A 70,809-nucleotide genomic window follows, 5' to 3' on the forward strand; every position below is an offset into this window, starting at 1 on the left:
CTGATATAAATCAGTTACGTTGTTTATGGACATGGGCAGGGAAGAGCTGTCCTTTAACTGAGGCAAAACATTTTGGCCACTAACAAACAACAGCCTCCAAATCCATCTGGAAACCTCCCAAATTAGCAGTCAGACCCAGATGGCAAAACAGGAGAAAGCATTTTGTAATACACGAAGAGCTGAAAACTCATTTTGCCTGCATTGCACATTAGTAGTTGCCAGATTTTCTCCAGGTTCTTTAATCTGGAATTCATACCCAGAACGGGGGCAAACCCTACCATTGCTGAACCCTGAAGACCCTGAAAAACCTGGACCTGTCTTCAGATCTCTATTAATTAGTGCTCAGGTGACAATTTTAACAGCTGGATAATAGCCAAACCTAAAGTGAGCAGTTCACCTGGTTCCTGAAGATCAGAGCCACCACTCCCCCTGTCAGCTCGATCAGCAGGCAGATCCCAAGGATGTACATGAACTGCAGGAAAACAAGGGCAAGGAAGTCATTAGACAGAACAACTCAAATTATTTTTCCCATCAGTGCCCTTAAGTCTAGCATTCAATTGCCAGCAGACAATTTCAGCAGATGAGATGGCATTTTAAAGAAAGATAAAAAATTGTGATTTTGTTCCCTTAAAACTGTCCATGTCACAAGAAAGCTTTTCATCCTCATTTCAGTTATTCTGGGTTTTGCCCAATTGGCAAGCAGATTATTTTTCTGCTTTGAACAGACTCAAAACCATTAGATGTAATTATCCTGCCAAGATACTCCTCTCCACAACAGTTCCAAGAGAAATATATTGATGGGCTGCTGCAAACTACATCAAACCTCATGTTTTTATGCTTTCTGCAAAACCAGTTAGCTTTCAATCAGTAGATAAAGCAGCACTTTAGGATAATCCAAACCACCTTCTACCACATTGGCAGTGCTCAATCAAAGCAAAATTCCAAGCTTGGTACCTTTGAGTGTGTTGCTTCCCACATTTATTTGCCTGGGTGCTCACAAATGCATTCACACACAAGCACGTGTGCATCAAAGCGTGTGCACAATGTGAAAAATTAGAAGAAATCCATAACACTGGGAGAGAACTGCAATGTGCCAGCACTTGAAATATTTTTCCAACCTTTCAGGCATAAAAGATGGGTTCTGTGAATTTACAGAATTCTGTTTAACAATGCTGTTAACATGCTGTTTAACAATGAACTTCATCAGGAGAGAAGTTTTATGATTTCTCATCTGAAAATAATCCCTAATGCTCACCTCTGAAAGCTGTTTTGACGTCTGTGTGCTCAGTATCAGTGTCAGGAATTCACCAGACAGGTACCTCCTCTCCTGCTAAATGTGGAATCAGCCTGAGGAGCTGGCAGCAGGGACTTGCTTTGTGGAATACCCAGCTGGGTTTGCTACCAGAATGGGAACACAAAATGTTCCTAGCATCTGACACACCACCACACTCAGTGGGAAAGAAAAGAGGGGCTCTCAGTAAAATTCCAGTGTAACTTCAAAATTCATGGTTATTTCTGGTTTTGCCCTCCATCACAAACCACGTATTTAGCATTTCATTAGACTGAACTGTCATGACAAGGCCAGGTTGGGTTGGGTTTTGAGCAGCCCAGTCTGGTGTCCCTGCTCCTTGCAGGGGGGTTGGACCAGGTGGCTTTTACAAGGTCCCATCCAACCCAAACTCTCTGGGATCCTATGAAGGTGAAAACGAAGTTTGCACACTTGAATTTTAATTAGTCACAGGTGCAATTTCCATCTGCAACCACATCTCATCTTGTTACACATGTTTGTCCATCTCACCGGTCCTGTTGCTGGCAAGAGAAAATGCTGCTGCTCCTTGACGGAGGGACCACAGCCATTAAATAATTTTCTTTTTTTAAAAACAATATCATTAAAATATTTTTCAATGCAGACACAGTTATGGGTATGAATTCAGAAAACACTGAAAAGCAAAAGCAAAAAGCTTTGCAAACCAGCAATAAAAATCCGAACACTTACTGCTTGCAGAAGGCATAAATTGTCTCTTAGAGAAGCCAGGACACCCACAAAGGATACCAGGAACATTATAATGCCCAAAAGTATTAAAATAATTGCTGGGGCTAGAAAGGCACTTTCTAGAGTTTTGTACTTCTGTCTTTCAATTTCTGCATAAATCCCGACGGCGAGGACAAGGGCTCCGATCACCTGCAAGAGAAACAGAGGAAAGTATGGATGTTAGTCTTTCTCCCAGTAAACACAGAGATGACAGATTCTGAGTATACAGGAACCTCTGACTGCTCACTTCAGGATTCATTATAAACAATGAACCACCCAAAGCAGAAGTTTGGATAAAAATAATAATGAAAAAAAACCTGCAAAAACTAAAGCAGAAAAAGGGCAGAGTCAGAAAAAAAACTTAACTTGTTAAATTCCAAAAATATATTTCATCATGTTTTAACATTCTGGAAGTTAAACAAATCAAAATATATGTCACTGATTGAAATGTCATTTATTACCCATCTGAGATCATATATATTACATACATGAGCACCTGCCATGGCATTAACGTTCTGCCTTTCTGTGTCTGTCTGTCCCTCTCTGCATGTATAAATATACAGAAATATAGATTTCTCTCTGTGTGTATAACTATACAGAAATATAGATTCCTCTCTGTGTGTATAAATACAAAGAAATATTTATGTCTCTCTAACATAACACAGTTGCTAAGGTGGTCTGCAAACATCCCAAATTCTATCTATCCCTTCATATTAACTCTTACTGTATTTAGGCTCAGTAAAAACAGTCAGGTATTTTCTACACCTCCACTCCTTCTGCCATCAGAGGAAAGGCACCTGATTAAAAAAAAAAAAAAAAAAAAAAAAAACCAACCCAAAACCAAAAAAACCCAAGTTTGAAATTACATCCCTTTCTTGAGCAACTACCAGATAGAGCTGACAAGTGAAATAGGAAGAGACATATTTCATTCAACAAGGTAAAGATATTTCAATCAAAATCATTAGTTAAGTCAAAATCACTTGGTATTAAACCTACCATGTGCTGCAAATCACTTTGAATTATGCTGAATTAATTAAAATAAAAAATAGGCCACAATACTTAATCGTGAAAATTGCAGTGTAAAAACTTTCCTGCCAACAGCCAGACACATCCTCAGGGAAGAGACCAGACACAAATCAATCACTTTGGCAATCTGATAAACAACATTCCCATTTCCTGACCTGACATTGCCACAGGAAATACGAGTCTGCTCTCTGCACACCAACGTGTCTTAATTACACTTCTTAATTTTTAATTTCACTTCTTAATTTTGGATAGGACACAGTACATCCAGGACAAAGGGCTCTAGAGGAACACAAGATGCAAGTTACAAGTTCATGAGCCAAACGGTTGAAACACTTTTTTAATTATGTGATATCTTAAAATAAATAACAGCTTACTGGAAGTTCTTGATTTTCCACTGGAATGAATAGTTACACCAAAGGACAAAATGTAGGGAGTGCCAAAAGTTCGTCATTTAAAGAGGGAAAAATCTCAGAAGGCTTCACCCATTAAAAAAAAAAAATATACTAAAGCTATTTAAAATGTGACCAAATTGAGGGTAACTTCCTCTCTGACAAATCCAGAAATCATGCAGTAATGATGACAGAAGAGAAAACATGCTGGACAAGTAACAGCGACCAAAAATTTACCATTGATATGCTTCTACTGTCAAAGTGTAATTAGGGGGTCTAATTACTAGATGGTCAATCTGAAGTGCTAGCTTTATTCTTAAAAAATAAATAAACTACTGATTCCTTTTCAAGCAGATGACAAAATAAACAAATCAGAAATTTTTACATGCAGCTATTGAGGAAAGAGTCTCATCACCATATAAACCTATTACAGATTATAAAATCAGTGACTGCGCTTGTACACAACTCAGGAGTTCTATTATTATTTGGCTTTAATTATTAAGAAAACCCCAAAACTAAATTCTCCTGCAAACACAACAACTGTAACTCTTGCCTGGTAAATTCTTTGTTTAAAAAGTAAAAAAACAAAACAACCCCAAACTGGATATAAACCACAGGTATGATAGCTTGATGGGATTACCAGCATTTCAGAAGATCATTGTTTCAAGACTGGAACTTTTTACTGATATGTCTTTTTCTTAACCATACTTTTCTCATCAAAACATGAAATCTTAGATTTTTTTTGACTCAAAGGTGCCAGTGAATAAAATACAAGACACTTCCTACTTTAAGAGCTTAAGACACCTAAATACACACATCATCTTCATATACACATACATCTTCACCCCTTTCCCCTTTTTTGCTCCCACACCCTCTAAGATTTTTTCTTTTCATTATCTTCTGGGTTTTCAAGCATTTAATGAAAACCCTTTAAACCTTCAATATGGTCAAACCGACATTATTTATGGCAAGGAGGCAGTCATGCAACCCGAATCTCTGCCCTGATCTGTGCTCTCCCTTCCTGTGCCTGGGGGTGGAAATGCAGCTCTTACGCAGGGAACCCACCGGAACAGCAACTGTTTACATCCTGAATCCTTCACAACAACTCCCAGTCTGGCAATTCCAGCTGTGTACACAGGAAAAAATTAACTGCCTTGACTCACATTAAATGAGCATCCACCAGCGAATACCAGGGGATTTCTCCAGGGTTTTTGCACGCATGGAAGCTGCTTTCCCAAGAGAAAGGAGAAGCATTTATTTATTTATAACCAAAAGCTTTAACCCTGCATTTACAGTACTTATTCTTAAACAAAGCCACCACGCAATAACAGCACCTTCTGTTTAAAATGCTGGATTTTGTTTCAGCTGGGCAAGAAAAACTACATTACAGCAAAAGAGCTGTCTGGAAAAGTGACAGTGACAACTAGTTCTTTAAAAAGCCCTGGGTGACAGGGGAAGACCACAAGGCCTGTAGCAAATGCCCCCTTGGACACTCCCAGCGATGCTTTCATTTCCTTTCTGCTTTGGATAAGGCTGATTTTTATTTGCTGGTGGTTTAAAGGCATCCTGGGGACTGGAATCCGGGCGTTCATCACTCGTAATGTACCAGAGGAACAGCAACAGCAGGGAGGGAACTGAATGAACTCAGCATCCAGCAGGTCAAAGCCTCAAACAGCAGCAAAACCTCACAAACCACCCAAAATTCAATACTCCCACAGCCAAGCTTTTTTTCATTTCCACTAATTAAAAATAAAAAAAAAAAACAACCCACCAAAAACCAACAAACTCAGCAAGAATAACAGTGCTGAAAAGAGAACCAGGCGACTGACATTTACAGCTGATGAGATCTGCTTCGGTAAGCTGGAATAAAAGAAAATTCCAAGAGCGAAGCCCACACGCCTCACACAATCCAGCATGTGTTCAGCTCCAGCGCCAGGAGGACACTGCCCAGTGCCAGCCTTCCCAGAGCAATCCCCCGTCATTCCCCATCCTTCCTTCCCCCTCTGGCAGCCCCCATCCTTCTCCCTCCAGCAGCAAACCATCTCCCGGCAGGGCCAACAAATGGAAGCTCTGCTTCTAAACGAGGGCAGAGCATTGAAAATCCAGAGCGAGCGACTACAAAGAGTAAATGAAATCCTCGGGCTGCCTCAAAGAGGCTTTGTTCTCTGTGGGTGCTCTGAGAATGGTTTCAGGAGCGCCCTTTCTCTGCCACCAGATGAATGTTTACATCCCACCAGCAAGGGCCCTGGCTGCCAACAGACAACGCGGAGCAGACAACATGCACGGTCCTCCTCCAAGGACACGCTGCAAAAAAAAAGGGTTTGAAAAATAACACAGCAAATTTAAATTTCCCTTTTCTGAAACTCACAGTTGCAGAATAGCTGAGGAGGAACACAAGCGCAACAAGGGCCTAAACCCAAGGGCTCGTTTGTCTGCTATGACAAAAGATACCCAAGATCCCAAAAAGCCTGAATTACACTCAAACATCTCACGTCTCAATCTTTGTTCATTAAATCATAGCTTGCATCTGGCACTCACTGTCAAACCTGGTGGTTCTAAGCCTCTTCTCCCACGCAGCAAACCAAAAGCCTTATGCTCCTAACTGGTAAATACCGTGTCAGACAGAAGCAGAGCAGCCAAACTAGAACTTCAGCGGTGTTTAAACCAAAAATGCCAGAAAGAAACCCCACCTGAGCATCTCTGGCATCAGCACCACCTGAAGCCAACATCTTCCCACTATCCCAGAGTCTTTTAAAATCATGGTGCTTACAAAGAGGGCTCACAAAGAGCCCCAAGGGCTCCTTCCAGCTCGGGGTGCTGGGTGTGTGTGGATTTACCACATGTTTGAAGTCAGTGATCACAACCTGGAGCCATCAGCTGGGGCTTTACGGCTTTACCACACACCTGGATGAGGACAGCAAGTGGCACACACCTGTAAAGCCAAAAGCCGGGCAGCCTCACCCTGCCAAGGCTCAGAAAGGACTCACCCACCGCACCGAGGAGTGACGCTGTAGGGCAAAGGCTCTATTTGCCCACCTCTCCTGAGGGACAGAGCTGCATTTTCATCCGCGCAAGAATGATTTTTTTACCTGCCAAACTTCCAAGCCCTGCCAAAACCAGTTCGTCGGTCCCTCGGGAAGGACGGGGCGCTGCACCCTCAGCCACGGGCGTGCCAGCCGCCACCTCAGCCGCGGAAACATCCATCCATTGCTAAACCGCGGCTCCCCGCTCCCGGCCGAGCCCCCCACAGCCCCGGCAGCGCCGCTCACCCAGAAGGTGGTGGAGTAGGTGATGAGGGTGAGCTTGAGGCACAGATAGGAGAGCCGCCCGCAGTAGCGCGCCTGCTCCGGGTCCCCCGCCGCCATGGTCCCTCCCGCGGCACCTGCTGCTGCCGCCGCCCCGCCGGGCCCTCCGCCCCTTCCCGGCCACCCCGCCGGGCGGGCCCGGGGGCGCCGCCGCTTCCGGCAGCGCGGACAGCGCGGGCTGAGGGCGCCAGCGACGGGCCAGCTCTGGCCGCGCCTTCTCCTTTCGTCTTTCTTGGCTTTTTTTCATTGCAATCCTCGGTCGGGATTAGCCCCCAGCCCGAGGCGTCAGGAGAGGGAGATCGGGCTGCTCCAACAGGCAGCGCTGCCGGAGCCCGGCGCGCATCCCCAAACCTCTGCCATCGCCATTAAAGCAGCCGGGACAAAGAGACATCCACAGAAAGCTGCTGCAGTCGGTCGAGCATCCGCAAACACGGCCAGGCAGAATCCCTACACCCCGTAGCAGCACGGGGAAGCGTTACCGGCGCGTTTTCCTTTTATTTGTAACACCCACACGGCTGTCCACGCACAGAGGGTGCCGATAATAGCAGCTCACGGGAATATCGCCCTGGCCGCTTTCTGTGCCCGCACCGGCGTCTGTCCGCGGCTCGGCGATGGGTCTGACACAGCGATCATGAACTGCAAACGCCATTCATGCCTCCCAGATGAAATAAGCCTTTTCAAGCCCGCAGCGCTGCACTCCTCTCCCACAAAGGGCTATTTTCCCCTGGGGGAAGAAAAAGTCTCATTCAAAGCGGCAGACAACTGTCACAGAGTTGGTTGTTTCATCCTGGCCTGGAACAGAGACAGATGGTGTTGAAAATCAGTGTCTGGTGTCAGAGGAGATGAAGTGGGGCAGCATTTATCCTTAAGTTACCTAGCAAAGAGACTGAAAAACCTCCGAGCCGCATGCAAGCATGGTCTAAGCAGTCACACATCATTTCTTTAGGTCACACAATACACCAAAACCTCCTCCATAAAGGCTAAAAATATCGTTGGATAATTCTATTTTTAAAAACCCCATTGATTTTGCAGGCAGCGCTACCACATTCTGCTCTTGGGCAACAAATAATCCAGCCCAGGACACTCCCAGCAACAGAACAGCTCTTCACCTCTAATGTTTCTCCTAGAGCATTCATCCTCTAAAATAACAACAACTTCAATTTTCAGAGAGATCTGCAAATATCCCTGACACTCAGCAATGACACGCAGGCTGGAAATCCCATCACATGTCACAGAGTCGCTGGGAATTAGAGTCTGTCACCTGTTCTTCATGTCTCATGGGCGTCATTCACATCCAATAATGTTCCTGACACTTAGGCATCCTCCTCGTTTGAGTATTTACCTAAATTAACTGTTCTGGTTTGACTTTTTTAATATCTTACCTGGTGATTTGTGCTGGTTCCCGCGATAAAATTTCAGTCCACCTCCTGCTGGATAGGGAGTGAGTGAGTAAAGGAGTGTCCGTTTTCCTGTTGTTTTCCCTCACGGCTGAGCCAATGTATCAAAACAGGTTCCTGTTATGAAACTGCATGAAAATAATAGACTAATCCCTTTCTTTTCCTGAATCCCAGACTTAGGCTATAGAAGTGGCAAGATTTCTGGAAACAACTATGGTTAAATAGTGGTTAAAGTAAGATGTTATGAACTGTCTGAGGGTCTGTCATGGTTCTGTTCTCTCCCCCTCAGTCCAGGGCTGCAGTTTTCCACACCTGAGTCAGGCACATTGTGCATTACAACATCTGCTCTTGGGACCATCCAACAGCTCAGCTGGCTGTGGTTTTGTTCATATTAAAGATAAGTAACTTTCACATTTCCTCACACGTCTTGAGGTATTGTCCTAAAGACAGTCATCAAAAGACTGCAGAGCATTTGGTCCAGGTCTTCAGGAGTTCTGCAGAAAGGAAGTGAACCACAACTAGCCCTGCACCAAACCATGTCAGAAAGACCCAAGCTTTTCAGTGCTACCAGAGGCACTTTTGCTGCTTCCCTGCAGCCCACGTGTGGCTGATGAAGCTGCAGGGCAGCTGCACTTTGCCCCACCCAAGGTGGATGCTCATGGTCCTCACATCCTGCTCTCAGAATTGTTCCCTGGACAAAGGTTCTTCCTCCTGTAGCAGAGTCAAACTTGCAATACAATTAAAGCCTTTCCTGCCTGTATTACCTTGTATTACATTTCCAAAACATGAAACACCCCTTAACCACCTTTCCTGACCTTGCAGAAGTGCATCTTTGGTTTGCATCCCTCACCCTTTGCTCAGACCTGGGACTGGTGACTCAGCACAGTAACATTTGGCCTTGACAATCCTGCCCATAATAAAAACAGCAGTGAAAGCAGACAAACCCAAAGCCCCTGCTCTCAGGAAGTCCCTTTCTCCAGTTTAACTCCAAAACCAGCAGTGAGGTGGGTTTTACCAGCAGCCTCAGGCAAATGTAACTTTCCCTGAGGAATCTGGAGCCTGCCTATGTCAAAAATCGCCCCAGTTTTCCAGTCAAAAGGCTGATAGCACACACTAAAGCATTGGCTGGGCTCCAGGATGATAACTTTGTCAATGCTCAACCAGCAAACGAATAAAAGGTGTGGGTGTGGAGAAAGGAAAGCAAACCCCTCCTGCCTCGTATGATGAAATGTTGGCCAAAGGGTGGCTGCTCTTCAATTATCACCCGATTAACAGGTCAGGGACTGGGGCAGATGGTTCAGAAGAAGGTTGCTAGGAAACCTGGGCACCTTGACCATCTTCAAAGTCAGCCGAGACAGGCTACAGCTCCACCTTTGAAGGGTCACTAAGTGCAGCCCTTTTCCTAAGCACTTGCTTACATTCTGCTTTCTGTAACTGAAAAAGCACTTTAGTGCCCTCCCCTCTAAAAGTATGGAGGTTTTTGCTCCTATTGACCTTCAAATTTGCAGTGATTTAAGAGGGAATATTTAAAAAAATCTGAAGAACACTATTACCTGTTGAATTTGTATTGCAAGTCATGAACAGCCCTTCTGGACTGTGCACAGAAAGTAGAAGATCCATAAGGTGTTTAATGAGGTGTCAGTGTAAGACTTTGAAGAAGCACCTGGCACAGCTTTGCAATGCATGGTAGAAGATATGTACAAGTGCATTTTTTCAGTTTCTGGGTAGGGAAGTGAGTGGAATTACCTGCAGGGAAGTCTGTTGTGAAGAGAAGGAGATATTACATGCAGGACTACAGGTATTGATTTATTTAAAATCGACACTTGGGCAATACTGTATCAGAAAAAAAAAAAAACCCTGATTTAAAGAGTTGGTTAGGTGATGGGTTAACTCAAGCCAGCCTCCAGAAATTAGCAAAGCAAGGCAAGATTCCAGGCTGAGCCAGTTCGAAGGATCCTGAACTGATAAATAGAGTTCCAGGAGAGCCTGGCACAACCTTCAGCTCCAGCAGCCACGGCAGCTGGAAAACCACTGCCATCCCAGCCCCACAGACGTGCCTGAATCCTGAAGGCAGGTTTTCTTACCTGAAACACTTCCCACTTCCAGCAGAGCAGTGAGTGAGCCCGTGCCAAGTACTCCTGGAAATCTCAACCTCAGTGTGCTGTTTACATTTATGTCCTCTGCTTTAAAGCTGACAGTGCACAAGAGCGCCGTGCTCCGAGCAGTCAGGGGCTCCTGTTTCCCATAAGTACCCAAAATTTCTGCATGCATGAAGTCACCTAGTTCCTACAGCACACATTGGGAAAGGGGATGCAGCCATCCAAAAGGAAAGACCTTGCTAAATTGCATCAAATATAGTTTTCTTTTGTTATGAAAACTTGCGTGAAGTCAGGCAGAGTCCTTGAAACACAAGGACGGCAGGACTGGCAAACCTGGCAAAGGATCTACCCTTGCATTTAATCCTGTAAAATCCTGATGGAGCAGCATGGCAAATTTCAGAGGTTGTTCAAAATTAACTGAGGGCAGAGGGTGGGGAGGGATCTTCATGTACCATTTTGCCACATTTCATTTGGTATCAAATTGGCTCTTAAGTTTTTCTCTGCAGGAGACTCCACCTCCTTTCAAAGTCCCCTTAAAACCTGTAGAGATTTTATCCCAGTGCGACTCCTGCCTCACGCTTTACACATGGAAATGTCCTCAGTCCCACTGCAGAGGATTCAAACACCTGGTGCTTTAGAAAACTGCAGCCCTGACAAAGAATTTCTACTTGAATTGAAGCATTTGCTGGCTTCCAGTTTATGTTTTCTTGACCCTAAAAATAATCTAAAGGAAGATGTCGCTTATCCCTGGCCTGGAAAACACCTTTCTTTCCTTCCTTTTGTAGAGGGGAAAGAAACTCGAAGAAGAGAGTTGTTCTTTAGTTTCTTCTCTTCAAGCGTAGGTTAAAATGCCAGGGGAAAAGGAGGAGGCCCTTGGCATCGCTCATCTCCTCCTGGAACTGCATTGCATCACTTGGAAAACGGGGCGAGAGGACATGAGACAGCTCATCCCGACGTCTTTTTAACAGCACTTGCTTATATGCACAGAAATTCACACCACCAGCACCTACCGCAGGAAAATGAGCAGAAGCCAGGAGATTTTCTTTTACACTTAGAAGAAATAAAAAGCCATGGGCACGTTTTCTGTTTTTAACACCAGCAATGTTTCGCAGGCTGACTCTCTGGAGGACAGCGGTAACTGGACAGCGGTGACCCAGTTCACCCAGCCGGGATGGAGAATTGCTCTGTGGGCCATCACCTACTCCTTCATCGTTATCACATCCATCATTGGCAATATCACTGTCATCTGGATCATTCTGGCACACAGGAGGATGAGGACCGCTACCAATTACTTCATCGTTAACCTGGCTCTTTCGGACCTGCTGATGTCTGCTTTCAACACCATCTTCAATTTCATCTATGCCAGCCACAATGTCTGGTATTTTGGGGAGGAATTCTGCAGGTTTCAGAACTGGTTCCCCATCACTGCAGTGTTTGTGAGCATTTACTCCATGACGGCAGTGGCTGCAGAGAGGTAAGAGGCAAATGGAGGAGATAAGGTGTGAAAAAAATCCCCCATAAATCATAAAAAAATCATTGCAATAGTTTGTGCAATTGGCCCCCACTCTGTCAGGTGCCTTATCAGCAAAGTGGGAGGAGCATCAGACTGTGGGGTTTGATGCTAATTATGGCGTGATCTTCCATTTTATCCCTGGTCTGAATCACACCCAGATCTGTAACGAGTGGAAGCGGCTGGTATTCTCTTGTTCCTGCATTATTGATCATAAATTGTTTCCCAGTCATCCTGAAACTCTTTTGTGGGTTTGTTGTTTGGTTTTTTTTTTAAACTATGGGAAAGATATATCCGGAAAAAAGAGAATATAGTGCAGGCTGCTGAAACTATCAGCATCCCAAATCCTGCTGTGAGTCCAGCAAACCACCAAAAGTAATGGAAATTAGACCAGAAATGGTAGAGCCTGCTCCCCTGGTTCACTAGAATGACTTACTCCAAGAGGGAGGGAAGTAGTTACAGTGGGTTTTTTTTTACTTTTGAGGTAATCTGGTATTTTCATATAATTCACTTCTAACTGCTTACTCACTTTTACTTGAGCTTTAATTTCTGGAGCCTGGCTGTATTTACAGCTTGTTGTTAAATAGCATGAAGCTGTTTTCCTTTTTACTAGAAAGTGGCCAAAAGCCTACAGGAATTTCCTCTCTGAAAGGCAATCAATGCTCTGTGTAAGAAGCAGAGATTATTTACCTTCTGGGCCCTCTTGCCTCCTTCCTGCCTTCCCTCTGGTACTTCCATTCTCCCTGCTGCAGCCTCACAGGGAAGGACTTCCCTGGGGCAGCCTGACCCAGCAGCCAGAAATAACAGCGGCAGTGCTTTATCAAAGCCCTCCTGTTTGACTTTGCACTTTCCTTCAGGTTTCCTCTGTCCCTTCCCCACAAGAGCCCTTCCAGCTCCCTGGGGAGGGGAGCCAGCATCCCTCTGGAGCCATCCATCCCAAACGTGCTGCTTCCTGAGTCATCAGGGTCACGTCCCTGACTTCCCTGAACCCTGCTGGAAGCTCAGATCACCCGGCACACCCAGGCTCAGGAAGCAATCACGGACCAATCACACCAGATAAACTTGTCAGGAGAGGAGAGAGGGCATTTCCCAGTGTGTAATGCCCGATGAAACCCGTGCAGGAGCTGGGAACACAGCCCAGTACAGGACAGCTCAGAAGGACAGGGCAGAGGGACATGTTTATGAGTCTGCAGTTGTCCAGATGAAAGCAAATCCCTATTTAGAACTGACAGCTCACTTTTCCACTCAAATATTCTTTTGCTGCTCCTGGCCGTAAATCCAGGATTGTTGGTAACTGCTATTTTATGCGTGTGGTCTGCCAAAGAATCTTATTTTTAAAAAGCTGTTTCAGCCTGTTCTCATGTCTTCCTACTCTTGTTCCTTGGGGATTTTTGGTGAAAGAACCTATACAGCCAAAATCTCTTTAAGTCTCATGGCAGGGACCAGAAAGAAAACTTGGCACCTCGCTGCAAACCATATTTAGCTATTCTTTGCTTAGCCTTAAAATAGATCCTGACACGGTCTCCTGGAAACTCAATGCTTCCATTTATTGTTATGAGAACTTGGGTCAGCTCCGTCTCTGATGTTTAACTTCGATAAAACAACATTGCAAGGAAGGAGGCTAAGAGGTGACAGCTCTAAGTAATTTTTGTCTTCCACGGAAAAGTCCCTGGTGATCTTGCTCACTGCTGGGTTTAGGATCACTGAGTTTCCCCATTTCGAGCTGCTCCTTAGCCAGAGCAGCTGTTTCCTCTGCAGCCCTCCAGGCAGAAATGCAATCTTATCAATCAGCTCAAGTTTCACACTCCGGTTAGCAAAGTCTCCTGTGACCTGCTTGGGAAGAGCACAAGAGTGTCCAAAATCCAGCTTGTTTTGTCTGCATGGGTGAGGACCAGAGAAAGGGTGGCGATTGTGGTCCCAGCATCCTGGGATGTCACAGGGGCATTGAGAGAGGGTACAGGGAGCGCAAGCAGCAGTGGGGCAGGGGTGACAGGAGATTTCAGCAGGTTTAGGAAACCTCCCAGCTTGCAGGAGCTTGCCTAAAACTGCAGCTTCCCTCAGGGGTGCACCCCTGGCAGAGTGGGAAAGCCTCCACCCAGCAGCACCTTCAGTGTCTGCAGTACAGTGGCTGGCATCGTTTATTCCTGGGACTTGCCATTCATTGAGGGCCACAAAACATAGTTTCAGGCTCTTTGTGAGCAAATATTCGGGAGAATATTCACTAGTTGATTCCCCCCTGACAAGACTCAAGCACTATACAAAACTGCCTACAATGAGCTAAAGAAAAGCCAGGCAATCATGAAAATTTTATAGCTAAATAAGGCCCTGCTGCTGTGCAGCCCTGGATTGCTCACTGTGCTGCCTGTCCTGCAGAGCTCCCTACCAACAGCCTGGCTAAGCACAGAACAATTTGTCAGATTTTCGCTATGAAAACTAGGAGGCAATGAGCATTTTCCATCCTATTTTGCCTCTGTAACGATCATGACAAAGAATAGGGAAGGCATGACAAGAAATGCATAATTGATTATGTACTCGTTACAACATCGTGCATTTCCACACAGGGAACTTAAAACCAGAGAGTGCCTGGGGCTGGTGAGTAATCCAATAGTCAGAAGTGCTCTGAGGGCTCTGAGCAGGTGTGGGATGGAAGGGTCAGCCCTTCCCCTTCCCTGCAAACACAAATGCTCGGGAATTCACAGATAGGGCCAGACAGCACAAGCTTTCCACAGCTAAAAAACAGTAGGAAAAAAATCAGGGTAAAGGATACTGGAGACCCCAGTCTGCTCTTGTGATAATATGAAGCATCAGAGATTGACATGATTGGGAGAAAACAGCGCCCTTGGCTGGGGTTTTATTTGTAGGGCACTTTAAAAGTAATTTAAAAAAAAAGAAAAGGGTGAAAAGGGTGAGAATGCTTTTTGTAAGAGCAAGGAGTGACAAAACAAGGGGGAATGGCTTCCCACCCCAGAGGGCAGGGTTAGGTGGGATATTGGGAAGAAATTCTTCCCTGTGAGGGAGATGAGGCCCTGGCACAGGGTACTCAGAGAAGCTGTGGCTACCCCTGGATCCCTGGAAGTGTTCAAGACCAGGTTGGAGGGGCTATGAGCAATCTGGGATAGTGGAAGGTGTCCCTGTCCATGGCAGGTGGATTGGAACGAGGTAAGATCTCTTCCAACCCAAACTATTCTGGGATTCTATGGAAAATTCCATAAGGGGAATGCTTCAAAGACTGTATGCAGAAGACATAAAGGGCTGCTTCCTTTTCACACCAGAAGCACCCATCCATGTGGATTTAATAAATCCTGCCCTCAGATTTGCAATCATTCTCTTCAGAAAGGATTTTGTTCCTAGTTATTTATGACCTGGAACCTATCAAAATGTCTCTATTAGTACTGGAGAGTTTTTCTCCCTTGCTGCGTTTGCTGTAGAGATCTGTAAAAGCATTCCCTGTCCCTTGCAGGTACGTGGCCATAATCCACCCGTTCAAACCCAGGCTGTCTGCTGGCAGCACCAGGGTGATCATTGGGATGATCTGGCTGGTGGCATTCGGGCTGGCCTTCCCACAGTGCTTCTACGCCGAGATCATGATGGACAACGGAGCCATGAAATGCATCGTGGTCTGGCCTGATGATGTTGGATCCAAGCACCAGCTGACGTAAGAGAAACCATAGAGCTCCCAGTTCAGGCAAAGGTTAGCTAGGGAAATAATTTCATCTCCAAACTGTTGGGGAGTGTGGGAGAGAGAGCAGAGGAATGTGGGGCTGGAGGAATTTAAGCTCAATATGGTTCAGAATTACCCTGCCATCCTCACCTGCTTTGAAAACTATAAGATTTAGAAATTCTGCATGCAGGCCTCAAGGGAATTTAAGAGAAACCAGTGTGGAAACTTTCTAAACAAGCAATAAAATTTCAAAAATTCTGGATTTTCTTCCTGCATCAGGCAGAAGGAAACTGGGTATCTTTAAAGCTTGAAAGTCACAGAATTAGTTAAAAATTATGCTTTGCTTTGTGGGGTGGGGGTGAAATGAAAATAAAACCCAAGAGCAGCATGTTTCAAACATCCTAAGGTTTTATTGCCTGATTTATCTGGGCATACATCTCTGCTACCAAAAGTTCCTAAGCCTCACAGCGATTTCCTCCTGCTTGGAGACAAGATTGTTCAAAGAGATGAAACAAGCCATGCCCTGCATTTAGGGGATCTGCTGTGATTACTCATTATCCAAAGCACGTGATACACGGGGCAATTTGAGACATTTCTCAAGCGAAACATATTTATACAAAGTAGCAAGGGAGGAGCTGAGGAATCTATTAACAAAGTGGAAACGATTTTTTTTTCAAACCAAAATGCATTTGTGAAGGCTTTTGCCCGGCTCCATGCGCTGGGACATTTTCCCCTGCTCAGTCTTCATCTCTGCCAGACAGCTGGGTGCCTTCTAAACTTAGTTATTACCAAACTAACTGATTTTCACACTAATATGTGCCAAGTTCCACAACTCCATCTAACTTTGAGTTGCAGCACATTCAGACAGTGGTTGTCAGTTGTTCCCAGCTGAGCAAAGAGCAAAATCAGGCTCAAACCTTTCACTTTGAGTGATGCTGCTCCTGGTACTCCTTGGCACATGGTGGGGAGCAGAGTGTGCCACAATCCTCAGTTAAGAGGAGGAAGAGCAGATAACCACTGATAGATGAGTCACTGATGACTATTTCATTCTGATGAAAAGCGTGAGGTTTGCTTCTCCCACATCCATGGCATGGAAAAGATTCAAATGAGTTCCCCAGAATCCTGAGAGAATCCCTGTGGGCTGGAATGTGGCAAATAGCAGGGCAGATTCTTTCAGGGATCTCCAGCTGAAGACCAGCAGTTCCTGATCACAATACATCACTCCCTAGCTCACTTTCCCTGAACAGCCTCAGATCTGCAGGTTTTGGTGTCTCTCTTAGAAAGGAAGTTGGAAATCTTGCTCCCCAGAAATCATACTGAGTGATAGATTTGTTGGGACAGGTGCCTGCAATAGAGACCATGGAGAAAAAGCCACGTGCAGCCATTCATGTCCTAGTCCAAATAACAATACTAAGAAAAAAAAAAAAAAAAAAAAAAAAAAAAAAAAAAAAAAAAAAAAAAAAAAAAAAAAAAAAAAAAAAAAAAAAAAAAAAAAAAAAAAAAANAAAAAAAAAAAAAAAAAAAAAAAAAAAAAAAAAAAAAAAAAAAAAAAAAAAAAAAAAAAAAAAAAAAAAAAAAAAAAAAAAAAAAAACCCAAAAACCTTAAATACTAAAAAACAACAAAAAAATTGAGAACTGGGTTCCTATGTTGACTGTAGGTCTCCTGAATACTTTGCAATTGAGTAAAACCAGCTTTCAAGATTTCTAGACTTCAGAACAAAGGGAAATCCTTTTTTTCTGCAGGAAAAGCTTGTACAATTATGATACAAACAAGTAAAAAAACTAACAATCATTTTTTAAAAACCCAAACAATGCACTACTTTGCCTGCCAGCGCCTGAGAAATATTGGATGTAAAGGAACTGAATCCATTGAAGTTTAACCAGAATAAAGAACATTTACCACAGAGGATTTTTTTTCTGGTGACAGGTTAACTTTGCAGCAAAGTAGTAAAGTTGTGAGACTAAAAGTTTCTTTTAACATGTGCTGAAGTTTGGGCTCCCATCTTCCCTTCCTCCTCCAAGGACAGGAACCCTGAAAGGCTTTGCTACGCTGCCCACACGGCATTAAACCCTCAAAAGAGGCACCACTCCAAGGACAACAGAAAAAAGGGGAAGAGAGGCAAACTGACCACATTTCATAAATATAACATTTTTCTTCATGTAGCCACCAATCTGGTATTTGCAGCCCCCCCAAGGAGTAAACACCCCAGTGGGCCCCAACACCCACTCTGACAGCACCCTGCAAAGCAGCTGCCCCCTCAGCAGTGTGAGGAGCAACCCCAGAACCTTGTCAGCCTGACAGACACCATTTGCACCCACCCTGCCTTTTGGGATCACTGCCAGCAGCGTGTGCCAGAGCCCTCCTGCCTGATCCTAGTGTTCACACTGTTTATGTTCATTTGGCAGCTGCTGTAACCCAGTGAGTATGTTCCCTTCCCATAAATGGTGGTTGCTTCAAGTGATCAGCCCCCAAGCGTGAGGGAACCAGCAGAAGTTTGTGGGGTGACAGGGAAAACTAGAAATGGCTGAGGTGAAATATAGCCAGGGCTTTCAGCTGGAGCAGGAACTGAGCAACCTGGTGACAATACATTAATTGTGTGCACTCACACAAACAAAAACAGAGAGCTACACAAACACAGGCAGCGTCCCTTCCTCACTACCTGCATCTTTGTGAGCAGCCAGGAACCTTTTGAGGTCCCTGATCCAGCTTTTTTTCCACTACTGCATTCATTAAGTTACTCTATAGGTCTTTGGGCCATACTTTTTCCATACCTGTGATTTAAGGGCTCATAATTTTACGGCATCCTCTCTCTCCCCCCTGACTGCAGTGGCTTAGCAAAGCTCAGCACAGGTGGCCACGGACTGGAACTCTGGTGAAAGATAAATGATGTTACTCTGTCTTGAAAGAGAAGGGAATCCAGCCCAAGGACTCCTCATCACACCACAAGAGAGACAAGATTTTGCTGTTTACAGAAGTTTCTGTAGCAATGATCATAGGCAAAATTTCTGCTTTGTGGTTTTGCTAGTGGGAGCCAACATACATGTTCCAAAAAACAATTCTGAAAGAGCCCTCCAGGATCCATACTGACTGTGAAAAACTATTTGTTCTTCTCTTTCAGGTATCACATCGCTGTGATTGTGCTGATTTATTTACTGCCATTGATGGTGATGTTTGTTGCATACAGCATTATAGGAATTACTCTGTGGAGCAATTCAGCTGCAGGCAACCACCTTAACAGAGTCCACTATGAACAACAAGTTATTGCCAAAAAAAAGGTCAGAAGTGAAACTTAAATATAATTACACCCAGCACACCAGTCCTCCTGGCTCTGGTTCCAAAATGGAGCTTGTGTTTGATGCAAAATCTTGTGGGATTGGGCGTGAAAGGTTAATAAAATACTTTGGGTCTGGGGTCAATGGCATCACCCAGCAAGTTTGGAATAAATGGTGTTTGCATGCACCAGCCAGCCTTCAAGGAAGAGACTTTTGGCAGCAGGCCGGGTGCCAGCAGCCCCTAGAGAGTAAAGCCTGGTGTCCAGTGAATCTACATGCAGGAGGATAAACCAAGGTAAAACTCTGGGCAAAGTGGAGCAGTTTCAATATTACAAAAGCAATCTCATTTCCCTGCTCATCTCTCTGATGTAGCTCCTCTGCAGAGTCCTGCTGCACCAGAAAACATTTGCTGTAACTCCCTCCCTGTTCCCATCCCAGGACACTCCTTCCCTGTTCCATTTTCCATTGCTGGGGCACTCCCTCTCCCTGTTCCCAGTTTTCATCACCAGGGCTGGTTTTTCTGCCATAGCAGTCCAGGTCTGCATTCCAAACACAGCACTTTGGGAAGGCAAACCAGCCTCAGAGTGGGACCAGCACTTCCCACAGCCCCAGCAATCCCAGGGCCCAGGGATAACCCCTTGGTTTTGTTTTCCCAGTTTGTGAAGACGATGGTGGTAGTGGTGATCATTTTTGCTGTCTGCTGGCTGCCCTATCACATCTACTTCATCCTGGGGAGCTTCAAGGAAGACATCTACCAGCAGAAGTACATCCAGCAGGTGTATCTCGCAGTCTTCCTCCTTGCCATGAGCTCGACAATGTACAACCCCATCATATACTGCTGTCTGAACCAGAGGTGAGCAGCATGTGCAGAGAAACTAAAATACCAGCCTGAAAAAATGTGAATGTCTGGAGGTGGGAACAGCTGTGATTTTCAATTGCAGTCCAAAGGCTGAGTAGACAATTTACCCTGTGCGAGGTGCAACACATAATGATGTGATGGGATACACTGTGAGTGAGATTTAGACTCAGCCCTTAAAATTTTGTCTCCAAATAAATCACAGACAGCAGGCATAGGATCAGCACAGCCACATTTGCACGCATTTCCACATGCAGCCCATCCCATATTCAAGCCAGGGATCTGTAATCCTTGTGCATCTGCTGAGCTAATGCTGGACTGGCTCAGCCCCCTGCTCCCCTCAGCACAGTCCTGGGGAGCAGGAGCAGCCCATGGGTGACCTGTGACAGTCTCATGGGGACATGCCACCCCGAGGGAATGGCTGGGGGAGCACAACCCCGGCGTGCCAAGAGAGGTCCCTCTTGCTCTGCAATCCGAGCTCGCTGCGGCAGGGAGCACAGGGAGCTGCTCTGGCTGCCCGGAGGATCTCAGTGCCAAATCCTGCATTCAGAACCCCCTCCCTCTCCAGCCTCGCTGTGTGCAGTGAGCTTCAAGGGTAAGAAATGGTTATCAGCTCATCTCCTGTGCAGTTTCACTGGGACTCCACCAGCCAAATGTTGAACTCCAGAGCGATCCTTTGAGCATTTCCAAGAGCATCCTGCCCGTGAGCTTGCAAAACAGGGGAGTTTTGCAGCCCATTCACCCAAACTGCATTTAAAATGAAACACACAAACATGCCCTCCCCCTCCTCTCTCAGAAAGCAGACAGCTTCCTCATTTAATAATTCATCGTTTTTTTAAAAAGCTCCCATTGGGTAAACACATGCATTTTCCTCAGATGCTCTGTTACCAGCATGGTCAGCACCATCTACTGAGTACATCAAACAACATGCCATTTCACTGATGTTATATATTTACTTAAAATACAAGGAAATCTGATCATAAACTCCTATTGCACCTCCCTCCATGGTTTTATGCATTTAGCTCTTCACCTTACTCCTTTGATTTTAGCAGAATTTTTAAAATTTCTATGGTCATTCACAGTAGAATCAGGATATGAGTTCTCTGTGCAATTAAAAAGGTTATTTCACTATTTAATTTCTTTTCTCGCTTTTACAGATTCCGCTCCGGCTTCAAGCTAGCCTTCCGCTGGTGCCCATGCATAAAAGCAACAGAAAAGGACAAACTTAAACTTATGTCCCCATCTCTCTACCAGACAAACCACAGGAAGTCAAGAACAAGTTTCATCACAGAAACTCAGCCGAATGAGAAGGAGAAGGCAGCATTTACCCTCACCCGATTAACACTTGGATTTCCTGCTCCTGGTTCTGGCTCTATCCCAGTACACCATGTGAAGGCAGCCGATCTGTAGAAGCCTAAGGCATGTTTTTTTCCTTCTGGAGCAACCATTTCCTACAGGACTTCTTTAGATGCCATCTGCTTTGAAGGCAGTGTGTTCATAATGCTTATACCCATGTAGGTCCAAATATCACCCAGCTATGGGTACAAGTTTAGCCCTTCCTTACATCCACAATTGCAACACAGAACAGACTTCGTGCCCAAGAGGTCAAAAAACCAGCAGAGCAGATCTGAGGTAGTGCCAAGCAGTGGAATATAAATCATTCTTTTCTGCATTGTGATCTCCCGATTTCTGTTCCACCAAAACACTTAAATTCAGAAAAGAGGTGATGGAGCAGAAAGGCTGGGGCTCATGTGGCCCAGTTGGGATGGGCCCTGGGGGCTGTGTGGGCAGCCAAGTCCCATGGCTCAGCAGCCCCAAGGCAGATAACTGTGGATCAAAGCTTGTTTACAACAAAGGCAAATAGTAACACATGCAGACTGAAAAACCCAGCCTGCCCTCAGAATATTCTGAATTTTGGGATTTTCATGCCTGCAATTTCATGAGCAGAAAGAATTCCTTAAGATGTTGTGATTGCATGGATTTCTACAATCTTGTCCTAGAATACGTCATTTTCCTATTAAACAGTGCTCAAGCGATTCCTCCTTCACATTAATTGCTAATTAATAATCACTCCTAATTTGAAGAGTGAGGCTCTCAGAAGAGTCAGCAGCCAGGGATGCCCACGGGCCCATTGCTCTTTTCCCAGACGATCCCTTCACCTTCCCTTTACAGACTTACCCCATATTTATCCTCACTGCTCTTCCCAGATATGAAAATAAAGGCTGAAATACGTCATCTTCCCAGCCTGAGGAATTACATGCAAAACAGGAGAAGCTGAAATATAAACATTACATAAAAGTCACGCAGCATTTAACAGTGGTGCGATCAGTTAGTGATCACAGTCACCTTCCCCTCTCATGGCAGGTTTGTAAATAACATCACAGAGCCATAACTTAGCAATTTAAAAGCTCCTGTCATGTTGGCAAGATCCAGTGGTTTGAAATATTCTCCTTTGCTCTGCTCTGAAAGTAAAACTACAAAGTGCTGCTAGGCTTGAATTCTGCAGTCAATCCCGAGAACAGGTTTGTGGCTTGAACTGAAAGAGTACTCAGAAACTTGTGATTTTCCCAAGCCTGTTTCAATATAGAAATCAAATATATCTTCCTTCTTCACCTCCCCTGACTCTGTGGAGAACAAATATGCTATGCAACAAACTTGTCCCACGAATGGGACAAGAGAGCATAAGTCCCTCTGAAAAAGTTAATTCTTTTAAATGATTCCAGCAGAGAGTTTCAAGTCCAGATGTGACCTGGCCAGCCCTGTCCCTTGGTCAGCCTGCTCTTACCTCAACTGCACAGGGCAGGGGGAGAGCAGCAAGAGGCATTTATGGACAGCCACAACCGAATCATTCTGCCAAAGGGACTGAAAACCATTTGGGAGGGATACTCTGCTGGGTACACATCTCTGGGAGCAGGCTAGACATGCCAAAGACTTCTGCTCTGAGGAACTGCAGGATACCTACACACTGTTATTGGATAACCACGAGCTGTACCTCTCTCTGCCCAGCTGCTGTGGTTCTAAGGACTTTAAACTCACCAGCTTTGCAGTGCAGAGCTTTTTAGACCAAACAGGCCTATCTTGAGCATCCCAATTCCCCTCCACCTTGCATCACACGTGAACAGCCAGCCAGAGCCTATTCCAGTGCCACACATGCTGTCAGTGCATCCCCTGTGTCATCTGTAACCAACACTGAAGTTTTTTGACAGTGTAAGGCATGTCTTTCTCTTGTTTGGAGCAGAAAGCAGAGGATGATCACTTCAGGTTGCAAAAGGAATTCTCCATGCCCTGGCAGACTCACAGTGCAGATCCTGAGGTTCCATCCCATGGGAACAGCAACAGTTAAGGAAGCAGAGATGCTCCAAGCCTTTGTTATGCTGGAAGAAAAGGCATCCCAGGGCCAGCTACATTATTCCTGTGATATATGAGGTAACAGGAACACGATGCTCCACAGTAAATACATGCAATTCTTCATGTAAATATAGACAGGATTAAATACCACACAGCAGTAAAGACATCCAGGTCAGCAATAAATCCCTCCTCTACATGTTTACTCGTGCTCTAAACAGCAAAGCAGTTCCTGCAGTCAGTAAAGAAAAACATTTGAAGAATCTCATTTTTATGGGAAAAGAACGAACAAAAAGCACAGAACGGGGTTCAGAAGTTCAGAAACACTTTATTTTGCCTTCTGCTGTTTTCTTAAGAAAACAAAACAAAACAAGGTCTGCTTGTTTTAAAACCCATTCAAAAGGCTTCTGAGTGAACCCCAAAGGAGTAAGGAGCAGATGACATTACAACAGTGGTATGCAAATGGTCTTTTCCCCAGGAAATATAAGATTTTTGTGTTCATACTGCAGTAATTACAGCTTAACAGTTAAGAGGACTGTGATTTTATCCACCAAGCCTAAAAGCTTTAAGAAAGACATCTCAGTCATTGCTTGGGTAACATTGGAGACATTTCTTCAGACAGTTATAGCTTGTGATTCACTTGGAACAGTTTCCTAGGGGTAAGAAGTAGTCTGGAAATGAAAATCCCACCAGGTCTCCCTTTGGAAAAGAATTGCTGTCTTATTGAGTACATCAACTACGGTCCATGGTAGGAAAAGTTGCACTGTTAGAAACACAAACTCACTCCCTATTTGTTATGAGCTGGATCCAATAAACAAAACGACCTATGCCAGCATCTCCAAAATTCATAGTCACCCTGAGACCAAGTTTAACTTCCACTTCTCATTCACCCTCTACCCTGCACCGAGCCTGGCCCTCAGATGCCTAAGAGCTCCAAACTCAGGTCCCCAGGCACGGCTCACACCACCCCTAACAGCACTGCCGACGGCAGGTACAAGATTTGCAAACCTTCAAGCAATTCAAATGCAACGTGTCCCCTGTGCCCAAAAAGTTTCTCACCTTCTTCTGTCTCCTGTTTGGGGTCATAGCTGCACATCAAGGCTGTCAGAGACTATTCAAGCTGTAACGTAAAGTTGGGTTAATTGGAGAAGTGCAGCTTTAGGGTATGCAAAAGGGGCTTTCACCTACAAAAACCTGACAGCGGGACCCTGCAGAGGTTCACCCTACAAACACAGGGAGCTCACGGACACGTTGTAGCCATCGCAATCCTAAGGTAACCACAGCACAGATCCCCTTGCACAAGACAGGCCATGAGGTGCACCCGGACAAGCTACACAGCCCCTAAGGTTTGGGTGTTGTCAGCTTTGTGCCTCTGCTGAACCACATCAGGAAACACGAGGCACGGGGACCTGTGTGAATCTGACCCCGAATGCCCGGGAATAAAAACACACACACAAAACACAGGCACCACTGGGATTAGGTTGCAGCTCTCCCTACACAATAGCTCTTCCCAAAGCACTAAGCCACCAGCCAACAGCACCTCTTCCAGAAAGAACCACTAAACACCAGTTAACGCACATCAAAAAAGTTTAATATTTTCACAAGTATCACGTAACACTAGTACTGGAGATACTAGTGTGCAAAGTAAAAAGACCCTCTACCTTTGCAAAACCAGTTAGGCATGCAATTTTTCAGGTAGACACACACTTAAAGCTGCAATGACTGTTTGTGACTCACAGGTTACTTTACAACATTCACTCACAGTGCACCATAATGCATATTGAAATGTTATTGATAGGTAGGGCAATCCAAATCCTAGGGGAGCGGAACGAGAACAAAGAAGAGTAGCCTGCAAATTTCCATCTACTTTCTGCAGGAAAAGGCAGCAGGGAAAACCGTGTGGGTATCTCAGATTCATTTTTGGTAGAAGAGTGGGAATTAAGGACTACTGTGTGGTCTCCCTCTTTGCAGAAAGTGGTGTGACTTGCAAATGTTACTCGACATGTACCTCCCTAACTGCTCCTCGACTGAAGTGATGCAACTGGTACATGAATATAATTATGGCATTGACTGGACAGAGGACACGTGTAAATGATCTTTGCTGCTGCTTTCATCCTTGGAATAAACTGCACCCAGTCTTGGCTCTGTCAGCTGTTTACGCACCCGGGTCCTCAAAGGCAAGATCAAAATGCAACCCTCCTGTTCTTTTCTGGATGCTAACTCTGGCTGAGTGTTTGTGTTCTGAGTGACTGCTGCACAGCATTGAAGATTAAAGCTCTGTGTGGAAGCAAATACCCATTTAAGGCGAGAAACGGACGTAGGCGCATCCGAGGGCGGTCGAGCTGCAGGTTTGGTGGAAGGGCAGCTGCGGTGCCCTGACCCAGACTAACAAGAAGAGATAAGAATTTTTTTTTTTTTAAGAACCCTTAAACAGAAGAATATAGCACAGCCATATAGGGACAATAGATCTACCGATTTCACAGGTCTGGAGATTTGGATTACCCCAATCACCAACCGCTTTGTTTTGCTCTTTAGGGATTTTTTTGCTGAAACATGACAGATTTCTCCCAGTAATACAACACCACTCACAGAAGCAATGGGGAATACCAGTGGAACCAGATCTGTGGGGCGAGGGCGTTTACTTTCACCATGACAAAAGAGGCATCAAGGAAGCGAGTAAGTGGCGGTGTCAGTCCCACTACAGAGTTACGTGCGTGTACAGTGCCGACACACCATAATGTTTTCACAATTGCTTGAGACGAAACAACAGCAGGTAGATATGCAGGAGGGAACTGTTGCTTCCCCTTCACTTAAAAGCATCAACACCCAGGTCTGGTGGTCAGCGTGCTGGCAGTGCGCTTAACAGGGATGCTGCAAAGGACACGTTTGGTACGATGCAACAGTAGCTGTCAACGCACGTCACTTGGGGGCAATTTTGTCTCAGACAACAACTGATTTTTGACAACTGCAGAAATTATAGACCGTTTTTTCCCATGACCTACAGATGGGGAAGGTACCAACAAGGTGAGTAAGAAACATGCAGATTGGGGTCCAGAAACAGGAGATATTATTAACAGCACACATTCTATCTTGTATCCTATTTTTTTATGTCATTAGTTGTAATGTTTTTTTCCCCCGATAAAGCAGTGAGTTCTGGGTTTTTACCAGTTCTGACTATGCAGTCGCTGCTTTATGAGAAACACAAGACAGAATTGGGGCCAAGATTGCAGAGTTCAGTTCTGTTCAGCCTCACGAAGCCTGCATCCCACCGCTGTGATGAGCGCTGCCCCTTTCCCACTGCCATCCTCCGACAGCAGGAAGGTCACATCGCAGTTGGGTGCCAGGTCTTTGACTGTTTGGTGCATGATCCTCGAAAAGCTGTGAAAGGAAAGAAGGGCAGTGGGTCAGGAAGGTCCCACAGCACCTGTGGAGCGAAGCATTTGCACTGCACCTCCTTTCACCAGGGTAAAAGCTAAAAGGCTGAAAGCTAGGGTGGATTTGAAGCCTGGGAGTGGTGGGAGTTAAAGGAAAAAACACTTACATCCCAGCCCTGCCTCTCTCTCTCTGTGTGAGGTTAACTGGGATCACTAACACCATGGCAAAGGGAAAAGAAATGACCATCCAAGTATTCCTGCCCATCCGTATCCCTCTGTGCACACCAAAGGTGGGCACTAGTCCTCTTCTCTTCAAGCCCTTACCTGCATTGCTCTGCAGCAGCTCTTCTCTGCTGGACACTGAACAGACACATCCTCCAAAGAGGCACCAGGCATTTCAGCACTGCTCTGTCACTCACTGCCTGTCCAGAGCCAAGAGATCCTTCCCTTGCTATACAGCTTCCAACTCACTCGGCAAGCTGTGTCCTCTCAGTTTGTCACCACCCCAAGAATCTTTTACTAGTCATTCTTGATCCTCTTATTGTCCTTCAGAAAGCCCTGAACCCCCAATTAAGACCTTTTTTCCCTGGCTCTTATCCCAGCAGGTAAGAGAGTGCAGTCTGATGTGTCAAGAGCCAGGACGTTCACACAGCGTACTAGAGGAAAATGAATGCCGAGAGGGCAAATACTCACTGTGGGTGTAGTTTGTACAGAGTGCCATCCACACCAACCGTTATCTCCAGGCGCTCTAAGCCTCTGTTCTCCCGAATTTTATCTACAATGGCAGCCATTCCAGCACCACACAGCTGAGCTGCTCGCCTCGACACCGCTCCGCAGACGGTCTTGACGATGATACTGTCATCGCAGGTGCTGTTGAGCCCCAGCTGCTGGAGGATGGTTCTCACCTGCAGCAAGGCTAACCTGTCACTGCAGGAGGAAGAGACCGTGTTTGAGGCTTCCCTCAGTCGAGTCAGTGCCATAAACCCCTCTGGGCTGCACCCATGCAGCCACACCAGGGCAGCAGCTTCTCCTGACAGCACAAGTGACCTTGGGAAGTGCAAATTTACCCCAGCACTGTGCTGCAGTGCAGGAGAGGGGTGCAAGCAGCAACAGAGGCCACAAATCAAGGTCTGCACTGCCTCCCTTTCTCTTTTCTTTTTCTCTTTTTTTTTTTATTTAATAACGACCTTGGGGTTTCTTCCCCCTGTAAAGCCTCAGAGATTGCTTTAAAATACAGAGTCTGAGCAATAAAAGCACAAAAACACCCAGTAAGCAGTGCTCACTCAGCTAGCGTTCATTCAATTCCACAACTGCAGCTAAACACATACAGGGGGCCCAGGAAAATGGCTTGATTTCCAAACAAGGAAATAAAATGATAGAGTGAGGGAATCCTTGACAGCCCTTCCCACGTTTAGAAGTGAGCATTGCTAGAAATTCAGTTGATGTTATGAAAAATCTTTACACACACACACAGAGGCTTTTACTAGAACCAAAATCACCTCTAGAGAAGCAAGCAATGCTCTCCAGCAGTGTCACCAGATGAGCACCACCGCACTGTTTCACTCTAAGCAGCCTCCCCTGCAGTGCTCTTACCTCTCAATCTGAGAAAGGAACTTGGTTTCAAAGATATGTCTGGTCTTGAGCGTCTCTGAGATCTGGCCTCGGAACAGGAAGCCCCGTTTGGTGAAGTCGATCAAAATATTGCGCACTATTTCCCCCAGGTACATGCCACTGATCATTTTCTCGTACCTGCAAGGAAAGACAGCAGCCCAGCTCAGAGAGAACCTGCCCACCCTTGCAAAGGCAGCATCACAGGGGTGTTATCAGCCAGATGTCCTGCCCACACATATTGGGGATGTGAAACACACAAACCCCAATGTCCCACAGAGTGGCCATTTACTAGAAAGACTAGGCAAGAAAAAACATGAATAATCAGTGGGAAGCCTCCTTAGCCCATCTACAAACACTGTTTATGCCTCAATACCACGTTCCCCTGGCTAGGCAAGTTATTGATGTCTGGTATTTCTCCCAGAGAAAAGAAACTAAAACCAGAGAGCAGATGAAAGGTGCATTATCCATGCATCCCTCAGTGACAGCCCTGAGTGGACCCCAGGGAAAACTTGCCTCCATAACATTTGGGAGCCCTCTTGGAGCATGGCTGAGGCCTTGCAGGAGGACTCCATGCAGCAAAACTACAGGGAAACTACAAGGTTCAGTGACTGTGAATGTTCTCAAGAAGGGTCCTCTGCTGCAAAACCAACCCTAAACAAAAGAAAGGATGTCCAGCATGCACACAGGACCACTGACCTGCCAGCTGGTAAGCTGGTGATCCAGGGCTGGTTAATGCTCTTCAGTTAATTCCAGCCCCTGGTTTCCAGTAGGAAACCAGTAGTCCCAAAACCACAGGGAGGGACTGAGCTGTCTTGATGCCCTCTCATCCACCAACTTTCCCCCAGGCTGGTGAAAGGGAGCATCTTCCATCCACAGATTCCTTTGTAGCACAGGACAAGGAGCAGTCCAGGAGCAATGCTTGGCACCAGGACAGGAGGACAGGAACCTGCCTCGCATTCCCTCCCCTCCAGCACCATTCGGATTTGAATGGAGCATTTTGGAGTTGTGTCCTTTCCAAAAAGAACTGCACCGCTCCATTTCTTGAGAAGGGCACTGAGTGGTGCATCCTTTATTTCACCTCCTGAAGCTCCACAGCAGGGTTTGTGCCTGGATTGAGCAGAGCCCAATACACCATCCCGCTGGAAGCCAGCCATGCAGTCCATTTAACACCATGAACTCTCTCAGGCTCCTACCCAGCAAGTGTCCTCCCTCTTGAGTGCCTAACTATCTCTGGAATAAATTATTCCCCCTGGCAGTCTCCACTCCTGCCTTTGGCTGCTTACTCCATGCCAAATCTGCAACAGGCTCGCTCTGCATCTGCCTCTCTGAGTCTGTTTGAGCCTCAGCTTCCAAAGAGCTTCCCATGGGACTTGCCAACTTGCCTGTATTCCTCAGGTTTTTGTGGGCAGATTTACTCTAGTCACAAAATCTTTTTGAAAATGCCTGGCATCAAAGCACTGCTGTAAAGAAATGATGGAAAATTGTAGTCCTAGCATGCAACAGCCTCAGCTCAGTTTTATCAGTGCTGGGTTTGCCTCCTGGTCAGCCTTTACTTGAAGGGGACAGGGAAGCATTCGCCCAAACAAAAGCTGAGTCCCAAAAAGGAGACCAAACTCCAGGAGCATGAAAGGCAGGTCCTCTAACATGACCTATTTCATCTGGAAAATTGCCTGAAATCAGAGCTGGCTGCAGTTGCTAGAGAGCTCCTGACTGCTTTACAGTGAGCAGCTCCAAGCTTTAACCACGCTGGCTGGTGTGAGTTCAAGATTTCTAGAGGCACAGTCCTCTACCAAGAGAGTTCAGCTGAAAGAGATTAGCCTGAGACCAAGAGCAAAAAATGATCAGCTATCTTATCCCACTCAGCACGGCGCAGGATGAGAAAAAGGGTCTCTTCACAATTGGAAGACTTTTGAAGTCCTCACGAAAAGGCCTTGCTGTAGTCCCATGGCAGCAAGTTAATCATAGAAAAGCAGCGGCCAGGAAAAGAACAGAAAGGGGAGATCCCACGGGATAGCAGGAGTGCAGTCATTTTCCACTCTTAACCCCCACTTTGTCAACTGGGAGAAATCCAGTCCTATCTTAAAAGCACTTGAGGCAGCCTGGCTCATACCCAGAGCACACTGTTTATCCTGCAGTACCTTTGCTTTCCAGCATTCAGCGAGAAGTCATCGACTGCTTTGTCATAGATTGTCCTGATGTCGTCCAGGCAGCCGTTGTCCCCGAATGCTCCCCACTCTGTGTTCACACACATCCGCCCTTGCTCGCCATCCACCATCTCTATATTCCTCATCTCTTCCATGTAACAGGCATTGCTGCCCGTTCCTAAAAGAAACAAACGCCAAAGTTACTCTTTGGAGCAAAACGACGTGAGAACCAGCACCACAGCCCTGACAAACCTTCCTGGGAGATTTTGGATGTATTTTTTTCTGAAAGAAGTAGTTGAATGAACATTTAAAATATCTGAAAAAAACCCAAATTCCCAATCTTTGACAAGCCTAAACTGAAGGAGAACGTTACTCCTGTGCTGTGTTGCTCAGGGTGGAAGCTCACCCAGGCCATCTGGGCTGAGGGTCCCATGCTGCAGGGAGGAAGAGCAGGGCAGCACTTTCAGCACATGAAACCTAACATGCTTCTGACCCCAAAACTGCTGCAAGCAGCCAGCTGGGTTTTGCAATTGGGAACCACCTTCCACAAAGCCCACAGACCTACAAAATTCAGGGGAAAATGTACTGAACTGAAAACCTCAGCAAGTTCTGAGGCAGCAGGGGTTTTACCAGCTGATTGCTTGGGGCTTTTTCTGATTTAAATTGCTTCTTTTCTCTGTCTGGAAGATTACTTCCATGTTGAAATTATTCTTCTTAAAGGGATCCAAAGAAGAGTGACAAAGTGCTCCACGTACACAGAGGCCTTAGGGAGCAAAGCTTTACTAGCCAAGAGAGACAGCTTTAACTGCTACCCAGGGCAAAAGTTCTCTTGAAGTTACTTAACAAACTCTCATTTAATCCTGCATCCCAGATTCTGCACCAGTTCCATCAGCCAGTCTGTTTTCCTTTGCCATTTTTTTTGGGAATTAAATCAATCCAGTCTGAGCTAAAATAGATCCTCCCACAGAACTCCCCTGCTGCAGGAGAGCTGAGTCACAGCACAGGGTTTGGTGGGGGGAATGTCTGGGTTTGAGAGCCTGGTTTATAGAATCAAATCAGACCAAACCCAGTTGTGGATTGCCACCAGTGTCCAACCTGCCTCTCTGCACCAAAGGACATGCTGCCCTTCCCGTAGGGAACTCTGGTTCCTGAAAACACACCACCAATGGAGCTGGAGCTGTGCAGACACGGCTTCTCACCCACACTGCACTGTGCTGACTCACCCTGGACATTTTCCAGCTGTCTGGAGGAGAAACTGGTGGCATTTGATTTCCCTGCAAGCCACCACACAACCGAGAGCATTCCTAAAGCTTGCAGGTGCCTTGTCCTCTTCTCTCCCACAGAAAACTCATTGCTCTGGAGAGCTCTGGGAATCCACACCACCCCGTGACTCAGGCTCCCCAAGTGTGGCATTTGCAAAGGCACCAGCAGTCACCTCTGGAATCCCCTCAGCTGTCTCACTGCTGGGAAGGGAGCTATCAGTTGCTGCATTCAGTGTGTCAGAGCTCTCCACCACATGGCATTTGGGAATTGTGGCTGGGCTTTGAAACTTTTTTCGGAGACGCCACATGCTTGAGGAAGTGGCTGTGGGCCATTGGAACACCCTGGCAGGGAAACTCTTCCAGGCTAAACCAACAGCAACTCCAGGGGCTGGTGAGGTTCCCTGAGCCCAAGACTGCTCTCCTCCCAAGCAGTCTTCACCAGATAAAACAGGCAGGATTTATCGTGTATCACCTCTGCTTATCTCAACTGACTGTGGACAGAACTAACCCAGACGTTGAATTTTGCTCTCTTTCATTCCTGGATATCCTGACTTTATTTTCAGTTAACCATAGGGATGCCTCCATGAGAATACAGACAGACATGTGTGCTACTTAATAAAAAAGCAGCTCTAACACATACCCACGATGAGCCCAATTTCACAGTTTGGATCTTCATAAGCACAAGTCATCATTGTGCCCACTGTGTCATTCACCACAGCCACCACATCCAAGTCAAATTCCTTTGGGAGAGAGAAAACAGCAGTGAGAACTCCAGGCTAGGGACAGCCCCTCACACCAAAGGGGACAGGAAAGGACCACACCGAAGGGGACGCTGTCAAAACACACTGCAAACAAACAACTGAAATTACCACCCTGATTTCACACATGCAAAAATAGGAACCTAACCTACCAGCAAGCAGCTAAGGTACATGCTCTGCCTATGACAGACTGTCTTCAGAATGAAGTGTATTCCTGGCTGTTCTTCTTGAATTGGGTATGCTCAAGCACAGGTCTTTTGCATAGGCACATAGTATAAACATTTGGTATTACAGCAACTGTGTACCAATTCCAGTAATAAAGATTTTAAGACTTCTTTTTCTGTGCAAAATTAACATCCTCCTCAGGCTATTTTTCTTCCCTTCCTAGAAAGTTCTGGCTAATCTGGTTGAGGCTTTTTCATGATCAAGAAGAGGAGGAGAAGACTCTCCTTTAAGGTGCACTGAGGTGCATTCCTATAATCACCTTTTTGAAAACCCCTGCCTTCTCCATGTATGTGAAAATTGGGGGGGTTTGAAAGAAGCCTTGAGAGTTCTGGCAAATGTGAGAAGTTAGAAGCCTCTGGGAAAAAACAACCTTCTGTGCAGGTGAGGAGGCACAGCCTGCATCTACAAGGCACATCAACCCTGTGAGAGAGAGCCAGCCTGACCCCAAAGTCTGTCAAGTCTGGAAAGGAAGAGGTGGAGGAAAAAAACAAAAATCAAAGGAAAAATCACCTCTCTTCTTTTAATTCCTTCTCTAAGCAAATATACCACATCTTCTCCCTCGCAGTCTGTAGCTTTGAAGCCTTTTGTCCAATTGAGGAGGATACCCTAAAAAGCAAGAAAATAGGGTATCAAGTTGCTAGGATTTAGATGTTATTCTGTACACTTGACATTTCAAATGCTTTAGTGTGAGGTTTCACAGCAGTCTCTGTGAAAGGAATATCTCTTTAATATGTGGAATTTGCATCTAAAACTACTAATTGTGATTGGACTCAAATTCCAGAGCAACGCAACAAATTAAAAAAACAGTTTGACAGGAATAGCAAACTCAAAAAACAAAAAAAGTGCTAAAAAATACTTATTGAAAGAAACCCATCTAAGTAGACAGGAAACCATTAACAGCTTCACAGGTGGGGCTGGCAGTGAAGAAGTTAAGCACCTAAGTGAAAAGAACATAAGTTCATTTGTCAGGGAACTGTCAATGTGCAGGCCACATTGTCACCTGTAGGGTGACACAGCCCAGAGACTCTGGTGCAACCAGTCCATCCAGCGAGACAAGATCAGCTGGGAATAGGCACTGGCAACAGGGATGGACTTGTGCTTACTGCTTGCAAAAGCAGGGAAGTGTCACAGACCTGCAGCTTTATATGGTTGGAAAAAAGCACAGTGCCTTAAAAAAAGGGGATATCACCACCATGGAAAATTTAAATGCTCTTATCTGTCACAGGCACAGGCTGAGCAGCATTTGCATTACTACCCTTACAGGAACTATTTATAGGAGCAGCTGTACTGGTCCAGGTCAGAGCACGAATCTTCCCCTTGTATGACCTTCCTGTAAGTGTCACGTGGGTGACATGAAGGCAGAGAAACCAGGCCTGGCATAAGCACAAAAGCAGATTCAAAAAATGCTAAGGAACTTACAGCATCCAGACTGGTCTGCTTGCAAGGGAAGGAAAAGGTGAAGCCAAGAGGAAGACGTGCGCCTTTTATCCCCATGTAATCCAGGAAATCGGAAATGCAGGTAACGATGTGATCAAACAGCTTTAAAGAGAAAAGTCGTCATATTTGAAGTTGTACATGTTATGTGCTCCTAAGAAGTTATTTAAAAAGCAGCAGGGCAGACAAAGAGAAACACAAATACCTCTTCTCCTGTTCCCTGCATCACTTCTATGGGAATGGCATAGATCTTGTTGTGCATCTCAACTGTTCTTCTTTTACCGCTGCGGATTTTCACCAGCAAAACTCTAAAGTTTGTCCCTCCAAGGTCAAGTGCCAGAAAGTCTCCATTCTCTGTAAGAGAATATGTGGGTATATTTTAAGAACCACAAGTAAAATCTGAAGAAGTGCTTCTCTCAAGATCTTCATTAAAGGAGGATTTTAGATACTGCTCTGATTATTGCAGCTTTTTTCTATTTTATTCCTTTATTTTTTTTTTTGGTTTTTTGTATTTTGATTTATTTTTGGTTTTGTTTTCCTTTAAACCAACAAAGGAAAAAGGACCCACACAATTGTTCCCCAAAAAAAAGCTGAAATTTTGCCAGCCAGCTACCCTGAAATGCAAAGAAGTGCTCAAGTAGTGTGAAGAGGGTTCATATGGGTTTGGGTTTATGGTCCCAGCTGTGGTTTTCTTCATATGGGTTTGGGTTTATGGTCCCAGCTGTGGTTTTCTCCCCTCAAGCTGTGACTTTGCACCCTGGGGCAAGCACATGGGGCCAGGCTGCCAGCAGCCACCAGCTGAGATCTCCTCCTTTGCACAGCTCAGGTTCTTCCTGGGTCACACCAGATCTGCTCACCCTCCACCAAACCCAAATCCCACACTGGGAGCCATTTGGGATGCCCTGTAGCCGAGCCAGCATCCCCACCCCAGCGAGGCCATGCCCTACCTGTCCCATCCGGCGTGCTGCGGACGAAGGTGGGCAGCATCTTCACTTTGGCCGTCTCGTGAGTCTTCTTCTTCAGCCCTGCTTCCATCTCTGCCCTCATCCTCTTCTTGACCTGCAGCAGCTGCTCGTGGGTGAGCTTGAACTCGGCCAGGGTCTCGTCGATGAGGCGGTGCTGCTCCGACAGGCGGTACGCCACGGCCGTCACCATGGCCGCTCCCTTGCCGCTGCCGCTCTCCGACAGCAGGAACCGCACCTCCGAGTCGGGCACCAGGCGCCGCGTGGTTTTGTGCAAGCGCCGGGCGTACCTGCGGGGAGGGGAGGCTGCAAGGCCGGCCTCTGCACTGCAAACACCCCAAAACCTGCACTGCTCTACCCCAAAAACCTGCACTACATCCCCTCAACATCTGTACTGCAACCCCTCAAAATTTGCGCTGCTGACACTGACCCGCTACGATGGGAGTGGGGAGACTCACTACTCCCATACCAGCTACAACCTGCCAAGCAGGAAAACCAACAGCCTCCCTCCTTCTGAATTTCTAAGCAAAGCCAGCAAAAAGTAGGGGAGAATATCAGCTTCATCCCCTGAATCTGATCCTGGATGGGAGAACTTCCCTGGCTGTGATGGTCCTCCAATCCCCTCTCCTGGCATTCACCCCTGAACTGTCAGGTTTAGATGGTATAGGAAACACTTAGAAACCAAAATTGCCCATGTTTTCTACCTTAACAACCCCTAGACCATGCCCAATCTTGAAAAGCTAGTCAAAACTGCATTTTTGGAGATTTTTTTGTTTGACAGAACTGTATGGTTTTCTTTAACGAAGGAAAATCCCTTTTTCAACAAATAATGAGAAACTGAAAATGAAACATTAAGCATACTTCTCCTTTCAGAAGTTTCCCCATAAACATTGTCTTTTGATTTCTACATTGTCTTTTGATTTCTACATTGTCTTTTGATTTCTACATTGTCTTTTGATTTTAGTGATACAGCTGTATCACTAAAAATGTAACTTTCAAGATGGGGGGAAAAAAGGACAAAGCTTGTTTTTTAAAGGCCATGGAAATGTAAGCACCATTTTCTGACCCTGGTTTCCAAGTGTATCTTCAGAAAAGACTGGCAAAAGTAGGGTTCAGCATGGGCATTAAACTAGAAATGGAGATGAAAGTGAGTTACTGCAGGTCTCCTCACAGCCCAATCAATGGGCACAAAGTGATGTTTTGTACAAAGAAATTCTCCTTCCAAGAGGTCTCCTGAGGATCCCTTAAGGTATCTACTCAGACCACCATCCCTGACATGGCAGTATCCAGTTACTCAGGGGTTTGGTTCTTTTCTGTGTGGTTTTGTTGGGTTTTTAAAATTTTACACAACTTCTGAGCTTAGGGGAAAGGGGAGACCTGAACCTCCACGCCCATGCTTTGGGTTCATCATTTCACAGCCTGCCTGGGAGATGTCTTGGGATGACGTGCTCACCCCTTTGCACACCAGAGCCCGTGGCAGCTGCAGTGTTAGTGGCAGGAGCAGAGGGACTCACTGTGGATGCATCTTGTAGAGGGAGCCATCCACCCCCACGGTGGTGCGGAGGCGGCCGACCCCCTTGTTATCCCTCAGCTGGTTGAGGATGGCACCCAGGGTGGAGGCCACCAGGTTGGCCGAGCGGAAGGACACGATGGTGCAGACGTGCTGGACAGCAATGCAGTCCTCGTGGGATGGCTCCACCCCCAGCCGGGTCAGGATTTCTTTGGCTTTGTTCAAACCTTCTTTGCTCCTGCAAAGTAAGGGGAACTTCTCAGTGGGGAGGTACTGGATGGACTGCAGGACTGGGGCGCATCCAAACATGGGTGTCCCTGCCTGTGGCTTGAGAAGGTTAGAAAGAAAATTTCTTGAGAGATCTGGACTAGAAACCTCAACGAGGCTTGAAATAAAACACACTCAACATGTACTCCTCATTCACAGATGGAAAAGCTTCCCATTATGCCACCTACAAACAGTGTAAATCCAGGTATTACAGCAGCTGCCCTATGGGCAGGACCTGGAGGAATTAAAATGCTTTTTCATTATAATGATGCTTTAAACTGCAAACAGCTCCTCTAAAGCACAAAGCACCAGCCCCACAATTCAGCACAGGCCTGAGCACACACCTCGCTCACATTTGTTCCCTCGTTCACATCTGTTCCCTCAAATGTCTCAATAAATTAAGCCCAGTGTGATAAACAAAACCCTGAACCAAGGTTGCCTGTGCAATTTCATCCTAATGGGTCTCTTTTCAGGCTTTTACAATCCCACTGAATCTCTGCCTGTAGCATCACTTTTTGCCTCATTAGCATCCAGCCTGAGGGCAAAGCTTCTGGCAAAACTTCTCCTTGTCCAGCTCAGTCATTTCCCAGACAAAAACACAAGGAGTGTATCCTGTCACCCCTAACTGCAGACCATACATCTTTTTAAGGACTCCTGCATCTTGCTAGCACCAGCTAGAAATTTGAAGCTGCACAGGGATGTGCCCCCTACTTATAACCAAAGTAGCTCTTCGGGAAGTAAGGTGGGATTTCAGGGCACATTTTACTCTTACTAACCGAATTTCTCCACAATTGTGCTTTTCTCACACAACTGTGCTTTGCTCAACATTACCTCAGTCCATGACACGAGACCCTGTGTTTAAGACAAACACACACATTTAATAGAAAGCTGTTGAGATAACGTGGTATGCAGGGACAGGAGTAAAATGTGACAGAAGGAACAGGCATTATAGAAGTTACTGGCTGCTCCCTTGGTGTCATACTTGCCATTTCAGAAAGAAAATCCAGCCCAATGACTACGGCACAAACTGTCCCAGTGATGTGAATTTTGAAAACAGAGGGGGAAGAGCCTGTAAGTGCTGACCAAAGGGGTGATGACACTCGAAGAAACCAACTGGCACATAGCTCAGAGGTCACTGTGCAGCACCCGGCACTGCCTACGAGACTGAATGCTCTGCCTTGTCATGCTTGTGTTCCTTCTGCCAGCCATCCCAGGGATACAGCAAGGAGCAACACAAGCATTTGCTAAGAGGCACTAAGCCAATTCACTGCCATTCTTGGCTGCAGGGTAGCAACTTTGGAGATTTAGTGAGCAGGGAGAGTGGTACTACAGCTTGTACCCTCAAGTTGTGTGGACTGGTGGACTTTACAGTTCCTCCCAACACAGAAGAAGGGAGAAACCTTGGGGACAAGGGCACAGACTGTCTGCTGGGGGTCCCCACATGCCAGCTGAGCACCTGAAGTAGAGGATGGCAGCCACCCCAATGCAGCATGCCTCCCCACAAAGCTAAAAGAGATGTTGGAAAATAAACATTCACAGTTACTGGAGAGAAAAAGTCATCGGACATAAACATTCACAGTTACTGGAGAGAAAAAGTCGCCAAACGTAACATTCACAGTCACAGCCCAAGGAGTGAAAAGGGATAGATTACTCACTTTTCAATGGCAGAAACATGCTTTGTCTCAAACTTCCCTTTGGTGAGAAGCTCAGGAGTGATTCTCCCCTCAAAGAGCAGCCCCTCCTTGGCCATCTTCACCAGGATGAGCCTCACCAGCTCCCCCATGTACAGCCCGCTGACCATCTTCTCAAACCTGAAGGAGAGGACAGCAGTCACCCATGAATCCATGGACAACACTGGGAGGCAGAGCCCAGCTGTGCCACCACAATGCCCAGCCAGAGGTTTGCCTCACCGCAAGCAAAGCTTCCTCCAACTGCAGAATTCATAACACAAGCGGAAAAGGGAGCACAGAGAGGAAAACAACAGAAGCAAAGTTCACAAGTAACTGCCTGACTCACAGCTGCTTCCCTGGATTAAGGGATCCGCGGTCAATCTCTCGATCAAACTCGGTCCTGATGTCTTCCAGCGAGCCGTCATCTCCAAAGGCGCCCCACTCGGTGTTGATGCACATCCTGCCCTCGTCCCCTTCCACCAGGTCGATGTGCCGCATCTCCTCCATGTAGCAGGCGTTGGTGCCCGTGCCTTTGGGGAAAGGACAGCAGAAGGTGCTGAGGGGGCAGCTCAGGCCCGGGGACCCCCACACCCACCTCAGCCATCAGCAGCATTACCAATGATCAAGCCAACTTCACAGCGCTGGTCATCAAAGCCACAGGTCATCATGGTCCCCACGGTGTCGTTCACAACAGCCATGATATCAGCATCATAGTCCTGGAGAGGGGAAAATCATTACTGGGGCCACAGGGCTCCTCTGCAAAGCATTGCACCTGCTCAGCACTGGATGGCTTTTAGCAAATAGTTCCACAAGGAACAGGAGACACATCATCTGTCTGAACAGCACAGCTCATTTTTTTAAATATCTGCTGTTCTGTCTGCCAGTTCCCCATCCCACGTAGCCAAGAAGGCAATGAGAGCAGACTAATGCAAGCAATAAAACAGCACTAGGATCACTCCAGAGAGCACAGGCCTGCTTTTACATCAGAACACTTAGGCAGGGAAGAAAAGGGCTATGCACTGAAAAATCCTGGAGTGATTTGAAGCCGTTGCTTGAGGAGTCAATCTAGAAAATATTTCTCATAGGATTCACTTGAACCCTATATGTGTTTTATTTCAAGTAAAGATTTTAATACAAAAATAATGCAATTAAATAAATGACATTCAGCCATTCCTTTCCAGGTTTTTCAGTGTGTGATTCTACCAAGTCTAATGATAATAACTGACTCTGGTAATGTTGTTTGGTGATAGCAAAATTCAGGTTTGCTTAAGAGTCCACAACTGCCCAAAAACAGCAAATATGCCCAGTTTCTGATGAATTTGGATGCCGAGTAATCAGCGTATCACCTGGCTGCATGCATTATGCAAACCCAAATTCATTCCCTCTCACGCTCAGTGCCTCTTTTTTTGTTTAAATCAGCAACCTGGTCACCTTCACTCTTTATAAAGTCAACAGTGAGCAACTGCACAGAGCAACAGCCCTCTGAGCCTGAAAACCCCTTCTCTTCTACTTTGCTCCTCTCCCACTCCCAAGCACAGCAGGTGTACAACTGAGCTGAGCCCAGTCCACAATGAAAAGTTTCTTAGGAATAGTGTTGGCATCACTGAAAAGCCACAGCACTTCCTCAGTTTTTGGTGAGTGATAAAATCACTGAGGGTTGCCAGCGAAAAGCCATGACACAGCAACTCAGTTCTGTGCTGTGAGGAAAATCACAGCTCCACACAACACCTCTGACACCGCTCCATTTTCCAGCATACCCACACATTTTCATGCCAGAAAGCTGAGCCCCACCATGAAGAGTGGTCCCTGATAAAGCTGAGATATAGATAAAAAAGAAAAAGAAGTACAATTACCCCACGTTTCTTGATGGCCTTGTTAAGCAGCCTCACAACATCCGCCCCCTCCACTCCACTGGCTTTGAAGCGCTTTGTCCAGGTTATCAGAATACCCTGATAAAACAACAGAGCAACATTCAACAGGATGCAATCATAAAACACAAACTGACTTTTTTTTCCTTAAAAACAAGATTTTATACTTCAAATGAATCTTCAGGCCTCTCTTCTTACATGACCTCTTACCACCCAACCTGAGACAATTGGTGGTCTTAAGAGTCTAATTATAGTGAGCTGAAAGATGGAAAATACTTTTCCCCTTGCTTGCTAGAAAATGGTGTGTTTGCATTTTGCATTTTCAGCCTACTCTTGTCCCTGCTACTCCTCGACAGTTTTTCTTGGAAAACCATTCAATCCTTTTGGGCCGTGGAAATACACTGCTTTCAGAAAAAGCTGACTGTACAGGACTGACTACAGAGCAGGGACACGATGCTGGCATGTCCAGGACTCGGCTGCAATGGGGATCAAGCTGATGTACATTTACTGACTGGATCCCATCTGCCTGGGTTTAACTGTGGGATCCTGTTTACGGGTTGAGGCAAATGAAAATACTGGAGATGTAACAAAGCGTGTCCCTATTTTACAGCACAGATCAGAAAGGAAATTCAGTATTGAATTCCTTGTCTGCAAACTGTCATAAAGAGCCTGCAAATTCCCCAAGGTAATGACTACACTGATCTTTTGCTATTTACATAATGCCTGGCTGAATCTGAGCATTCAGTGTACAGATAAACAATAATACAAGAAAGAAAAGAGCATTGACAGTAATCAGCTGACAGAAAGACAACTCAAACCAGCTCAGCTTTCCATACCCACCACAATATTCACATCTGTCACAACAGGAATCCAAGAAGCTAAAAACCAGAAAAGCTGAAGACAGTAGGCACAAGCAGCCCTTGCCCAGGTGTATGTTTGCCCATATCTCAGCTTAAAATTGAATTTGCCCTCCAAACCAGGATATCTACAGGGGACAGAGGGTCAGGGCAGCTCTTTCCAGACCAGGAAATACTCTCCTACCGCAGACCACAAATTCAGTTTGTTTAAGTTTTGCCACTGAGCTGTCCTCATGGGCATGGTTTAGAAATGCAGCAAAGAACCCTCTCTGCTGGCACAGCTTCCATGGCCAAAAGGGCACCTTGTTTCACATAACTTTTGTAAGAAATTGGTCAAACCACACTGGCAAAGAGCAGCTCCTCTCAGCGTGACTGGCCACCATGCTGGAAGGAATTTTTCTTTCATCAGCAAGGCCTTGGCAGCAGGAAGGATCCCTTGGCATGCAGTAGGGTTGAGTGGGGCCCAACCATGCCCATCTTAACACCCTTGGGGAAAACAGGGACCACCCTGCCTCCTCCTGCTCACCAAGCACAAGAAAGCAGCACCCAGGAAAGCACAGCCTCACAGAAGCAGCGATCCAGGAACAAACCTGGCCCACAGAATCCAGGAAAAATAGTAGCAAAAATATTAGCAAAACTCTCAAGAAGTTTTGTTGGTTGGTTGTTTGGTTGGTTCTTTTGGGTTTTTTTTTTTTTTGGTTGGCTTTTTTTTATTAAGGAACATCCTCATCTCTTCCTATCCCACTCCACTCTGCCACTGCTCAGCTGTCCCCAGGACACCCCACATGCTGTCTGCCCCTGCCCCAACAAGCATCACAAGTCCATCCCAGCTGGTTGGAGCAAACCAGCCCACAAGCACCTTTCATCATGCAGCTAAGCAAACCTTCCCAAGGGCAACTCAACTTCATAACCACACCCCTGCACGGCTCTGCTGTGGTCAGGAGCCTGAGCCTTCCCATGCACCACGGCAGATGGGAGAGCTGCCCCAAGATCAACTTATCTCTTCTGATCTGATGCAGGAAAAGGCAGCCCTCTGCTCTGAACTGAGTCAGTCAGCACCCTTAGGTTCAGCTCTCAGCACTGCTTGAGAAGTATGATATGTAATAAAGATCACGTCTCACCTGGCCCTCCTCAGCACCAGCATCTGGGGGGGCTGTTGCACCAGGCTAACCTAGAGACCTGCAAGCTGGAAAAGCAGGTCACGCTTTAGCAGGGCAACCTCTGCCTGTTTGGTGTAGATTTAACTTTCCTGCATCCATCTCCTACACTGTTGCCATGGCAATGCTGTACAGGGAGGCTGCTGAGTCATTGGTGACACAAGGAGCAAAAGGAGGAAAATACCACAGGATCCTTGTCATGGGAATCTCATCAGTCACTTGGCAAGGCTGGTTGTGCCCAGCCCTTTTTAAAGCAGGCTGGTTCCAGGTGACCCCTCCCATTGCCCCGGGTGGCACAGCTCAGGAGTGCTGCTTGCCAGGGACACCCAGATCTGGATCCAGATCCATGCATCCTTCTCAGGGTCCTTGTCAGCAAAACCCGGGCAAACTCTGCTGGGCTGGATCCTTCCCAATCACAGCTCGTGGAGAGATGACAAAGGCTGCACAGGAGGCAGCAAAACCACTGTCATGTTTACAGGGCAAACCGTAACACCCAGGAGCTCACGCAGAGGCAGCACAAAACATCAGCTGCCTCCTCCTCATTTGTTACCCAGCCCTTTCAGGCAGAAACATAAACACAAACACAGTCTGACAATGAAATATAATACTCATTTATCCCCAAAATGAGATCTGTCTGGGATACTACTTTCATGGCAGTGTTTTAATAACATGGCAGCTCTTCTGTGTATTAAGAAAATTGTGAAATCTTCTTACCTCATCTAGCTTGGATTGTCGACAGGGGAAGGAAAATGTAAATCCAACTGGCAGTTTCTTGTCTTTGATTTGTTGTTTCTCCATAAAGTCTCCCAGGCATTCAGCAACATGATCAAAAAGCTGTAAGAAAAGTATAAAACCACCATGATTAGAGATACAGCTTCAGGGAGAAAACATTTCAAACTCCATATGAAAACTGCTCTGAGTGAGGGGAAAGTTGGAAACAGCTCTCCGGCTTTTAAAAGATGGATAAATGGCAGAGCTATGAAAATACTCTCAAGCAGCATATATTAACACCTTAATAACTGACACATTGTGAAAACACTGTCCTTTTACACACCTAATTCTGCAGGCATCTTTTACATCCATATAAAAACACTTCCTGAAACAAGAGAGGCTTGTGGCTCTTAAGCCTGCTGTAACCCTTCCACTTAAAATTTGATGAGAACAAAAATGTTCTTTGAACCTTTCAATACCAGGAAAGAGCAAGTCAAAAGAACATTTGGGATCCAGCCCCATAGGAGGCTGAGCACTTTTACAGTGATGCAGAGGAGAAAACATCTGCTTCACTCAAGCACTGCTGAGACCAGAGAACCCAGCACTTTGCAAGAGCCACCCAAAAGAACAAAATCTCTCAAATCTATTCCTAAAGCACACAACAAACAAACAAAAAGGAGTCCCAAGGGATTCATCACCCAAATACTTTCCATGCACTGAGAAACAACCCAACTGGGGACATTTTCTGAAAGGTTGAGCTATGCAGGCAGCCTGCACCAGGCTTGTGGGTACCAACTCCCACGCAGATGCTTCAATGGCACCTGTGACCATGCCACTATGTGACCCAGCCAGACCAGGAACCAGGGGGCACAAAGGCCTCTCTCACTGAGCCATTTGGAAAGCCCCTCAGGCAGACTGCCATGCTCAAAGCCAAAATCAAGCCTGAGCAATGGAAACAATAGAAATACTCATTTGTATTTACCAGTACCAGAAAGCCAGACATGCCTTCAGCTGACCCACACCACAAATGGATGGCAAGCTATTAACAAGTCACTGCCTGCCCTAGGAGAGAAATGTGCTTCACATTTAATTCCCTGAGAAACAAAAACCCAAACAAAATAAACCAAATCCAATCTGCAGCATTGGTGGGATGAGAGCAGGTAATCTGCCCAGAAGACTGGGGATAACTAAGAGGGAGTGCACAAAGACATCTGTTGGTTCCAATTAGCCCACACAGCTTAATTAAGGACAATTTGGAGTCTTGGAGAGACAGGGAAGTACTAGAGACAGACTGCAGCAATTACAAATGATGAATAGGAATATTTTGTCCTTCAAAACAGGTCAAGAAGCAGTGTGTGTAATGTCACAATTAAACTGAACACCTTAAACCCATGCCTTAAATGAAGTCAGACTTGATTAAGGAAAAGTACAGTGGTTTCCCAGGGTGAATGTTATTATTCATTGTCCTGGGCACATCAAGGACACATTTCTAAGCCCACGCAGAGAAACAACACGAGAATGCAATGCACACTGCACTGAAGACAATTTTCAGCTGTCCAGATGAGGGAGCGAGGAAGAGAAGTTATGAAAAGAACCAGAGTTAAATAATAAAATATGGCAGCTTCTCCAGGAGGAACACAGAAATAGCAGGAGTGTGTGTTTTGATTATACTTTCCATCCGAAAATATCTTGCTGAATACTCAATCCTAGTAAACTTTCAGCTGCTTCCAGGATTACAAACAAAAACCAGGGGCCAACCTCAAACCCCTTGGGAGTTCAGAGAGCAGGAAGCAGAAATGTTGACTGTGTATGTTGTTACAAAAATCCCTCTCATGCAACAAACTACAAATGCATAGAGAAAAGACGGGATCTGCTTTGTAAGTTTAAATGCAAAAACTTCCTGGGCATTCCCAATAGACTCCAAAAAGTCCATGCACCTGCTGTGTTCACCCACACAGTCCTGGCAGGACCTGCTGAAGCCCAGCTACGTGAGTTAGCAATACAGTGGGAGCACAGGCAAATAAAGTTAACTATTAGCCACAATTTGGGCACTACAGGAGCTGTGTCTAGTCAGTGATGCACGGTCTGGCTGTGCTACTGTTGTTCATAAACCACAGAGGAAGGCATGACTCAAAAGCAGAAAAAAGAATGGCATTTATTAGTTTTGCCACCACTGATGCTCGTAAGATTTTTCCTAGGAGACTCAAGGAAGCATCTCTGTGTGCACATATTAACATCCAAACCTTACCAGGGCCAAATGACTCTAACAGGATAGCAGAGGCAACATTACAAGGTTCCAGTAGAACTTCATTAAAGCAGGGAAGGTGCCCTGAGGAAAAATCCAAATCTTCTTTTACCCACGGGTTTGTAGTAGCCAACAGTCTGAGCCAAATATTTTATCAAATGTCGAAGAGATGGACAGAGCAAATGCCACAACCAAGAGGAAAGGACCAGCCTGATTTATAAACCTGCAGCAATACAGCCTGAGACCCTGAGTGACAGATCAGGCCTCCTAAATTCCCCTCACCACAAAGTTGCTTGCTCAAGTTGGGCTCCAAGAGGTCTCCACAAGGATGCATTTGGCCAGCAGACAGGAGACTTTGACAAGCAGCTAAAGACCAAAGCTCAGGTTCAAGCCCCTGAATGGGGATGATTTAAGGAGCAAGGAAACCACAGTTTCAGATCAAGAGAAGAGCCACAAATCCATATCCTACTCCCAGTGGTGTCAGAACACAGAAAGCAAGATAAAAATCAAGTCTCAGGCGCATTCCCATGCACTGAGCTGGCATGGAAGACAGGCTTCTTACAAATGTTAAACCTGCTATTACACTGCTGAAGTCAATGAGAGTTTTGCCCTTGACTTTGACAAGGAACTGTCTCTGACCTGGCAAAGCTGTCAGCCAATGCCTGACAGATGGACAAAAATGGAAGTTCGAATGCCATGAAGTAGAAAATATCAAAATGAACCACGCTAGTGAGGCATGAAGCCATAAATCACAATCCTTCCATAAGCTGATTATGCACTAAGCTTTAAGAGTGTAACTCTGCAAAGTTAATGACACAGCTTGCTGGAAATCATTAGTAGCCCACCCCACACAGGCAGCTCAGTCCAAGTATTCCAGAAATCTGGCTTGGACATTTCAGAAAACCTCAAGCATATCCATCAGTCATGAGCACCAAATCATCAGCTGCCTGTCTGCCTCCTGGGCATCCCCCAAGCTTCCCTGTGAGGTCACACAGCAAGCACTGGATACTGCCATGGAACCATTTCAAACCCAAATGCTATTCTGATGTTTCTAAGTTCTCCTCTTGTTTTCTTGGTACTTAAATACCGTGCCCATGGGGTCAGTGGAAACCTTGCTCGTCTTTCTTTCAGCTTAAAAGCCGTGACAAAGCCTATCAGCCTGAGCTCCACACTGCTGCTTCCCCACAGCCAAATGGCCTTTGGATATTGAAAAACTGAAACACAGATATGACAACGACATGGAAAGAAAGCAGATGTCTCCCTGATGTCTCTCTTCCTGGCTTCCCCTCACCACCCTTATCATGTCTCCATCAAATATCCCCTTAAGCCTGCCTTGCCTCCCCGAGACAGACACTCGGGTGTGCAAACAGCCCTGACACTTGACAGTCTCCAGCTCCTGACACTTATCCATGGGAAAGCCAGGGCATGACCTTTTGGCCTAATAACAGAGCAATGAAGCTAGGAAAAGTCTTTACAAGAAGGTTATTTTATTGCTGTGGTTCAGGTATCACAGGGATGCTTTTATCAGTTCTACTGACAAGCCATGATTGCCATCTTACACTCACTGCTGCATAAGAATACAGTAGCACTTATTAGGTACCAACAGTGAGGGTATTAAAGTGACTACATTAGGAAATACATTAAAGGTAGAAATGCTGTTCCCATTTTTTTTTTATTTTCCTGAAAGAAGCTTTAAGTTTTCTGCAGGTCTCATACTCCTAAACAGCACCACATTCTAGTAAAAAGTGTAAAAACCTTGCTGTTTCTAACAACGAGAATTATTTTTTTTTGCCTTATGCTGACACAGAGACAGATCTGCCAGTGAAATATTCATTGTAAACCACTTCTGGAGCATAAAAAAAATCCTTCCAAAGAACCCAATTTGAAATCCAAGTGAATAGACACATTTTTCACTTTTGGAACAGGGAAGACTGACTAAAAACCCTTTCAGTTATACAGCAAAACTTAATTCGAGCTGTGCCAAAACATTCTATCAGCTTCCCATAATTTTTCTAATGTACTTGTATTTTGCATGAATGCTGAGTTGCTCAGACTACCAGCACAGAAATGTGGCCACCATGGGATTTCTATCCCTCATCTAACACTACAGTTGTAGGGATAGTCATACTCATTGCTTACAAAGAACTAAGTTGTTTTCCTGCTCTCCATTTGTATTCATGGAAAGTTAAGTTCACTATAAAACCCAGAATTTTTATTTCTGGGCCATTTTTTCCCTAACTTATCCAAAAGTCTCCCACATGATGTCAGCAGACCTGCAGCACCCATGCATGCTCTGTTACACTATTATTTATTTGCAGTACTGACACTGATGTTCAGTCAGCATGCTGCAGGTACAACTGTTAAGATGTTAAGCTCATTCTTGTTGGAGTTTTCTAAAACCTAAGCAGCTAATCTGCAGAGAGACATGCCAAGGAAGAGGTGCTTACCCGTGTTCCACTCCCATGCATGATGTCTTCTGGGGTATTATAAATTTCACTTTCCATCTGCACCGTCTGCTTTTTTTCATGCGATACCTTCACCCGAAGAATTCGGAAGTAGGAACCACCAAGATCCAGTGCAATGAAATCTCCTTTCTCTATGTGGAAAACGAGAGGAAAGTGATTAGAATTTGCATGCAACAGGAATCTGGGAAACATCAAGCTCAGAAGCAAATGTCCAGTCCCACAGCAAGGAAGCTCCAGGTGCAGGGCAAACACGTCAATCTGATTACATCAACCTGATTCCCCACAATTTCATAGGAAGTTTTTGCAATGGCAATGCCAATCACCATTGATACACAGGCAACTGCAATGAGGGTTTACCCAAAAAGAATTCAAAAGAGTGGACAGTCCATATCCAGATCCCATGATGAAGCTGGCAGAGCAAAGATCACGGGAGAAAGCCAAAAGAGATGTATAAAATAGAGACAGTAAAATGAGGAGATGCCAGAGCCTTTTGCTGTATCATTTTGGCAAATAACAGTGAATGGTGGCTCCCCTAAAACCAACAAATTACAGATGTAGTTAAAGTAGGAAGCACCCATTATCTTGTGTCCAGGAAAGCCGAGATTCACTGCAAACTGCAGAGAATCTGCAGGTAAGTCAGAGAAACGACAGCCTAAAAACAACAGCCCTGTACTGCTGCAGGAGTCACTCAGAAATTACAATGCCTTGCACAGAGCTCCCAATACTTGCCCAGGAGCCAGGGAAAGTGTTAGGGTACCTTCATCTCCCTCTGTGGTGGAGAGAGCTGAAGTCAATCCAGTACCCTGCAATCTCCACAGACTGCTGGGTGCAGCTGAGGCAACACAGGCATATGGCCTGGCTATCTGAGGACAATGACACCTTCGGCACCCCTGGAGAGCAAGGCAAACATATTTGACCGACCTGCTCATGCTATCTCACCTTATCAACAAGGGAGCAAAGACAGCGATCATCAAAGTCTGTGAAAAGATAATATTTAGGGAAGCAGTGTGCACAACTTCTCACACAGGACTGCTGTCCAGGCTGCAGTTAATCACCAGGGTCTTTGCAAGCATTTGTGTCTGTGCATGGCACCTTCAGGCTCACCAAGGCTGATTGAAGGACAGCAAAGCAGAGGCACATGGCATTTTCCCATCCTGCTTCCTCACCAGCTCTGACTTTCAGAAGACCATTCCTAACATCACCTTTTTTTCCACTTCTAAATTCAAAGTGGAAAAACCTCTAGCAGCTGGGAAGATTGTTTTGACATCTTACTTCAAACACACTCAGTTCCCAGAGCCTTCTGACTCCAGACTGTCACCAAAATACCAAGCATGCAATTTATCCACAAGGATTTCCAGAGCCAGAGTTGCCTCTGAGATTACTCTGTCCAATCTCATATCAAAACTCCTAAAGACTGACTAAGTGAGCTCTTCCTCTTCATCACCCCATGCACTTCTGGGAACCTCATCCCACTCAGAAAAGCTGATGAACTGGACAAGAAGTCCCTCAAGACAGTATCTTTAACAGAGACACAACAAGAGAGGCAAAAACACACGGCAAATGTCCTTATGGCTTTCCAAGGTTGCAGTGTAATATAGAAACAAAGCACTGTCATGTGAGAAACCACAAAGAACAATAAGCTCTGTACAGAAAAACATAGCAAAATGACAGTGGGAGCCAACAACTTCTAATACACCTCCTAACTTCACTGCACTGCAATGGAACGTTTCCTTCCTGCTGCTCAAGACATGGGCAAACACAGTTTGCCAACACACAGATATTGCAGTGCTTCCCCACCTGTTTATGAGCAGCATGGCTTTAAACACTGCTTTGCACCAGTAGAGATGTCATTTAAAACATGAGCATACCCAAACAGGAGGTGCACTTCCCTTTATTTGGCTCAGCACCCAAAGTTCATAACCCCCTTCACCAGAGCAAGTCAAGCAGTCTGGAAGTCAAACACTGACCACGAGTTTCTCATTAAGCCAAATACCCAAATAAGCTTTATGGTATGGGTGTCATCTGTCGAGTGCAAGCCATTACCTCCAATAACTAATGGGAAAATAACACTGGACCAGATGGCCCTTTTTCGAGACTAAGTGTGTACCTCAAACAAACATTACACTTCAGAAATATCTTCCCTGTAAATAAATTAACAAGTCAGGGTGTTTGATTTCCAGCACCATCAAGCTCATTGCAAGGTAAAAAAATTATTAAAAATGAACCTTCACGCTTTAAAAGATCTCTGAACTAGAGTGTAAAGCTTTCTGCACGCAACTAGAGTTTACTTTCAGTGTACTTCAGGAATTAATCCCAAGTAGCAGCATTTAATCTGTGCTTCGTAACACCAAGGTGCAATCAAACCTGCTGTGAACATATTTAGCCCTGGAAAGCATTTTGAATTAGCTTGAGGTACCATTCTGGGCATTGTGGACAGAAAAAAACCATGTGGCTTTTGTAAATTAAACAACTCTGAATGAAGGAGAAAAAAACAAAAAACAAAACGTGCTAACATCAACGCCCCCAGAGTCTCCAGAATTATTGCCCACAAACTCCTTGCTGAAAGAGTACACAAGCACATATCTGAAACTAAACAACCGTATTTTTCTGAATAGTCAGCTCCTATAATAATAATCGGACTCAGAGGAAAGAGCTTACAAGGCAGTAATTAGAGACAGGCCAGAGAAAAGGCCAGGCTTTCACTCTCTGGCTTTTACGGAGGGACAGCTGAAGGCAGAAATTGCCATCTTTGGACACATTGACACAGCCACATCCATGAGGGCCCCCCGGAGCCTTTTACAGGAAGAGGGAAAGGGGCTCTGGGCTTGCCCTGGCTGCATCTGTGCCATGGCTGGGCCAGATGTGACAGGAACACACGGGTGAGTCAGGGAAAGAAAGGCCACAACACCCCCTGACAGCAAATATTGCTCATACCTGGGGTCAAAACATGCCCTTTCAGGGAAACAACAGAACGTTCCACCTGCTTTGCTAACACTTATCCAAAGAGGCTCTCGCCACCTACACACACAGATCACCATCAAGCTCTATAGGAATTGTCCAGGGCAAAGCACTGCCTTGCTCTAATCCAGGCTGCAAAGCACTGCCAGCAGCGTGCCCAACCTGGAGAGGCTGGCAGGAGCCAGGCGGGCACAGGATCAAGAACTGAGCGCCCTGAACACAACACACAGAGTTCTATTTTAAGGAGGTGTGTAATGCACCCTCTGAAATGAATGCCTTGACACAGAGACACACCTACGCTCAGCCAGGGCTACCCACTGCCCTGGCTCATCCTCAGTCCAGCAGCATTCAGCAACCTCTCACACTTCTCCTGGCCACAGGAGATCCTCTTTTTCCAGTGTCATCTCTAAGTCTTCCCAGTTTGTACCGTGGAACAATTTTCAAAATTATTTGACTACAAGCAGCTCAGATTTGACGCCCTGCAGAGCTGGACAAAGCAGGGAAATGGGGACAGGTCACTACTCAACTGAACTCAAAACAAAAACGAATGAAAAAACAGGGATATTGGAAATGGTAAAAATGCTGGGATTCCACACAAAAGCCCTCAAGTCACCTCATGTGCAAACCCTTAGTGCAACCTCTGCCTGTGACCCAGCTGCATGTGGCAGCTTCTGGCTTTCTCAACAAGATGCAAATTTCAACATAAAGTTTCAACATAACAGCCAGCAATGCTAAATTAAGGGAAATACAGGATTCAAACACATTCTCTCTTTGGTTTCTTTCAGACAGCAAATCACATCTCAACTTAAAAGCTTAGGATGGCAGAAAGCAACAGCAAAGAGCTTTCAAACAATTCCACCTGCCAGACAGCAGCATCAAGTCACACAAAGCACCTGGCCTCATGTTCTTTCACCAACAAATGCTTGATTTTAATTCAGAAAAAAAGAAAGCCTCAAAACAGGCAACTCTGCTATGCGATTTCTTGCAATTTCTGCACAAAGGGAGGCATCAACTAATTAAACAGCTCATACTGTATGAGAAGGAAACCCAGTTTTCCTACTAAACACTATTATATAATGTTTGTAAGTATATTTCGATATTCTCTATATGGTATTTTTTACAGACAGCAAGTAATTTATAAATCATAACAATAAGTAATAGAGGCAATCTTGATCTCAATTACCAACATAACACCTTTTTGGTCTCTGATAGCAGTTTGTGCTACTTTTATCAGGCACAATGGATATGGAAAAAACAAATCCTACATCTGGATGGAAAAAGCTCAGCACACCAGGGCAGCTGTGGAGCCACACGCTACAGCCTCCTCAAGTTCTGTGAGTTCTCCACCACGACAGTTTGGAAGAGGAAGCTACAAAATGCAAAATGAATGCCAGGAAACTCAAATTCAGCCTGTAACAGTTCACATTTCCACTGGGGAAAAAGTAAGGAGATGTTGAAGGAAACAGCAAGTGACTAAAAGCCACCTCATTTGTTAAGACTCAAGGTCATATGAGTGCAAACTGCATGAATCAAAAATCATTCTGGGTGAAGTATTGATTGTTGGCAGACAGGCCTCAGAGTGAACTGAGTATTAGTATTACAATTAGTATTGACTAATATGGACTGACTGCTAGCAGGGGCCCTTCCACTGGCATCAAAATGGCTTTGACAAAGGAATCACAAAATCTTTCAGCATCTGCTGGAACAGACCTGCACACAGAGGGGAGGCTGCCTTTGAAATGTTGTCTGGGCTTGCCAGGAAGTAAATCCCTCTTGTTCTTGGTAGCACATTGTGTATTTCTAACAGGTTTCCACAAAGCACACCATGTTTAATACGGTAAACAAACACTCAGCTCCTTACCTGAACCGTCAGGAATGGACCTCACAAAGGTGGGCAGCATCTTCACTGCGGCTGTTGGGTTGAAATCCCTGGAGAGGCCGTTCTTCATCTCTCTCCTGAAGCGAGCCATGACGTCCAAGAGCGTTTCATCGGAGAGCCGCATGGCGTAGAGGTATTTATCAATCTGGGGAAAGACACACAGGCACCAAATGAAAGGGCTGCCCGAGCTGTCCAGGTGGGGCTACACCTCTCTTTAACTGCAAGGACAGTGTAGAGCCACAGCTTTGCCCTGGGGCTCTGGCCAAGCTGACAACACAGCCACATACCTTCTGCTTTGTCTCCGGACCCAAAATCATGGAAAACATGCAAGTTTAGGACCTATTGAGGCGAGCTCCATCTTACTGCCTTCCCAAGGCACAACTCAGTCCCACATCACTTTGCCTTCTCTTTTCCATACGAAACCCATCTGCCCACAGCCTTGGACCACTACCTCCAGCCCTTGCCCCACTTCTCAGCTCTCCTGCTTGTCCATGAGCCAAACACCTGGAGTTAAAAATCCCTCTTTTGGCACCTTGTCCCGGCTGGGTTGATGTGGGTGTCAAAAGTGCTTTGTGTTTAAAGCCTTACATTGGGAAGGACTTGATACAGTAGCTTTGGGGCTGCATCCCAGGCTAACAAATTATTTTCATGTAGCAGATCATTTTCCCTATCCCACTCCAAAGTGGAAAGACAGAACTTGGATGTGGGCAGGTGGCACCTTCCTTCTTAAGACAAAACATCAAATTAAAAGTTGTTGATCTCTGCCTTGTGGTTTCCAATGATAGGAGCTTTCTTTACCTACCTGGAAAAAGGATGCAGTTCTAGTTTTCCTACAATATTGCTTGCTATGTATTACAACCACTTTCATGGTCAGGAAGACTGAGAGCTGCTTTGATGCCTGAAAAATACACCATGGCCTTAAGGTGTTCTTGCCAAACACACCTCCCACCCCTTCTATCTCAGTTGCTGCTCTCTGCTCTTGCCTTGCTTCTTTGCCTGCCTTGGAAATTTGGTTCTGCAAATGGCTCAGACCAAAGCCACACCTTTAGGATAACTCTTGCTTGCAGCTTAGCAAGACTAAAAAAATAAAGCCCTGCCCATGTTTTCTGAGCTCAGCAAAACTGGAAAAGCCACTTCATTTTAAACCCCAGGCCAGTTCTGTGCCAAGGCTCTGTGAGTCTTCTTGGCTGCTCTGAAAGCCTTGAGAGCAACTATCTCCAAGCTGGCATTATGTCTTACAAGATCAAGGCCACAATAAAACCCTTTATGTGAAACACACGTACACAAGTGCTCCATATACCCGGGACTTTGAGACGGGAAGCGATGAATAATGCCCTCCACAAAAAGGAAATGCAATCAAAATGTCATTAAACCCTAAACTGACAGTAAAACAGGTACCAATTTAATTGCTCGTACAGAAAGTACTCCTGCCCATCCTACTCAAGGTCTCACCAAAGACAGCATCTCCCTAAGCCAGACTCCCTCCTGCAATGACCCAGCACTTATTTACACAGACAAGGAGGAAAGCATGGAGAGTGCCGCCGGGCACAGCCACCCTGCCTGATCCCGAACACAGGGCTGGGGGACCACAGAGGACACAGCCAGAGGCTGCACAAGCTGTGAACTTTTCAATGTCATTGCTTGCAGAGGAACAATCCCATGATTGATAATACCACGATGAAATGAGACCATGCATTTTCCCCACGAACCGGTGACGTGACGGTGCAGGCGTACAGCTGAAGGGCAGAAGAGCTGAGCTCAGGTTCTCTGCAACAGAGGCCAAATGCAAGACCCCAGGGCAGCATCCCCACATCGCAGCTGTGTCTGTGCCGCCCTCATGGGGGACAGCCCCTTCACAGCAACAACCACAGCCAGTCGCTGGCATTATTTCCCTCCAAGAATAAAAACCTGGATGGGATGTGCCCTCTCTGCAGCCCCAAACGCTGTGGGGATGGATGCAGAGGCTGGTGTCTGACTGAGCAAGGAGGTCTCTCCTTCCTGGCAAACCCTGCCACGGTGTTTTTTTAGCAGAGTGTGTAAAGCCATGATGTCAGAGCATGAGGATACGCCCTTTTAAAGGAGAGGGGCAACCAACCTCTTTCTCAGGCTGAGCTTTCAGCAGCCCACGCTGCCGCTCACAGGGATGATTCCCCAAATCTCCCAGTGAAAGCTACACTAAACATCACTCACAGTCAGACCTCACCGTACAATTAATACACCCCTCAACAAAGCCCCACTGCTGCATCCTCCTCCCAAAAAGCAGGGCGGAAGGATTCGCGCTCACCGAAAGCCCTGTTGTGAACGCAGGCTGTGGCGTTTGCACAGTCAGGACTGACGAGCCCATTCTCCCCACCTCTGCCCCTGTGCTGCCCTCAGCAGCGAAGCAAAACGGGAGGGAGGGCTCTTTTTGCTGCCGTGAAAGGCCAATGAGCGCTGTCAGCGCCCTTACATAATTGGGCTGGACCCTCCTGCACGCAGGAGCATCGCGTTTCATCGCACCGAGCCCATCCATCCATCCATCCATCCCCGCCGCCGAGATCCCCGGGGCGGGGACACCGAACCTCGGCTTGAAAAAAGGCACTCCTACGTGTTACAGCTCCAAAAACACACACACACAAAAAAAAAAGAAAAAAAAAAAGGCTGGGGTTTTTTTTGTTTGTTTGTTTGTTTTTTTTTTTTTTTCTTCTCCCAGGCGGGATAAGGGTTAGTCATTCCAGCAGTGTGGCAGCAAGGGAGTAAGTGCAGTCGTCCAAGGGAAAACTCCCAGCAAAAAGCCATAAATAACTTGAGGAGGGGGGAGCTGGAGGCTGGATTATGGGATGGAGGTTTAATAACTCCCCGCTCTGCCTCCAATAAAAGCCGATCACAAAGCAAATCTCAGCCTTATGCACACAGGGAAGCTGTGGAAAGGACAGACAGGAGCTGCCGGCAGCACCAAGGCAGAGCCACAGTGCCACTGAGACTGCCAGGGGAGACAGGTGCCAGCCTTTCCCAGGGGATGGCAGAGGGCAGCAACCATTTCAGGCAGGCACTTGTGTGGGCAAGAAGCAGGCAACACTCCCTTATTTAGCTGCCACCTCAGAGTCACCCCCTGAGGAAGGGCATCTTCTCAAAGTGCCACTATGGGAGTCCTCCAAAAGCTCAATCATTTTCTTTTCTTCTTCCCTTAAAAAAAAACAAAAAACAAAAAACAAAAAAACAAACCAAAACCAGACAGAGTCTGCGAGCAATTTTTTTAAAATAGGATTTTTAAAACCTATTTAAAACCACATTCATGTAGTTTTTCCTGGTCACATAGGAAAGATGAAGTTTGTACTGGGAGGAAAGAAGTTTCTGAAAATCCAGCCACTGGAACAGTTGGGAATAAGTATAATGAAACAGGCAGCACTAAAGCCTTAAACCTAAGGACAATTCCTTAAACAAATGCCTCATTCCCCAGACACTGACAACAGTCAGTGGTATCCCAGAAGAGAGCACTCCCACAACAATTTCAGAAATCGTTAGCGCCTATGTTACTGACACAGCCTTCATACCAAAACTCACCATGAAAACAGACTTTCTGCAGAGCTAATCATACTCCTTTCAGCATGGGGAAGATTCATTAGGAGCCAAGGCATGTTAAAACAAGTAGTTTAGACATTTTGAAATTGTTTGGGCTTACTTATTATTTATCAGATTGGTCCCTAAAAAGCTTTTAAAGGGGTGGGTCACCGACACAGCGCCCTTCTTGATACAGGTTATTACATTTTATACTCCATTCCATCACGTTTTTTTCAAGATTAAACAACATATAAATGTCACTCCTGGATTGCAAAATCTTTTCACTCAGGTAAGACAACAAAAACATATTGTTCCCCTGACAGGCAGAAACCAGGCAACACCTAGAGGCTCCGTTTGCTGGAGCCAGCTAGTGCAGGTACAAACGTGTTAGAAACAAAAGGCAGTTCTACAGAGCTCTCCTGCACGCAGGCCGGTGGCACAGATGCCAGGCACGCTCCGTGACTCCCTTATCCCTCAGGGCAGCCCTTTAGAGAAATCAGGGCCTTGGTTCAGTTTGTGATCAGGGATTCTGAGCTCCTGCTGCTGTCCCCTGAATGTCACAAATGTTCAGGGAACAGATGTTTTCAAAAACATCTGGATAATTTAAGCTGCTTGGACCACATGTGTACTTATACAGCACGGGGCATCACACATTCCCAGCTTGCTGCTGCACATTAAGGTGACATGGAAATGCCATTATCAATGGCTTCACTAGAAAATGCTCCCTTGCAGGGGACACAGGATTCATGCCATGAACAACTCCTTCCTTCAATGCTACGCATCCACCTTGCCTACTCCTCCTGCTTGCCACAACTCACCTTGAAAAACATTCCAAAAAACACTGATTTGAGAAAAATCACACTGAAACTGAAGGGCATAGATAAAAATCCAGCAGAAGCAGTAGAGAAGCACTAGTTCTCAGATGCAGGGGCAGTATCCCCAGGGGCCTGAAACCACCAGCCCCATCCATGCCCCTCATCAGACAGCAGCAGAGCTCAGTGCTACACAGAGATCGGAATTCAAAATAAGAAGGAAAATAAGGTCATGAGAGATGAAGAATGTTCAGCCTTGATGAAGAACGTTCATCAGTACTTTTAACCTGTTTGCACCCCTCCTGCAACCCACAGCAGCATCCTGAATGTAACCTGCCACCTGTGCCACCGAACACTGAGCCCACGGGGCTGTGATGGACCAGCAAGGCAGAGGAGCAGCCGCGGGGCTGTGATGGACCAGCAAGGCAGAAGAGCAGCCACGGGGCTGTGATGGACCAGCAAGGCAGAGGAGCAGCCGCGGGGCTGTGATGGACCAGCAAGGCAGAGGAGCAGCCGCGGTACCCAGGAGCCCCACGGGGCAGCATGGAGAGCAGGGCCAACGCCTTGGGTGGCAGCCCTCAGCCACAGGCACGTACCAGCAGAAAGTGCTGCTCTTCCGGAAGCAGACAGGAGAGGGAGGGACTGAAATGAAGCCATGCAAGCACGTATCCCTAGGAGCAGCACACTGATGGAGCACAAACCTCACAAGCAGCATGCTGAGATGGAGCAGGAGCACTTTTGCCCCATGCAGAACCAGGGATGGAGCCCAACAGCTGCAGGGCAGCAGAGCCTCTGGCTGCCACAGACAAACACCCTACCTACAGGACAGCCAAAAGCGAGGAGGCTCAATATCCGCTCCAAAAGGATACAAACAGGAAAAGACGCCTTATATCCTCCAAAACCAGTAGCCTACTTTTTTTCCCCCTTTTTTAAATTGAGTTTTATTTTTTTTCTTTACTTTTCCAGACAAAACCAGGTTGATCCGTAAGAACGCTTTACAGCTCCCTGGCCAAACGGTTTCCCATGCTGTCAGACAATAGCAGCCCCATGGTGCCAAACCAGCCTGCAATAAATAACCCCCAGAACACCGCAGAGTTTCCCTGTGCCTGCATGTTCCCCCTGTGCCTTCCCCACAGCCTTTCTGCAGCTCCTTGGCCACGACACACACTTGTGCTTATCTTGGTTTTCTAAATATAACACACAGAGCGAGACAGAGAAGGCCTTACCCAGGCCTGCACGCCTGGCACCAGCACTCACAAATCCTCCAGGAAAAGGAACACAGTGGGCTGGGGAACAGGGAGAGCCACGTATGTGGGGCCAGGAGGTGCAGAACGCTGAGCCCAGCCTCCGGCTCCTCCCGAGAGCCGCTGGGCAGAAAAGCAAAAGACCTAAAGCATGGAAGGAGACGTGGAAAACATGGGGAGCTGCCTCGGGGTTTCTCCGAGGAAGGAGTGGGTATGGGTGAGCACGTCTGGAGTGGGGCAGGATGGGGCTGCCAGCATGGAGCTGAGGTCTTCCCTGGCACAGTCAAAAGCCCGAAGGGATGAGGTGCTCTCCTCCCGTTGGGGAAATTCCCAAGACCCAAGAACGCTATAAACCTCCCTACTAACCTTTCATTGAGGCTTTCCCAAAATATTTTAGGGATGCCTTCAGCCAGGCGCCCAGGTGGGTCACACAGCACCGCCGGAGGAGGTGGCAGAGGGGAAGCCTCTGTTTCCTGACGTCAGCCCGGCTCATCGACATTTGCAATTGTTTTCCCAGTTTGTGTCCCCACATCCTATCCCCAGGCTCCCTGCTCCCTACAGCTCTGCAATATGCTCAGCCAGGAACCTAACTGCCATATTTTTATTTATCCTGTGCTCCGCACCCTTTTCCTTGTGGCAGCGCTCAACCCCAGGGCCGTACCAACCACACAGCAGCAACCACCTAATGCTGAAGAAAGAGAAGCCTATGGAAACGCTTCTTTTTAAGCACAACTGAAAACCATTTCCTGTAAATTCCGATCCTGCAGCGGCACATAATTCAAAAACTACCTACTCCTAGCCTGCTGGAGTGGAGAAGCTCACAGGCACCCTTCGAAAGAAGGGGAAATTCCCTCTCCAGGGATGCCGTTGCCTACTAAAACGGGGAAAAGCCATCACCCCCATCCCTCACTGCCAAAGCCTCCCAGGTCCTGCTTGACCGGCCGCTGTGCATCCATCGCCCACACCCCACTCCATTTCCACCGGCGATGCTCTAGAGGGCTGAAACCCGGGGTTATCCCTCCTTCCTACCGCCCTTGGGTGGCTCCGGGGACAAAGCAACAAAACCATCATACGGGGGAAAATAAATTTTTCAAAATTAAAAATAAAACAGATTTTTAAAAAGCCGCGTTGGCGGGAGGCGGCCCTCGGCGGGGGGATGTCCATCTAACCTTTTTGACCTGGTCCTCCTTCAGCTCCGTGAAGTAGTAGGCCAGGAGCTGGGCGGCGATCATCCTGCCGGCTGCAGCGGCGGCTCCGCGCACGCAGCGATGCGGGGCCCGCGGATGGCCGAGCCGAGCAGAGCCGAGCCGAGCCGAGCTGAGCGCCGCCCCTTCCTCCTCCTCCTCCTCCTCCTCCTCCTCCCCCGGCCCCAGCCCCGGCTGCAGCCCCGCCCGGCGGGACGTGCCGGCTGCGCGGCGCGGAGCAGCTCGGCGCTGTGCCCGGCCTGGAGGAGGAGGAAGGCAATGTCCTGCAGTGCCCCAGAGGGTCTTTACAGCAGCCATGGAGACGGGCTGCTGAAAGCTTCCCTGGGAGAAAAAAAAAAGGAAAAAAAAACCACAAACAAACAAAAAACCTTCTTGGTGACCAAGGCCAATGGCATCTTGGCCTGTGCCAGGAATAGTGTGGGCAGCAGGAGCAGCGAAGTGATTCTCCCCCTCTGCTCAGTACTGGTGAGGTCACATCGCGAGTGCTGCGTCCAGTTCTGCATCCCTGAATTCAGGAAGGTCATTGACATGCTGAAGCGTGTCCAGAGAAAGACAACAGAGCTGGGGAAGGGTCTGAATAACAAATATGAGGAGCTGCTGAGGGTGCTGGGGTGTTGAACCTGGAGAAAAGGAGGCTCAGGGGAGACCTTCTCATTCTCCACAGCTCCCTGACAGGAGGGTGCAGCCAGATGGGGATCAGGCAATAGGATGAGGACATAGCTTTAAGCTGTGCCAGGAGAGGCTAAGGTTGGACATTAGGAGGAATTTCTTTAAGAAAGGGTGATTAGACATTGGAATGGGCTGCCCAGGGAGGCGGTGGAGTCACCTTTCCCTGGAGGCATTTAAGGGAAGACTGGATGTGGCACTTCATGCCATGGTTTGGATGGCATGGTGGTGTTAGGCCTAGGTGCTCTCAGGCACATGATGTGATTCTTGCAGCAGTCCTGGGCAGGGTCAGGAATCAGACTCGATCCTTGTGGGTCCCTTCCAGCTCAGGATATCCTATGATTCTATGATAATACACTGATGGAGAGGGCTCTCTTCCCCATGTGCACTGCCCACAACTTTGCCACATTGGAGCATATTCCCCAGTACCCCAAGGAGACTTCTACCACCAGGAAGACTCTGAGGGCTCACACACAAATAGTGACACAGTGCCCCTCCAAAAGCTAAAGGCCAAATGCAGGTGTCCAGTGGCACATGTCAGCAGCCCACGGGGCTCTTGCCTGTACCCTGTCCACTCACAGGGACAGGAACACACACCCATGCAAAGGGTAGTGATGCTGGAGGCGTGATTTGCATACAAATTGTCTGCTAGTCTAAGTGATTAAAAACCTGCTTCTTGAGTTTCCGGCTTCCTTTTCAGTGCTACTTTAATTAAATGGTTTCGCTGGCCAAAATCAAGAGCTGCTTTGGCAGACACATCCTCCTTCAGACTGCCCTAGTCACTGCAGGCAGGGTGGGCAGGATTTCCTTCTCTGTCTCCAAGCTCAGAGGGGTTTTCATCAAGCGTTTCACTGCTCTGCACGTGTTCCTCCTGCTCGTTTGCTTGGCAAGTTAAGGAGCAAACCCTTGGGTGCTCCCCGGCACAGCCAGGCTGCTGCGGGCACAGTGGCACGGCTGAAGCTCACGGGTGGCACAGGGACACGTGGTGGAGCTGAATCATCCCAGCAACGTCACCCAATCCATTATCCAGACTGACCAACTCTCCGTCAGATATAATTCAGTGCTCAGTCACGCTCCTCCTCTTCTGCTAGTCAGAAACTATCTTTAATTCCCAGCCAGGCTTGCTCCTGTTTTCAATCCATCTGTTATCTGCTAAGCCTTGTCTTTCATCAGAAATCACTCTCTTCGCTCTCGGGTGTTCGCTTTCTATAAATACACTGAAAGCAACCCGACACATTCTCAGCTTTTCCTTTACTAGGTAAGACAGTCACAGCTCCTTTTGGTCGGAATGCTGCCTGATAATGCTCGGTTCGCACAGATTTTATGTTAGCAGAGCTGCCTCTACAGGAGGTTTACAAGCGCTACTATCTATCCCCTCCAGCTCAGGCACCCTAAACACCACCTACATACACAAGGCTTCCCGCAGGTACCTTGCTGCAGGAATGCTTTTTCATTTAAAACACTAGGACACAAGCTCAAGTTGTTTTCAACTAGTCTTTGAGCAAATTAAAGGAATTCAAAGCATCCCCTCTGGCTCTCAAAGAATTCGAATCAGACAACTAAAATACTCAAAGTGATCTTCTCTTTAACATGACACATGTTGTAAGAACGTGCAAGAGAGGACATTTGTTTCCTTTGTCTGCAGAAATTGTGACTTGGAAGTGAATTGCGAATGTCAAAGATCATTAGAGTGGCCTTTAGCTCCCCTGATCATTTGTATTACAACACGTTTCCAAACTCAGAAACAACAATCTCAGGTTTTCCTTAAGCTACAAAAAGCAAAACGTTCAAAACATCACTAGACAAATCCTCTTGGTTCTCTGCAATGAGAATAAACCTGCACACATCACAACCCCACCAAATAAATTTAAGAATTAAGTATACACAGGAGCAGGAAATATTTCATGTGGCAAAGTCAAAACCAGTTAGGAGACGGTTAAACAAGTATTGCAAATGACTGGGTTTGTCTTCAGTTGTTGAGCATGGCATTCAGGAAAAATGAAACAGACAGAGTAAAAGCCACCAAAGAAAATGCAATAGTCGATCCAAGGCAAAACAGCTGCAATATTTAAATATGTGACATTTTTAAACCGCTCGATGCAAGGGTAAGAGTGCATGACCAGTTTTGATAGTGTAACCAGCACTGGGATGAATGAGCTTTCCTCCTGCCAGAGAGCTGGAAGGGCGGCCAAATACCCCTGTGGACACCCCAACCCTTGGCAAGCCCTCCTTGCACTGCCAGGCTAGCAGTGAGCACGCAGGTGTTGTTTTTCGGGGAACCTGGGAGGTGCTGTGCACAGGCTGCCAGGCAGGAGCAACCAGCTCTTCCCCTCTGCTTTCCTGACTCTCCTACAGCCTTATCATCGAGCCCTGGGCTTTTCCTTCTGCTTTACTGGAAGGGATCAATTCAGCAGCCATTTAATTACCAGCACCTCACGTACTCTGCCAGGCATCCAGCAGGCTATTTTGAAAGCCACTGTCCTTTAAGACAAATTACTGGAGGCTGAACGTGACACCTGATGACATGCAGCTATTTTGATGGCGCTCTAATCTTATTGCTCCCGTTTAGCGCTACCCAAGTGTTTCAACTGACTGAAGTAATTCCGTGAATCAGCTCTTCTGAATGCTGGTTAGATTTCTCTCCCCTTTGCCTATTTCTTCATTAAATGTTAGCTGTTCTATACAAGTCTGCATTCCAATTGAACTATACAATGAGGGGATTTTATTTTTAAATCTTATCACATGGTTTTGATGTACACAGCCGAAAGATGCTTCCTACTTTTGTAAGAAAAAAAGTAAAATTGTAGTTGTGTTTGATGGGGTTTTTTTTTAAGTGTCTGGAAAATGCGCAATCCCCTTTGCCCCCCGCATTGCATTTTCCTTTCACAGTTTTCAAAGTAAAGTGGAAGAAACAACAAGTCTAATAAACAGCAAGTTCCCAGTTTGTGACAGCAGCTCTGAATAACGAGGGAAAGCTCCCATTCCAGAGTAGGAAACCAAGTGCTTGCACAGAAGAAATCAGTATTCATTTGTGCTGAACTTAGCGCAGAAGCTGCTAAGAAAATCTAAAAGCAGCAGAGATATCAGTTTGATGAGCAATTCAGTCGAACGAGGTTAAAAACATGATGCAATTTCACCTTGCCAGGAGCCACAGCAAGCGGGCAGGACCACACAGCCAGCCAGGATACTTTCTGTCATGGTTTCCCCATGAAGAAACCAAATTAGCTGGGAATGCCTTGAGGGCAGCTCATCCGTGCACAGGAAAGGCTGCTCCGTGTGCGGACAGAGCAGTGCACACTTAGAAAGTGGTTTTTATGCTCCTGGTACAGCACTCCAGGAATATGTTTCCAAAAGATGCTTTAGGCACAAAGACTAAGAAGGGGTTCTGATTTTACACCTGTGCAAAGAAAAGCAGTAAGTGTTCCAGTTTTCTGACTCAGCTTGGTCCCTGCGCTAGTTAAACATTTTTTCCATTGAGGTGAGAACTGCTGCATCAAGCAAGCACTTTTTATAGTGCGTTATAGTAAATCATTTCTGCAGCTCATATGTCTATAAAGCAGGCCACACACACACATATTTATATGCACACAGAAATACACCAACAAATTCAGTGTGTAAGGCAATAGAAGGGTGTTGATTAGCAGGATGATCCCAATGTCAATGAACTGCCTTTCCTGATCAGAAGGTGAATTTGTTTCATTTCACAAAATACTTCTTGACTTCATCAAACTGAAATGAGCACAAACGCAGATTTCTTATACGTACTAAATCTCCAATGCTAGTAAACAATGTTAAAAGAAATGATGCTAAGAAAAGGGCAAAATACAGAGTACAAACTGGTTTGAAATTTCAAAAGGGGTAAATTTAAAGTGTTTTCAGTTGTTCAGTTCAAATCTTCAGAAGAGACAGTTCAATACCAGTTAAAGGATGGCTGCATAATCAACAACTGACTTAAGTAATAAGGCAGGTATAACGATTTAAACAAAGGAAATGTAACCTAACTTACTGTACTTTACAGAGACAGCTAAAATCTGCTTTCAGCCCCTCACAGATCATTGAGCTCATTTGTCAAAGTTTAGGTCTAACACACCCATTGTGTGGGAAGACTTACAAAAACAAAGCCAGTCCTTCAGCCCTGCAGAAAGCAGTTAACCTCAGCAGCCAGCTGGTTTCTGTGCACTGTCACAAGAAGGTTTGAATGGCAGAGTCCAAAGCAGTGTCCTTTTATGACAGTGCACCTTTGCTATGTGAGCAGTAAATCCATTACAAAGAGCATAGGGAACACAACCTGCCCCTCTCTTTTGGCTTTTCTCTAACACCAAACAAGGTGACACCTCTCAACCTCTGAACAGGTCAGGTTCTACTAAGGAGACACTTTTCTCCTTGATCCAGCACTTGTTGCTAGCAAAAATCAGCTTGTATCACAAGTCCCAGGCTTAATTGCTGAGGCTTCATATTTGTGCTCCTTTTCCAGCAAGTCCCAGTGTAAGGTTTTCTCTTCCAATTCCACAACATTGGGCTCTGCTCAGGAAGCCAAGGACCTCCACCCTTTAGCCCAGAAGGGGTGTGAAGCAGGTACTTACCCGACATAGTGGGGAGCAGCAGGAGCCAGGAACATCCACAGCATTCTGCTCCTTCTGTGTGGCCATAGCAGGAGCACCGCTTGCTACGTCACATGGTCATCACAGGGGGATGTCAACAAAATAAGTGTAGGTTTTCACATCTCCCTCCACAGCCTTGAGATGTTGCCGAAAATTATACAGGTGCTCTCTTAAAAGCCCATCCAGCAGCTGGGATACAGCAAAAGCACACTCACTGTTAGCATCACCCTGAGAGAAAGAGGAATTCGGGGACATAAGGGCTATGGACCACAAGAGTGACTCAGAAGAATGGTGGAAATGGGAAACGTGTTGGCAAAGCACTGGTCCTCATAAAGCTCCACAATACAGCGGTGCTGTGGTGATCCTGCCACACGCAGGGAAGGAGGGCTTAGCAAGCAAACGTGCAATAAAACACCTAAGTCCCGTTCATTGTTTGTTATCCTAATTAAAAGAACCCACAGAGCCTTGAAAAAACCAAAATATTCACGTTAAAAATCAGTACAGGAAAACAGTCACAGATGCTGGGCTTGCAGCTAAGCATCATCCAGGAACAACTGCACACTTTGAGCTGCTCTGTGAAAATCTTGTGATACTTTTTTCTTATTTTTTTGCTGAAGTCTAAAGGTGTCTTGCAAGAGGCTGGAGGCAGATGAAAACAGCACCTTTAAGCAAAATTTTGGCTTCTTTAACTTTACAGGCTGTTGTCACCAAAGATTTTAGAGGGGAATCAAAAACAGAGAGGTCAGCCCAGGCCAGGTCCTGGGGCATCTACATGGCCCATTTGGGGTTGTCCTCTCTCCACCCCAACATTTCTTCCCTCAAGGCACTCTGACCCTCTCAGGTTTTCTGGGGTGGCAGAGGGACTGAAGGCTCTCTGTGAGGAACTCTCCTGCAGCCCATGGGGAGACTGGGGACAGGTGTCCATACTGGAGGATACCAGTGCAAACTGATAACATTTCTAAACTGGGAAAAGCGTTTCATTAATTTTGTCTTTGTCTCTCACCATCCAAATTCATTTTCATTAACATTCCCCAAGTGGAGTCAGTTTTGCCCATGATGGAGATTGGTGAGCCATCTCCCATCCTTTTGCCCACCCATGAGTTTCCTCCTCCTATTTTCTCCCTTTTCTTGCTCAGGAAGAGCCTGCAGGCAGGCTGGGTGGGTGTCAGGCAGCCAGATACAGTCAACCTGCCACACCAGGTCAAATACAAATCCAGAAGGGATTCTGGACACTTACCTTCATTCTTAGATTTTCAGACACAAAAAGAAAAGTAGAGGTGGAATAAACAATTTTTTAAAACTTATGTATGTGTCAGAAAGCAAGTTCTTCTTTTAATCAAATAGGTTTCTCCATCCCTCTGACCCATTCCTGGTAGGAAACCTGAGAGTCTGACTTCACAACGTAGCTACAAAATATGGGTGATAGAGACTTCAAGAAAAAAAATGTAAGGGGAAAAAAAAAAAGCTTTTCTTGTCATCTCAGTGCTTTAAATAGGGATCCCAGCTCTATTGACTTCCTGGTCAACAGCTCTGCCCCAGATTTCAGCTATGGTCCCAGTACTTGCTGCAGCAAGAGATAACCCAATACTTCTTGTCTTTTCCTTCCTTCCTTGAAGAAGATACAATTTCTAGGAAAGAAAAAGTATCCTCACAAGAGGCCCTGTATCCTAGGTCACTACAACTCATCGCTGCTGGCTCCTTTGACAACTGCTGAGTTCACGTGTCCCATCTGAGACCTGACCCAGCATCCACAGACCTATGGGCATCCCTCTCTCCCAGCAAGATATTTCTACTCTGACATTTGACATTGATAAAAACAAATGCTTTAATCACAAGCTTTATCTATAACCTTGTTTTGGACAGATTACAGCACAACAGCCTGTGGCTATCAGTCAACATTCATACCCAGAAAATACCCTCAGCTGTTTTATCATCTGCCCTCAGTACCAGATGCTGCAGATTCAGGTTTCCAGCATGAAGCTGCTGGGATGGAGGTGTGGCACAGGTGAGGAGCTCTCAAGCTTTTCAGGGGCCTGGTCAGCCCCTTCCCTCCCCTCACAGCAGTGGCATTGCACGTGGTTTAACAGATGCTCCCCTGGCTGGTGGGATGAGCACCCTCCTTGCAGAGCTTTGTCAGCATCCCAAGCACCCCAAAGGGATTTTTTCCTTGCTCTGCAGCACTGCATATTCAGAACAGCAGGGTTCAACCTGGGCTCTTAAATTTTGACCAGAGCTGGGACGATAAATCCAAACAACTTCCAACTGCACAAGAGGAATTTGCTTTAAAAAAACCCCGAATTTTTCACATACCCTTGGCTTTATCAGGAGAGTAGTCAGGACAGTAAGACACAACCACCAGCACAAACAGGATCCCAAATATATTTGAAAAGCAAAAGAGCTTCTCTGCAGTCGAATGCCGATGGTGCTTCATTTGGATCTGCTTTCCAAACACTTCCACAGCACCCCCTTCCAATCACAACATGCCACTTTGAAATGCCAGTACCACTTAGCTCCTGAGCCTATTAGACCATGAAACAATAAACCCAGAGAAACAAAAATAACCCAGATACCTACTTTAGCACCCAGTTGAGTAGACAGGTGTTATCCTGAGGACTCCGTGGCAAAAGCATCCTCAGAAATGCCATATTTTGACCTTTGCACAACGGGCGGCATGAAGCTGGTCTCCAAAAGACATCGTGTCTTCCCAAAAGGTGCTAATATGATTTATAACCCTTTGTTTCTTTGCACTCAAGGTTTCTCCCCGTCAGCTTTCTGGCATTTGCCAGCGTGGTGCACGCTTTACTGGGCAGATATTGAGCTGCAAATTCCTTCATACTTCTCTATCCACAGCATTCTGCAGCTAAAGCTCTAGCCGGCCAGTAGATGAAAATGCCACTTACTGCTTATTCCTGCTGCAGTCTGTTGAATTAAAACCTCTTTGTTTGCAAGCTGTAAACAAATTCTTCTTAATCTTTCAATGAAAAATGTCAATTATGCTCTCTAACAATGTAACTTCATTGTGATGAAAGAAGGCATTGCTATTGCTCTAATCGTGATAACATATCAGCTGCTTTTAGAGTCAATTCTTTTTTGTGCAAAATTTAATGACCATGCAATTATTCAAATTTCAGACTAACAGACTGGGCTTTAGACCCACAGCTCTGAAAACACACACTTGCAAGCAACAGAGAGGGCTCTAGAGCCGAATTTCAGAGTTCAGAACACAAAACACCTTTATAATTCCTTCAGCACAGCCGGACTCAGGCCCACGTTAAACACAGCTACTTCATTGCAGAGCCAGGAAAAGAAAGCCAAATTCTCAGCACACTACCACAGGCACTTCCCAGGCCCTTGGCTTTCATTTTTGCCTTCACTGGGAACTGTGTTTATGTCCAGTTTCCTCAACCCTCTCTGGTTTGAGTGCATTTCCTGCAGAATCGCTGGCCACAGCAGATGTGCCCTTCAGGCATTTCAACTTTTTTTTTTTTTTTTTTTTTTTTTTTTTTTTTCATGCCAGTATTTATCCCATTTGTTTCCAGAATCAGCTGCTGCTCACAAATTAGTGTCCATAACTTTCTGCTTTGAAGTGTGCAGGACATGCCTGCTGGGAAAGCACCCTCCTTGTTTACCTGCTCAGACTCTCACAGACTTTCCCTCCATGCTCTTCCACCTCCCATTTTCTCCTCCTGCAGAGCTCCCCTCTATGATCAAGGTGTCCACCACCAGCTGCTCTGCTCCATTAACCACTTCCATCCCAATCCTAGTCGGGTTTTATTTGTGCTTCCATGCAGCCAAGGCCAGAGGTGGCTGCTGCCCCAGGATCTCAGCTCACCCCAAAAGTGAGCACTGAGGGGAATGCCTGGGCTGAGCTCAGCCCCACGGGTCTCATTCCCTCCACATCTCCCTGCTCTCCAACTCTTGTGGCAGCACAGAACAGCCTTATTTCAGCTCCCAGGAGGGGGTGAAGCCTGACACGATGAGGACAGTCCTCTACAATAGCCTGGAGGGCAGCGGTCCCAGTCCCACAGCTAAACAGATGGCAGAGCATCCCCAGCCAAACCAGCCCTATGAGAACAGGGGCTTCCCAGGTGCACAGAAACCTTTGGCAAGCTGAACATCCAAGCAGCAAATTGAGAACATCAAAAAGAACCAGAAAAGTAAACCATATCAAAAACACTAGTGGGTTTGAGAGCAAACCCTGTTCTGAAATGCCTAAGGCTAGGAACTACATCTCATCTCCAAGTCCAAATAAAATGGATACCATCAAGGTAACAACCCCACTGCCTCCCCCCAACATGGAACAACAAACACATTTATCCCTTAACTCAGTTAACTTCCTTGAATAACCCTTGTAATTAATAGCTCTTAAAATTTCACACCTTGCATGCTGTCATCCTTTTTCTCCACTATTAAGACTGACTTTAAAGTTGCCCTGATATGCAATAACAAATTTATGGGGAAGCTTACACTGCTGATGTGCCATATTCGTCACATATCTCTCCCCTCTTCTCCAAACAGCCTCTCTCCTTCTCAGCAAAAGAAGAAAATAAAATAATAGTGGTAGGGAAACAGATTCAGTGTCTCCTTGTCCCTTTTGGTTTTTTTTTTAAATATAGCTTTGGTTTGTTTTTTTGTCTGGTTTTAACTTAGACTTTTCCAGATAAAAATAATAATTTGCGTTGTTTTGGGAGGGTTTGGTTGTTTTGAGTTTGAGATTCTTTTTTAATACCCCAGTCAGGAAAGAGACTGAAAGGACCTTCTTCCATTCCTCCCAGCAAGCTCCTGCTTGCCAAGATTCCCCAACATTTGGTTCTCCAACTGCTGCACAGGAAACCTCCCACCTGGAGCCCTTTGCCCATTTTCCTGTAGCCAATTCCTTGTGAAGTGGAAAGGGCTTTCTGGAGGAACCTATGTTTACCAGGTTTATTACCAAAACTGTTCTCTCTTCACAGAACACAGCTTTTATTGAATTTAGAGGTGCCTGGGCTGTGTGAGGCCCCCAGGTCCAGAGGGCAGATGAAGTGTAATGCTGAGTAGGGAAGGGGCTGGCATCTGGATGGTGTTAAAACAGCACACAAGAAGATCAAAATTATTTTGGCACTCCCCTCCCAGACAGACATGATCCATCACGCTTACAGCACCTTCAGTGTGCACTGGCAAGGTGATAGTATCAATGAGAGAAAGGAAAACATTAATTAAGATTTTGGTGGTTTTATATCTTGCTTTCCACATCAGCTTTACAGAGTGGATTCAGTGTTAGAACAAAGAAGATATCTAGCTTATTTCTCTTCCTCTCACCCCAACAGGCCACCTGTGCACAGGAATAGGTCCCTTATATTATTATTATTATATATATATATATGTATTTATCACTTAATAAGCCTGAGAAAAGCTCTGGATAACCCCCCAGTGACAGTTCAAGGCAGTGGTGGTCCTTTCTAGAGAAACTTTAAGTTTACCTAGAACAGGACAACATTCCCCAAGGTTCCTGTTCTCCCTGCCTCACCCTAATTCCTATGGTGACCTTGTATCCGGGACCCTCAAACCAAAGGCAGCTCATTTCACCAAACAAAAAGGAACAAATTTAGAAAGATCAAAGAAACAAAACTTTCATTTGGGTATTACCTGCATTTCAGCCTAAAACTCCTTTACACTAATCTGCTAATCCTATATAATATTGACTTCCCAAGAAGGGAGATCATGCTAATCAGGATTTCTGAAGGATTTCCACATGATCCTATATTTACTTTCGAATTTCATCAGAGTGACAAAGGGAATATGTCACCACTGAGCTGCTACTGCATTATTTCCAGATTATGGGTCAAGGGCCAGTGCTGTCCAAATCGACAGCACCAAAATGTGTCTCTGGCAGGCAAACCAACGTTTTTAGGATCATTCTTTCCCCATGGATGAAAGGGTAACTGCAACCATCTATTGGGGATTTCTGAAAGGCACAGACCTTATTTCCTCCACCCTGTGGAGGAAATACTTCTGTCACACCTGAGATTTAAAGATCTTTCAACTTTCCAAATCATGGAATCAACATGTGGGACCTAGATGTGAAAAAAAAGAAGTTCATGTCTTCAAGAAGCATCAAAACAAAATTCATAAATTCAAGCATTAAATGTATTGACTGGAGGGAAAGTAGGCAGAAATGAAGCATCACAGAGCTATCCATGAGGCAGGAGAAAAGTAGAGAAATAAAAATTTAATATATGAAATCAGAACAATCCCATTTTATTTCAAATTAACTGACAATGTCATGTGAGGAACTGCTGTTCAGCATAGGATATGCTGTGTTACATTTAAGAGAAGACCTCTATTTTTATTGTGAGCTAAGGCTTTTAACTGAATCACCAGGTACAATGTGCAGAGAAGGGTTTTGCTTCAGCAGTTTAATATCTGTACGAGGCAGATTGCAAGTTTGCACCAGACGTTGAGTTTCCACATGTCAACACAATCAGGAATTGGTGCTGCCTCATTACCCAGAT

General features: G+C 46.0%; 3 protein-coding genes across 4 annotated transcripts in view; 1 reads left to right on the forward strand and 2 right to left on the reverse strand.

The window, feature by feature from the left end:
- The window catches only part of TSPAN15 (tetraspanin 15), a 15,263-nt gene extending 8,390 nt beyond the window's left edge, over nt 1–6,873 (reverse strand). The window contains exons 1-3 of the mRNA XM_057373753.1: nt 6,717–6,873; nt 1,997–2,182; nt 398–472 (exon numbers count right to left, since the gene is read on the reverse strand). Of these exons, the coding sequence (XP_057229736.1) occupies nt 398–472; nt 1,997–2,182; nt 6,717–6,812 (357 nt within the window). The 5' untranslated portion in view covers nt 6,813–6,873. The remainder of the gene's footprint in view (nt 1–397; nt 473–1,996; nt 2,183–6,716) is intronic.
- Nucleotides 6,874–11,234: 4,361 nt separating this feature from the next.
- TACR2 (tachykinin receptor 2) lies at nt 11,235–21,817 on the forward strand. Of its 2 annotated transcripts, XM_057373756.1 has the most exons (5): nt 11,235–11,722; nt 15,219–15,413; nt 18,539–18,695; nt 19,349–19,545; nt 20,706–21,817. In XM_057373756.1, exons 1-5 carry the CDS (start codon nt 11,319–11,321, stop codon nt 20,956–20,958), a joined length of 1,206 nt encoding a protein of 401 aa, XP_057229739.1. In that variant the 5' UTR covers nt 11,235–11,318; the 3' UTR covers nt 20,959–21,817. The 2 variants fall into 2 exon arrangements, with proteins under 2 accessions (XP_057229739.1, XP_057229740.1); XM_057373757.1 differs by lacking the exon at nt 20,706–21,817 and having other exon boundaries at nt 19,349–19,549.
- Nucleotides 21,818–23,201: 1,384 nt separating this feature from the next.
- HK1 (hexokinase 1) lies at nt 23,202–59,173 on the reverse strand. The gene is made up of 18 exons (XM_057373734.1): nt 59,016–59,173; nt 52,233–52,395; nt 47,396–47,544; nt 42,707–42,826; nt 39,964–40,059; nt 38,727–38,826; nt 38,457–38,640; nt 38,096–38,251; nt 36,178–36,411; nt 34,649–34,953; nt 33,907–34,055; nt 33,687–33,806; nt 32,778–32,873; nt 31,925–32,024; nt 30,017–30,200; nt 27,861–28,016; nt 26,961–27,194; nt 23,202–26,271 (listed from the first exon to the last, which is right to left on the reverse strand). The coding sequence occupies exons 1-18, from the start codon at nt 59,076–59,078 to the stop codon at nt 26,127–26,129; spliced, it is 2,754 nt and encodes a 917-aa protein (XP_057229717.1). The 5' UTR covers nt 59,079–59,173; the 3' UTR covers nt 23,202–26,126.
- Between the last annotated feature and the right edge of the window lie 11,636 nt (nt 59,174–70,809).

Source organism: Malurus melanocephalus, unplaced genomic scaffold (genome assembly GCF_030028575.1).
Source record: "Malurus melanocephalus ecotype Western Australia unplaced genomic scaffold, MMel_1.1 scaffold_207, whole genome shotgun sequence".
Taxonomy (NCBI): domain Eukaryota; kingdom Metazoa; phylum Chordata; class Aves; order Passeriformes; family Maluridae; genus Malurus; species Malurus melanocephalus.

Bases quoted from the DNA above. Each gene is read 5' to 3' on its own strand.
- TACR2 (XM_057373756.1), top strand. From the start codon at position 11,319: ATGGGCACGTTTTCTGTTTTTAACACCAGCAATGTTTCGCAGGCTGAC. The intron at 15,414-18,538 runs GTAAGAGAAACC...CTTCTCTTTCAG, and splicing joins GGATCCAAGCACCAGCTGAC to GTATCACATCGCTGTGATTG. The intron at 18,696-19,348 runs GTCAGAAGTGAA...TTGTTTTCCCAG, and splicing joins AAGTTATTGCCAAAAAAAAG to TTTGTGAAGACGATGGTGGT.
- HK1 (XM_057373734.1), bottom strand. From the start codon at position 59,078: ATGATCGCCGCCCAGCTCCTGGCCTACTACTTCACGGAGCTGAAGGAG. The intron at 38,827-39,963 runs GTAATTGTACTT...TCCCCTCTCCAG, and splicing joins AGGCCATCAAGAAACGTGGG to GACTATGATGCTGATATCAT. The intron at 38,252-38,456 runs GTGAGTCAGGCA...CCTCTCCTTCAG, and splicing joins CTTAATCCAGGGAAGCAGCT to GTTTGAGAAGATGGTCAGCG.